Raw genomic sequence first — 72,089 nt, forward strand, 5'->3', positions numbered from 1 at the left:
TTGGGTTAGCGATGCTACTGTACTAAACAAAAATTTAGGATCATTTTTGTTGAGGTGGATGAGATTTGAGTAATATTTAGCTTTAGCTAAGGTAAGCATGTGTTTATAAGTTATTAAACTATCACTCCATGCTTGATGGAAAACCTCAAGTTTAGTAGCACGCCATTTGCGTTCCAGCTTTCTACATGATAATTTATGGGCTCTAGTTTCTAGTGTAAACCATGGGGTGCGCCTTTTAGGGGCTCTTTTAAGCTTTAGCGGTGCTATACTATCAATGGTGTCGCGCAGGGCGTCGTTAAAGTTGTTAGTGAGGTTATCAATAGAGCCGACATAATTTGGGAATGGTGCCATTACCGAAGGCAGTAGGCCAGCAAGAGTCATCGTTGTGGCAGCATTAATGTTGCGGCTGCTATAGTAATTATTATTATTAGTTTGTTGACAATGAGTCAGAACTTCAAATTTTATAAGGTAATGATCGGACATTACTTTAGTATACGGGAGTACCATAACTTTGGAGGTGGTGACACCCCTGACAAGCACTAGATCTATCGTATTACCGTTGCGATGCGTAGGTTCATTTATTACTTGTGTAAGACCACAGCTATCAATTATAGTCTGGAGCGCCATGCACTGAGGGTCCGATGGGGTATTCATATGGATATTAAAGTCCCCCATTATGATTATATTGTCGGCGCGCGTCACTAAATCAGCAGCGAACTCTGAAAATTCACTGATGAAGTCCGAATTGGGTCCTGGGGGGCGGTAGATAACAGCCAAGTGGAGAGGCAGCGGTGTGACAGACCTCATAGTAAGCACCTCAAACGAGTTATATTTATTATTTAGGTTCGGGGTAAGGTTAAAGTTTTTGTTGTATATGAGTGCGACTCCCCCACCCCTTTTAATGGGACGGGCAATATGCGTTCCCGCATAGCCAGGAGGAAACACCTCACCCAGCGCAAAGAAATCGTCTGGTTTGAGCCAGGTCTCGGCGAGACCAATAACGTCAAGATTATTGTCTTTAATGACCTCATTAACTAATAACGTTTTGGAAGATAATGATCTTATGTTTAAGAAGCCCATATTATAGGTAGTGGGCTGTTTTGAGGAGTTTTTGTTGAAATTATCCGTAGTAGCAATATTAATAATGTTGTGTTTATTATGTGTAGTGCAATTTAAATAATTTCGACCATATCTAGGAATTGATATGACGGGAATTTTCCGATTGTTTGATTGATGTTGTGATAAACCGAACGCATCATAACTTGCCACCTCAGTAGAGTGCATGTCTACTTCTGACACAGAAAAAACATTTTTTGAGTTGTGTATTGTTCTAAAATAGTTGCTATGTGTGCAGGTATTATCCAGCCTGGTGCTGGCTAGTTCTATTTTAACTAACTTCTCACCCGGACTCGCGCTTCTTTGAGGATTAGCCTTTCGCTTTGTTGTTAGCCCCGCTCGGCATCCCCGCTTCTGCTTCCGCTCACACCGCTTACGTGTCTTCCGTTGACGGTCCCCGCTGGCACTTAACTCCGCTGCTTCAGAGGCCGCTGGATGTAGCCAGCGAAGTAATCCCATGCTAGCGAGGAGGTCGAAAGTACACGCATCTTTCAGGCTATAACGGCCCGATCTATCCACATCCAGAATCGTCTGTCGGTCGTATCTGATCACGAAGTGTCCACGCTGTGAGCCAGCCATGAAATAGACAGAATTGACAATACAAAAAGAATGTCGTTGTAAGTAACAATAGTGACACAGACACTCGTACACGTGTTATCATATTAGCTAATGCTAATGAAGCTAACGTCATTACATTAAGATAGCACGTACAAATCTGCATGAAAACACTCCTACAGACATCACACATGGGACGGTTTAGTAAGTATAAACAGCTTAAGTGATACTGTAAAACTTAGAAACGTTGCTTGGAGTGCTTGGAAACACTATGAACAACTAGAAGACGATGCGGCACTTGTATTTCCGGTTGAAAGCACTAAACAGAAGGAAATACTGTAGACATTTCCCCTGCAGCACCTGCAGTGAGCGATAGCACAAAGCACAAACAATAACACACCTTTTAAGTGTTTCTGCTTGTGTTTAGTAAAAACTATTCGTTGAACAGAAAACATTATCGCCGTTAGCCAAGAACAATCCATTAATTAGCCACACCGTTTTATAAGCCGCAGGGTCAAAGCATAGGAAAAAAGTAACGTTTTATATTCCGAAATTTAACTGATTTTTTTATGATGTTTATTTTTGACCGTGACTAAAAAAAATATTAGTTTTTGTATCTCCTTAAGGTATATATCTAAATGTTGTACATTTTCCAAAAATACAACAATTCTGATACCTTTGGAGAAGGTGGGGCGTTGTTTTATTTGCAATCTGGGAAGGCCTCCACAATGTTTTTAAATATTATTGTGGAGCAAAATTTTAGGGGTTCTTAACCTTTTTGACCTTGGGGCCCATCTTTTCCACTACTGAGCCCACTCAAATATTAACACCGAACTAGTAAGCTTACTCTTAATTTTAATCATATTCAATACATCTATTTAACGTACTTACAGATTACAACCTTATCAAATGTTATGAAACCATGTGTTAAAAAATAAAATTTCTAAAACACATAAACCTTAGGTGAGGCTGATTACAAAAATACATATAAACCACATATACTGCACGAGAAGAGACTCATAAATAAATGACAAGAAATAAATGTACACACAATTAAGTTTTGGTTAAATAAATAAACTAATTGTTTAATAAATGTTTCTCAACTAAAAGGGCAATACATTTTAAATGCAAAAGAAAATACAGCTTCACCACTTTAGTCATACTTTTTGCGCTTCTCAGTGACTTTAGCTCTAGACTTCTTCTGTTTGTTGGATATTGTCATTACTGCCACAAGTGGTGGAAAAGTGTATTACAAAGGAACATATATTTTTTGGCGCCCCAACACTGGGCTCTATGGTTAAGACCAGGGGGTCCCCAAACTTTTTGACTCGGGGGCCGCATTGGGTTAAAAAAAATTGGCCGGGGGCCAGGCTGTGTATATATATATATATATATATATATACACTTCACTTCGCTGGGGGGGAAGGAGCCTGAGCTAGTGCGTGAGGTGGAGAAGTTCCGGCTAGATATAGTCGGACTCACTTCGACGCACAGCAAGGGCTCTGGAACTCTCTTCCACTCTGGCGTTGCCGGCAGTGAGAGGCGACGGGCTGGGGTGGCAATTCTTGTTGCCCCTCGGCTCAAAGCCTGCACGTTGGAGTTCAACCCGGTGGATGAGAGGGTAGCTTCCCTCCGCCTTCGGGTGGGGGAACGGGTCCTGACTGTTGTTTGCGTTTACGCGCCAAACAGCAGCTCAGAGTACCCACCCTTTTTGGATTCACTCGAGGGAGTACTGGAGAGTGCTCCCCAGGGTGATTCCCTCGTTCTACTGGGGGACTTCAACGCTCATGTTGGCAGCGACAGTGAAACCTGGAGAGGTGTGATTGGGAAGAATGGCCGCCCGGATCTGAACCCGAGTGGTGTTCTGTTATTGGACTTTTGTGCTCGTCACAGATTGTCGATAACAAACACCATGTTCAAACATAAGGGTGTCCATATGTGCACTTGGCACCAGGACACCCTAGGCCGCAGTTCCATGATCGACTTTGTAGTTGTGTCATTGGATTTGCGGCCTGATGTTTTGGACACTCGGGTGAAGAGAGGGGCGAAGCTTTCTACCGATCACCACCTGGTGGTGAGTTGGCTGCGATGGTGGGGGAGGATGCCGGACAGACCTGGCAGGCCCAAACACATTGTGAGGGTTTGCTGGGAACGCCTGTCAGAGTCTCCTGTCAGAGAGAGTTTCAATTCCCACCTCCGGAAGAACTTTGAACATGTCACGAGGGAGGTGCTGGACATTGAGTCCGAGTGGACAATGTTCCGTACCTCTATTGTCGAGGCGGCCGATTGGAGCTGTGGCCGCAAGGTAGTTGGTGCCTGTCGTGGCGGTAATCCTAGAACCCGTTGGTGGACGCCGGCAGTGAGGGATGCCGTCAGGCTGAAGAAGGAGTCCTATCGGGTTCTTTTGGCTCATGGGACACCTGAGGCAGCAGACAGGTACCGACAGGCCAAGCGGTGTGCGGCTTCAGCGGTCGCGGAGGCAAAAACTCGGACATGGGAGGAGTTCGGGGAGGCCATGGAAAAAGACTTCCGGACGGCTTCGAAGCAATTCTGGACCACCATCCGCCGCCTCAGGAGGGGGAAGCAGTGCAGTGTCAACACCGTGTATGGTGGGGATGGTGCTCTGCTGACCTCGACTGCGGATGTTGTGGATCGGTGGAGGGAATACTTCGAAGACCTCCTCAATCCTACCAGCACGTCTTCCTAAAAGGAAGCAGGGCCTGGGGAATCTGTGGTGGGCTCTGCTATTTCTGGGGCTGAGGTTGCCGAGGTAGTTAAAAAGCTCCTCGGTGGCAAGGCCCCGGGGGTGGATGAGAACCGCCCGGAGTTCCTTAAGGCTCTGGATGTTGTGGGGCTGTCTTGGTTGACAAGACTCTGCAACATCGCGTGGACATCGGGGGCGGTACCTCTGGATTGGCAGACCGGGGTGGTGGTTCCTCTCTTTAAGAAGGGGAACCGGAGGGTGTGTTCCAACTATCGTGGGATCACACTCCTCAGCCTTCCCGGTAAGGTCTATTCAGGTGTACTGGAGAGGAGGCTACGCCGGATAGTCGAACCTCGGATTCAGGAGGAACAGTGTGGTTTTCGTCCTGGTCGTGGAACTGTGGACCAGCTCTATACTCTCGGCAGGGTCCTTTAGGGTGCATGGGAGTTTGCCCAACCGGTCTACATGTGCTTTGTGGACTTGGAGAAGGCATTCGACCGTGTACCCCGGGAAGTCCTGTGGGGAGTGCTCAGAGAGTATGGGGTAACGGACTGTCTTATTGTGGCAGTTCGCTCCCTGTATAATCAGTGTCAGAGCTTGGTCCGCATTGCCGGCAGTAAGTCGGACACGTTTCCAGTGAGGGTTGGACTCCGCCAAGGCTGCCCTTTGTCACCGATTCTGTTCATAACCTTTATGGACAGAATTTCTAGGCGCAGTCAGGGCGTTGAGGGGATCTGGTTTGGTGGCTGCAGGATTAGGTCACTGCTATTTGCAGATGATGTGGTCCTGATGGCTTCCTCCGGCCAAGATCTTCAGCTCTCACTGGATCGGTTCGCAGCCGAGTGTGAAGCGACTGGGATGGGAATCAGCACCTCCAAGTCCGAGTCCATGGTTCTCTCCCGGAAAAGGGTGGAGTGCCATCTCCGGGTTGGGGAGGAGATCTTGCCCCAAGTGGAGGAGTACCTCGGAGTCTTGTTCACGAGTGGGGGAAGAGTGGATCGTGAGATCGACAGGCGGATCGGTGCGGCGTCTTCAGTAATGCGGACGCTCTATCGATCCGTTGTGGTGAAGAAGGAGCTGAGCCGGAAGGCAAAGCTCTCGATTTACCGGTCGATCTACGTTCCCATTCTCACCTATGGTCATGAGCTTTGGGTCATGACCGAAAGGACAAGATCACGGGTACAAGCGGCCGAAATGAGTTTCCTCCGCCGAGTGGCGGGGCTCTCCCTTAGAGATAGGGTGAGAAGCTCTGTCATTCGGGGGGAGCTCAAAGTAAAGCCGCTGCTCCTCCACATCGAGAGGAGCCAGATGAGGTGGTTCGGGCATCTGGTCAGGATGCCACCCGAACGCCTCCCTAGGAAGGTGTTTCGGGCACGTCCGACCGGTAGGAGGCCGCGGGGAAGACCCAGGACACGCTGGGAAGACTATCTCTCCCGGCTGGCCTGGGAACGCCTCGGGATCCCCCGGGAGGAGCTGGACGAAGTGGCTGGGGAGAGGGAAGTCTGGGCTTCCCTGCTTAAGCTGCTGCCCCCGGGACCCGACCTCGGATAAGCGGAAGAAGATGGATGGATGGATGGATGGATATATATATATATATATATATATATATATATATATATATATATATATATATATATATATATATATATATATATATATATGTGTGTGTGTGTGTGTATATATACATATATACATTGTCTTTATAATCCGTTTTGTCATTTAACATCAAATAACATTGATGTTCATCAACATTTAACATTGTCACGTTATCGATGGGAAAATTCATTTTTAGACAATATGATTTGCCTGAGCGGCTAGGGGACACCAAGAGTAACAAGCGGTAAAAAATGGATTAGAAAGGAAAGATAAAAAAAATATATAATCACAAGGCTTCTTTCAGGAACAAAAACCTGCGAAATACCACAGAACTCAGCAAACACATTTGGGACCTCAAAGACAATAATGTTGAATATTCAATAACATGGCAAATTCTTGCATCCAGCACACCTTACAATAGTGGTAATAAAAGATGCAACCTATGCTTGAAAGAGAAACTGTTTATTATTTACCGTCCAGACCTGTCATCCCTCAACAAGCGCAGCGAAATTGTAACAGCATGCCGCCATAGACGGAAACACCTCCTAGGTAACACATGAGCCAATCACCACGCCCCTAGGCCAGCCTGTACCCACCCACTCTGTGCCCTATATAAACCATGGTATGCGAATGCTCCCATTAAAATCTCCTGACGATTGAGGGTACCCCCCCTCATGAAACAGGCCTGTAGAGATGAAATAGTCTTGTGATTTTTTTCCCACACATACATATATATATATATATATATATATATATATATATATATATATATATATATATATATATATATATATATATATATATAAAACATTTTTTTAACTTGGGACTTCCTGTGGGCCGGGGTTTGGATGCTGGGGGGCCGGATCCGGCCCGCGGGCCGTAGTTTGGGGACCCCTGGTTAAGACACACTGACCGAGACCACAAAAAAGTGTTTTAAATGTGGATTAAATATATATTTAATGTAGAATAAAAACAATATTGGTTCCCCTTTAATTTGCTGGCTTGAAAGGGAGGGATATGTTTTAGTTCTATAAATATTTAATTGACACCAATCCTAAGGTTTGACTTTCGTAGTGATAGCGAGTTCGATAGAGGGTGTATTTTTTATTTTATTTTTTATTTTTGAGAGAGTTTGGAAACTCCCTTTTAATTTGTGATTGTCTGTCCAGCTGCAGTGTGAAACAGACATGTGGAAACACTTCACTTCCTAAGATGCATCAGACATCAGTCAGACAGCAACTCACCACGTCTTGTAGTCATTGTGTTGTATCAGAAATATTGTAATAACAAATTGCTTGTTTTTCTTCACAATGCTCAGATTTTAGATATACAGTATATGTTAAATACATGTTTTGTAGTTGCAAAGAAAGAGAGCTTGCTGGACATTCTGCTGTCTGCAGCAGCTTCCCTTACATGTCTACTACCGGTCTCACTTCTCCTTACAGTAAACAGCTGCAAAGTCTTTGGGTATTTTGCTTTTTCATGGTACCGCTCTGAACATGCATACATACCGCTTGTGCATGGCACTGTCAAATACAGGAGACCATAAAACCCAGTGACCAATCACCACTTCCTCAAATAAAACCTGAACACGGAATAAAGATGTGAAATTTGTAACTTGTGGTTTTCCACACGTTTTGGGGGAATTTGTCCTGTTGGTTGTTGTGGCAGAATATCTTCATGATGTATGTGCAGTATACGTATGCAGAGGTGGGTAGAGTAAGCAAAAAAATGGTACTTAAGTTAGAGTACTGTTAAGCAATATGACTCAAGTAAAAATTAGTCTTCTAAAGAACTGCTTAATAAGAGTAAGAATTGAGTTGAAAAAACTACTTAAGTACTGAGCAACTGGTAAATAATTTCTGATTAATTTAGTGGCTATTTTTAATGGTACTTTCACTACACCATAGTTGTACGTAGTTCTACAGCATGTACTACAAAATATGCTCATTTTATAGTCACTACAGGGCTAATGTTAGCATATGCGCAGCTAGAAAGAAAATGTTTGTTTTTAGTTGGAAGTTGATTTGCAGGCTTAAATGTGAACATCTCTGACACAGATGACCGCACATGATCTAAATGCTCTTTTTTCAAAACTTGTAAGGTAAAACATTGAAGAGTTGTGCTGCTTCATCTGACGTCGTCTCACTTTTTATAATCTGTAGTGCGATCATGGGACTGCCAGGATCCGTTTAGTTGGAGTCACTAGTGCTCAGTGTTTGGAAAATTACTTTAAAAAAAATAATAATTATAGGTACTTGTTACTTTACCAAAAAGTAATTGATTATTCTTTGATAAATGCAATTAATTACTAGGGGAAATAACAAATAGAATAGAATAGAATAGAAAGTACTTTATTGATCCCTGGGGGAAATTCAGCGTTAATAATAATAATTGTGTTACTTGAAAAAACTTAAAAAATCTGGCATCTGCAGTTTTGATGTTTCATGATAACAGAGTGTGTGTATGTGCCTTTAAGAGGCGCCCAGACAGAGCAGCATTAGCTCAGCTGTGTTTGTTAGCTGAGACTCGCAGTTTGCGGGCAGTAAAAGTATGTCTGTTTAATTGTCTCACTGGATTATTTTACCCCTAGACATAAAAAAAAGTGAAGGTACATCGATGGCTGTAGTTTCCTTGTCCACAAATGGGGTATTGTAGGATTGTAAGCTTGTCACTTCAGTGACTTGATTTGTTGTTCGTTATTCCCTCAAAGTAGTAGTGTGTGTATAAGGGGGTGTGCTTAAATGTGTGTTGTTTGCTGTGTGTTGTTCCTCCTTCTATTTGATATCAAATTAAATTTAGTGTGGTCCTGGTTGCTTTCATTAGTAAAAGTATATTTCCTGCATTACACTTTCTGTGCTTCTGACATTGTCTTGTTGACAAACACAAATAAAATTAGCTTGCCACGTTATATCAAACATTGTAACATACATACAAGTAATTAATTAGATCAGGGTTTCTTAACCTTTTTGACTTTGAGTCCCAACTTTTCCAGTACAGAGGGGCCTGGGGCACAAATATTAACACTGCATTAGTAATTTTACTCTTGATTTTACTTTATATTCAATAATGATATCTAACCTACAGTTTACAATTTTATAAAATTACGTGAAACCATGTATGTATTCATTATTAGTTAATTATTACTTATTTGACACATAAACCTTAGGCTTAGGTTAGACTGATTAGAAAATAAATACTAACCAAATATACTGCATGAGAAGGGACTTATAAGTAACAGACAAAAAATACATTGACATACAATTATGTTGTGCTAAAATAAACTAAATGAATAAAGAATATCTTTCTTAATTAAACCGTTAATAACATTGAAGTGCAAATAACAATACAGCTACACCACTTTAGTCATCATTTTTGCATTTAAGAAACTTCTCTATGACTTCAGCTCCAGACGCCTTCGGTTTGTTTGATATTGTGCCCAACAATGGGCACAGGCCCTATGGTTTGTAAGCACTGAATTAGATCATATATCGTATAACGCCGGTATTCAAAACACTGAGTGCTTGCGTTGGATTGGTGATACAGAGTCATGTGACCGTGCCCGCTGGAAGAAGTCTCCCTCACAAGCCAAAATAAGGTCTTTGCAAGCAGTAATCAACCGATTATAAACTAATATATTGATAAGACAATTAAATGTAGCGATCGGAATGAAACTTCAGTTCAGTTAATTTATTTCTTTCATTCATAAAAATCAAACAAAGAAATTAAATACAAATAAATTAATCAACATAACATTAAAGTAAAATATGAATTAAAAGGAGCATAAATAAGTAAAACACTTACAAGTATAATATCTGCCCCCTGTTTTCACAAATACAACAATTGACTTTCTATGGTGGTGACTACAAAGCCATATTTTCATAATACAAGAATTAAACCAATAATGAAGAAACAATTATACTCAGTCATATATTTTTATCATCATAATTTTTACATGTTTTTGAATGCAAAAATATATTTACATTGTTTTATTCCACTGTCAAGTTTGTTCCATAAACAAACACTTCTGATTGAAATACTTGTTTCCATTACCACTGTTCTAAAACTGGATTCATTAAAGATCTCAGTTCCTCTGAGATCATAATTACTTTCTCTTTTTACAAATCTGTTTTAAATGTTGTTTGTTAGAATTGTTGCATGTGCTTTGTACAGGGGCGGCGCTAGGGATTTTGGGCCCCAAGAAAATAATCTTTACAGGGCCCCCAACACAGTGTCATTATTTTTTCTATATTATAATTTCATCATCATTAGGGGCCTCTCTGGGCCCCCCTCCATCATGGGCCCCTAGAGTCCGTCTCCTTTACCCCCCCTTTTCGGGCTTGTACATGATTTTTAGGACATTATACTCTGTCAGTTCATGAAATTTTTATAAATTTACCTGTTTGAATATGGTGTTTGTGGGTTCCCTGTATGCATTTCCAGTAATGATTCTTATGAAAAACAGTATTTGTCCAAGGACTGATCCCTGTGGTACTCCACAACTAATATTATGTAAGGCAGACTTCCAATTGTTAACTTCCACAAACTGTTTTCTCTCCTTCAGGTAACTTTTGACCCATTCCTGAGTCACTCCTCTTATTCCATATTTGTACAGTTTGTCCAATTATAACTTATGATCGAGCGTATAAAACACTTTTTGAAGATCAACGAAAATACCTCCCAAATATTGTTCTCTATCTATTGCAGTTAAAATGTATTCGCCCAATTCGATTATTGCTGTTGTTGTTGAGTGACTGGGACAAAACCCATATTGACTATTACTTAAAATGCTATATGTACTAATAAATGTATTTAACCTGAAAGTAAACAATGCCGGATGACTCTGGGTCAGTCTGCGTTCTTAGTGAAGGCCTCACATATGTGGAATTCTTTGCCACTGGAGTTAAAGTCACAGTCGGACATTAAACTTTTCTCCAGAAAACTGAAAAAGTGGCTTAAGGACAATCATAAATGTGAGCACTAGAACTGGGTGTAGTAATGGACAAATGGGGACAATTATTTTTAATATATATTTATTTTGTACTAATATTGTTGTATGTGTTTTTCACTTTTCTCAACTTTTCTTTAAAAGGCTAACCAGGGACGAGGGTTGAAAATTAACCGGTGGCTAGAAGTCTTATGTCTGCAATGAGGTGGCGACCGAATGCAGCTGAGATAGGCTCCAGCGACCCCCCGCGACCCCAAAAGGGACAAGCAGTAGAAAATGGATGGATGGATGGATATAAGTCTTATGTACTTTGAGATCGGGTTACCTATGGGTAGCAATGTTTAATTGTACTGTCCCTGTCAAATAGATAAATACAAATTTCTCTAAGATCTTTGAGAACTATGGCCGCAGTCATATAGGTCTGTAATTTGATTACTCGTGTTTGTTACCACCGTTGTAAAGTGGTATTACTTTAGAAATGTTCATATGATCTGGAAATATCCCTTTTCATGAATGATACATTGCTAATGGTTTGATAACAAAATTTGTGATGCTCTTTATAGATGTCATATTCATGTCTACATAGTCATTTGAGGTCTTATTTGGACACTGTTTCACAGCTTTGTAATATTTCAATCTTGTCTACTTCATCGAGAAAAATACTTTTTATAGTATCTATTATGGTTTCTCCAATTTTATTACCAACATTAATTTTTGGTATTCGTTTAGCCAAGGTAGGGCGGATGTTTACGGAGCCCCTAAAGGGACATGGATGTTTTGCGAGTTCTCGCAATACTTTTTGCGAGATCTCGCAAAAGGTTTTTTTCCTATGTCAGTGAACTGGAAGTAAAACAGACACAGCGATGGAGGAGCGGGAGCCTACCCATCATCTGTGCTCTGTTGTGGGACCATACTACGATTTGATGTCGTTATATATTAGGCCAATACTAAAATAGAAATCAATCAATCAATCAATCAATCTTTATTTATATAGCCCTAAATCACAAGTGTCTCAAAGGGCTGCACAAGCCACAACGACATCCTCGGTACAAAGCCCACATACGGGCAAGGAAAAACTCACCCCAGTGGGACGTCGATGTGAATGACTATGAGAAACCTTGGAGAGGACCGCATATGTGGGTAACCCCCCCCCCCCCTCTAGGGGAGACCGAAAGCAATGGATGTCGAGTGGGTCTGACATAATATTGTGAGAGTCCAGTCCATAGTGGATCCAGCATAATAGTAAGAGTCCAGTCCATAGTGGGGCCAGCAGGACACCATCCCGAGCGGAGACGGGTCAGCAGCGTAGAGATGTTCCCAGCCGATGCACAGGCGAGCGGTCCACCCCGGGTCCCGACTCTGGACAGCCAGCACTTCATCCATGGCCACCGGACCTGTGCCCCCCCCCCCCTCAAGGAAAAGGGGAGCAGAGGAGAAAAGAAACGGCAGATCAACTGGTCTAACAGGGGGGCTATTTAAAGGCTAGAGTATACAAATGAGTTGTAAGATGGGACTTAAATGCTTCTACTGAGGTAGCATCTCTAATTGTTACCGGGAGGGCATTCCATAGTACTGGAGCCCCAATAGAAAACGCTCTATAGCCCGCAGACTTTTTTTGGGCTCTGGGAATCACTAATAAGCCGGAGTTCTTTGAACGCAGATTTCTTGCCGGGACATATGGTACAATGCAATCGACAAGATAGGACGGAGCTAGACCGTGTAGTATTTTATACTACACGGTTAAATCAATAAACTTCTCCCACGGATGATGGGTAGGATCCTCCATCGCTTTGTATGTTTCACTTCCGGTTCACCATCGCTGTCAGTTTTACTTCCGGTTCACTGACATAGGAAAAAAACCTTTTGCGAGATCTCGCAAAAAGTATTAAATATTTTTTAATTTTCATAGATGTGTGTGAATATTGTCTGTCTATCTGTGTTGGCCCTGCGATAAGGTGGTGACACCCCCCGCTACCCCAAAAGTGACAAGCGGTAGAAAATGGATGGATGGTTTACAAATGAATTTTTTAAATAATTTAAACTTAATGTAACAGAATAAAAAAAAAAATGTTTTTTTAATATTCAAGTAAAATAAGTATGTTGCAGTAAAACAACTCAGACAAGTACAATTTCATCCAAAAAGTTACTTTAGTAAATGTAACAGAGTAAAATGCTACCCACCCCTGCACATAATGCATGTGTGATTGTAATGTTGGCTTTGTAAATCTGACAATGGTGAGTGAAGTGTGTGTGCGTGCACATGTGAGCGACAGTGTGGCTGTGACAGTACATGCATGCACATGTGTAATGACGAGACAGGGACAAGGGACGCCCTGCAGCTGTGTGCGCTATCTGATAAGGCCCCAGTCAAGCTCTGATAGATTCCATCTTCTTTGCCTTAACCTTAATTTGCCACGAAGCGGCACGTCAAGCAGCCCCAGGACCAATGTGATCTGTCAGCCAACTTGGAAATGTTTTTTCATTTCACTCTCCTTCCTTAACAACGAGGTTCAAAGGTGCAGCCAGTCAAGTAAAGAGGGAGCTTTTATCTTTTTTACCATTTGAGTGTGACTTTTCCCAAAGCATTCCATGTGGACATCTTAGCAGAGGTGTGGACTCGAGTCACATGACTTGGACTCGAGTCAGACTCGAGTCATGAATTTGATGACTTTAGACTCGACTTGACAAAACGTAAAAAGACTTGCAACTCGACTTAGACTTTAACATCAATGACTTGTGACTTCACTTGGACTTGAGCCTTTTGAATTGACATGACTTGACATGACTTGCTACTTTCCCCAAAACCCAAAGATGAAAAAGTTATTCGGGAGCGCTCCGTATTTTTCATTGTGTACTTGTCTATCAGCGTTGCGTGTGTCAGATGGTGTGGTCTCAGTACAACAGCCAATCAAATTACATCTACTTTGTTTTCATCACACAGCATTCATCCAATCAAATTGCAGGACAACCAACGAAGAAGACATGTCCAAACCACACGCCAGTGAAGAAAAAATGATACCTAAAATAATTTTGTTTGGGTATAAAAATTACGAGGTGGTCAACACAAAACGGTTTTGCAGTATGCAACACATGCGGTTCGAAAATTACTGATGGAGAGGCAACAACTTCCAACTTCGTCCGGCATTTGAAGTTGCACAAAGAACGGTAAGTTTTGAATGTAAGATAACGTTTATTGGCTAAGTAACGTGACTTTTATTTGCTGTGTAGTTAAATCAGTGAGGCTGTAAACTCACTGCTAACGTTATAACGTTATTGCAAACACGGGAATCTGTTGCAGTTCACTACCTTATTAATACTTTTTGTTCAGTGATTTTTTTTAAGCAGGGTTACGTTAGTCAATATATCACACGTAACGTTAGACGGCGGTCAGCAGCACCGCGTATTTTAGCCACCTAAAAAAAGACAAAAATAGTCAAATAAAGGTCAGTTAAAATGTATACTATATTATGAATATGTGTACCGTTTTAGCTAGCTTTCTGACATACTGTTGGTTGTTTACCTCAGTGGTCCCCAACCACCGGGCCGCGGCCCGCTACTGGTCCGTGGATCGATTGGTATCGGGCCGCACAAGAAATATATATTTTTTTCTTTTCTTTTTTTAATTAAATCAACATAAAAAACACAAGATACACTTACAAGTAGTGCACCAACCCAAAACAACTCTCTCCCCCCTTTTGTTCTGGGCATTGAACATGAAGACTCTTCCTTCACTGTTCCGAGTGGCCATGAGAGTCTTGGCAGTGCCTGCCTCCAGTGCTCCAGTGGAGCGAGTTTTCAGCCATGGTGGCATCATACTACGCCCCCATCGTGCACAAATGACTGACAGACTCTTGGCTAATTTGGTCTTTTGCAAATGCAATGCAGCATAGGGCCCTGACATATAAAAAGTACAACTTTTTTGTTATGTTCACGTATATGTCATGTTTTTTCAATGTTAACACTTTTGTAGAAATAAGTACATTTGCACTTTATTTTTCAATGTGTTTGTTCTGTAAAGGAATGAGTTAATGTTTAAAATGACTGGTTAATAGTGCTATTATAAAGTGCAATGTCAGCACAATTTTCTTTCCTGCAATTTAAAATGCACTTGTTTTAATAAATAAATACAGCGTTTGAAAAGCATACACAATCTGTGTTAATATATTAGTCTGTGGTTAAAAGGACTTGAAAGGACTCGAAACTCAAAATGCAGGACTTAGGACTTGACTTGAGACTTTCCAGTCTTGACTTTGGACTTGACTCGGGGCTTGCCTGTCTTGACTCGGGACTTGACTCGGACTTGAGGGCAAAGACTTGAGACTTACTTGTGACTTGCAAAACAATGACTTGGTCCCACCTCTGCATCTTAGGTATTTGTCACTGTTGAGACTGAAAGTTGGAATATTTTTCTGAGGTAATCAGCAGTTTGGATCAATCGACATCATCAGGGTGGTGATAATTCAGCAATAATTGTACTATTGGAATTGATCATTGATGTGAAACTGAGTTGCATCACGCTGCCCCTTGTATGGCTACTTTCAAGACCCTTCTCAAAACTCAATTTTACTCACTGACTTTAAACGCAGTATGGGACTCTGAACTGACTGTTTTTATTTTTTTTATTTTATCTGACTGATTCGTTCTTAAGATAATTTTTTTATATGTTACCTTTGTTTTAAATCATATGTTCTAGTCCTGGGGTGTCAAATTTGATTTTTGTACGTACAAATTGATGGATAACTTGCTTTGAAATCGTAAGTCAAGGTGACAAGCAGATATTTAAGTATGTATTGTTATTTTTCCAAACTATCATGCGGTATATAATAATGAGTGGTGCTAAAAAATGTTTATCACAATCGAATCCCGATTCTTTAGTAATTTTCAAAAATCGATTTTTTTTAGGTTTTTTTTGACGAATTGATAATAAAAAAAAACATTGTTTAGGCCATCTTTATGCTTACTTGATGCACATGTGTGTCGTACATCAGCAACCAAAAGGAGGTTTTGTAACCTGTAAGCTGTTGTGTGCTGTTTTGTTATTATTATACCAAATAATACATTGCAAAAATCAGTTTGGATCCAGAATCGTGTTGAATCGAGTATCAATTTTGAATCAAATCCTCACCCCAAGAATTGGATTCGAATGGCAAGGTGCCCAAAGATTCACACCAATAACAATTGATTATTTGAATATACTGTATATCAAAGTTTATAACATATGAAATTTAATGTGTTAAATAAATGTTTTTCTGTCAAAATGGAAACAATGAAAATGTTTAGTAAGAAAGATCAAGTATCCACATTATGCCCAGGCTTTTACGGGCCACATTCAATCTCAATCAATCAATCAATCTTTATTTATATAGCCCTAAATCACAAGTGTCTCAAAGGGCTGCACAAGCCACAACGACATCCTCGGTACAAAGCCCACATACGGGCAAGGAAAAACTCACCCCAGTGGGACGTCGATGTGAATGACTATGAGAAACCTTGGAGAGGACCGCATATGTGGGTAACCCCCCCCCCCTCTAGGGGAGATCGAAAGCAATGGATGTCGAGTGGGTCTGACATAATATTGTGAGAGTCCAGTCCATAGTGGATCCAACATAATAGTAAGAGTCCAGTCCATAGTGGGGCCAGCAGGACACCATCCCGAGTGGAGACGGGTCAGCAGCGCAGAGATGTTCCCTGCCGATGCACAGGCGAGCGGTCCACCCCGGGTCACGACTCTGGACAGCCAGCACTTCATCCATGGCCACCGGACCTGTGCCCCCCCCCCTCAAGGAAAAGGGGAGCAGAGGAGAAAAGAAAAGAAACGGCAGATCAACTGGTCTAACAGGGGGGCTATTTAAAGGCTAGAGTATACAAATGAGTTTTAAGATGGGACTTAAATGCTTCTACTGAGGTAGCATCTCTAATTGTTACCGGGAGGGCATTCCATAGTACTGGAGCCCGAATAGAAAACGCTCTATAGCCCGCAGACTTTTTTTGGGCTCTGGGAATCACTAATAAGCCGGAGTTCTTTGAACGCAGATTTCTTGCCGGGACATATGGTACAATGCAATCGACAAGATAGGACGGAGCTAGACCGTGTAGTATTTTATACGCAAGTAGTAAAACCTTAAAGTCACATCTTAAGTGCACAGGAAGCCAGTGCAGGTGAGCCAGTATAGGCGTAATATGATCAAACTTTCTTGTTCTTGTCAAAAGTCTAGCAGCCGCATTTTGTACCAACTGTAATTTTTTAATGCTAGACATAGGGAGCCCCGAAAATAATACGTTACAGTAGTCGAGACGAGACGTAACGAACGCATGAATAATGATCTCAGCGTCGCTAGTGGATAAAATAGAACGGATTTTAGCGATATTACGGAGATGAAAGAAGGCCGTTTTAGTAACACTCTTAATGTGTGATTCAAAGGAGAGAGTTGGGTCGAAGATAATACCCAGATTCTTTACTGATTCGCCTTGTGTAATTGTTTGGTTGTCAAATGTTAAGGTGGTATTATTAAATAAATGTCGGTGTTTAGCAGGACTGATAATCAGCATTTCCGTTTTCTTGGCGTTGAGTTGCAAGAAGTTAGCGGACATCCATTGTTTAATTTCATTAAAGACACATTAAATGACGTGTTGGGCCAGACCTGGCCCCCGGCCTTGAGTTTGACACAAGTTCTAATCTGTACTTTTCTGCTTTCTATGTTTACTTGTCTGAGGTGTACAGCCCTTTGTCTTTCAACAGTGGTTGTTATTAAAGGGCTGTATAAACAAAATTGGTACGGTATGAGAGACATTTTTGAAATATTATATTTAGTATCGTTGATACTGATGTTTTTACTTTAAATGTTATTATCATAACCGTATTTTTCCGACTATAAGGCACACTTGAAATCCTTTCATTTTCTCAAAACTCGACAGTGTGCCTTACAACCCGGTGCACCTAATGTACGGATTCATTTTGGTTGTGCTTACCGACCTCGGAGCTATTTTATTTGGTACAAGGTGAAATGAAGTGTGACCAGTAGATGGCAGTCACACAAAAGAGATACGTGTAGACTTCAATATGATGGCAGTCACACATAACAGATGCATGTAGACTGCATTATGACTCAAGTAAACAACACCAAAATGTGATATTCATCCATCCATCCATCCTTTTTTTATGTTCCATTGAAAATATAGAACCTTACACACGGCGCTCAAAAATCTATCAAAATGTTTTAGATAAGCTATGAAGCCGCACCGCTTGATGGATTGTACTGTATTTCAACATGCGAGTATTATTATGGTGTGTGTATAAGGTAAGACATATTATCTGGCGTTTTGTTTTGCATCATTATGCAAAAGCAACTTTTCTAACCTTCTGGTACCTGCTGATCTGTATTTGTGATCTGCATAAGTCCTGAAAATGTGCGCGTGTCTGCCTTTGTAGTCCGTGGCGACATTGTCGTTAAGTTTCTTCTTTTTCTTCATCTTCTTATGGGACATTCATCCTCCGCTGTTGCCATTTCTAATATAAAGTAGTGTAAAGTTCTTACTTATATCTGTCAGTAAACTCGCCATGAAAGCGCTAAAACATACCGGTGTAGTGACTTTACTACACCCACGGAACTTTAGTTATTAGAGAGTTCCTGCCAGACGGTTTTTTATTGGACACATTTTTGACCTTGTTATTGCACTAGTGAGCCACAGATAAGAAGATGCTGCTCCATTATTGATTGAAGTGAAGTCTGAATGTCATTAAAACAGTTAGCGCCATCTTTTGACACTTCTTCCACTTCTTCCACCCCCGTCCTTGCACGCTACACCGCTACAACAAAGATGACGGGGAGAAGACGCTGTCGAAGGTGAGCCACGTAAATAAGAACGCCCACAAAACGACGCATCCTGAAGCGACTGTCAGAAAGCGGCTTGAAGATGATCTGTAAAACATAATCTATGCAACATTTTGACCAAAGAACCACCATTATTTGTTATGTAGACCACAAGGAAGTGTTTTGCATTAAAAAAAAAAAAAATCATCATAATATGACCCCTTTAATGCGCCCTATAATCCGGTGCGCCTTTTGTATGAAAATAGACTTGACTAGACTAGATTGTAGTTTCTTCAAAATAGCCACCCTTTGCTCTGATTACTGCTTTGCACACTCTTGGCATTCTCTCGATGAGCTTCAAAAGGTAGTCACCTGAAATGGTTTTCACTTCACAGGTGTGCTTGAAGCTCATCAAGAGAATGCCAAGAGTGTGCAAATCAGTAATAAGAGCAAAGGGTGGCTATTTTGAGGAAACTGGAATATACATGTTTTCAGTTATTTCAGTTGTTCTTGTTAAGCACATAACACCACATGTGTTCATTCATAGTTTTGATGCCTTCAGTGACAATCTACAATGTAAATAGTCATGAAAATAAAGAAAATGAGAAGGTGCGTCCAAGCTTTTGGCCTGTACTGTATTTCAAGGATAAACAATGTATTGACTTGCAGATGGACTTTCTGAAATCTTCACCATAAAATGAGTTTTGCTGCCTTTGGAAATCCAATGTTTAAACTCTGGATATTTTTTTTTTACCCAGAGGAAAGGCGGGTATCGACAACAGTTGATGGTTTGCATCCCAGGTGTCGCCAACTTTGACGGTTGGAGTTGTGCAGAAGCCAAACCACACACCTTATATATCTTATATAAATGATCATAGGTCCCCTTTAAAAATGAACTTTAGCCTGCAAATTTTGAAAACAAGTGATTGTCTTTTTGTCTGCAGTAATCATAAAATATGGATTTTTCAACTCTCGTTGTCATTACTCTTTGTTCCCAATTTGCCCGTATGTTTTTATGTGTCAAAAGTGTTCAGCCAGAGATATATCGAAATCCATAAGAATTTCCATTGACCAATCACCAATGATTTCTCTATATGTGAAAACTCTACAGCTGTGTGTGTTGAGCATGTTTGTTCACATTCCATATGCTCACTGTGTTGTTGCGTCTCAGTGCAGCTGCTTGCTTCTTTCCACAAAGTGCCTCTGCGGTTGCCTTGTTGGCCCGCAAAACCCGGAAGCCCCCCCACCAGTCGCTTGTGACATTGCTTCCTGACACCATTGTGTTTACTGGGAGTGCAGACGGACACGGTCCCCTCCAGAAACATTAGTCAAAGACGAGGTGTTTGTCAATCCGAGGCTCCCGGGAAATTGTTTGTGGCTCCAGACCTCACTGAGAACACAGCCTCGTCCACAACAGATGTTTGTTTTGCGTCAACCTTACTCGGCCGCGCTTCAAGCACAATAATAGAACCCACAGTGGTCCACATGTGCTGGACGACATTTTAGGTTAATTTCATGGGTTTGGTCAACATTCCGGCAATTTGTCGGGATAACCGGTTGATTCTGCGGCGGTAGCCTGGAGGATCAAATCAGTTTCACCATTTGAGTAACCTCTGCACGGTCTTCAAAGGAAGACTAAGGAGGGGGAAAGAGGAATAGGAAATATGGCAAAGAACATTACCACTCGCCGGGTCATTAATGAGCATTGCTCATGCTGTCATGGCAACTATTATCGCTGTGATGTCGCTAATGGCATCAGAGACAAGGCATGAGAAATATGTGAAAATTATTGTCAGATTCAATTAGGATCCTTTCATCGGAACTCAGCTGGTCTTCCCCCAGGCCCCTCATTGATTAGCTATCAAACTCCGAAAAGAATGGGAACGTTGTAAACCCAGACACCCTAATGTGAGAGTCATCACCACATCCTGACACCCGCTGATAAGAGAAGGCTGACCCCAGCCAGCAACCTTAATCAGCATCATTGCTGACATATTTCTATTACTCCGAGAGCAAACTATCATTTGCGTTTGTAATTGTTTTGATGGCCGGCAATGTAAAGTCATCCGGCAGATTGTGTTGTAATTACTAGAGGTCATGTGTTTGTGAGGAATATTCTGTTGAGTTTTGGGTTTTGCTTGGATCCTTTTCATTGAGGAGAGTCAAGCTCAGGAGTGTCAAACTCATTTTCATTGAGGGCCACATCGCAGTTATGGCTGACCTCAGAGGGTCCCTTTAAGAGTGAATAATATATGAATCAAAGTCGAAAAGAATTTGCCTCATGGTTTTACACAATTATATATATATATATATATATATATATATATATATATATATATATCAAAGTTTATTTATATAGCCCTTAAGCACAAATGTCTCAAAGGGCTGCACAAGCCACAACGACATCCTCTGCTCAGATCCCACATCAGTATGTTATGATATATATATATATATATGTGTGTGTGTGTATATATATATGCATAATTATGTGATACCATGAGGCAAATTCTTTTAGACTTTGATTCATATATTATTCACTCTTAAAGGGACCCTCTGAGGGCAGCCATAACTGACTCGTCAGACCACAGTTTTACACTTTGCATCAGTCCATCTTAGATGAGCTCGGGCTCAGCGAAGCCGGTGGCGTTTCTGGGTGTTATTGATAAATGGCTTTTGCTTTACATAGTAGAGTTTCAACTTGCACTTACAGATGTAGCAATGAACTGTAGTTACTGACAGTGGTTTTCTGAAGTGTTCCTGAGCCCATGTGGTGATATCCTTTACACACTGATGTCACTTTTTGATGCAGTACCGTACGAGAGACCAAAGGTCACGGGCTTAGCTGTTTACATGCAGTGATTTCTCCAGATTCTCTGAACCTTTTGATGATATATTCCTTGCAATAGCTGGTTGAGAAATGCATTTGTTCACAAAGTGGTGACCCTCGCCCCTCCTTGTTTGTGAATGACTGAGCATTTCATGGTAGCTGCTTTTATAAATGGTAAATGGTTATACTTGTATAGCGCTTTTCTACCTTTTTTTTATGGAACTCAAAGCGCTTTGACACTATTTCCAGCATATATATATATATACCGGTGTATATATATATATATATATATATATATATATATATATATATATATATATATATATATATATATATATATGTAGATTTTTATGGTTAAAAAAACTGCCACCTCAGTCACCAGAATTCTACAGGTAAGATTCTGGCAAATAAGCTGAGAGTTTGTTATTTTTTTTTGTTTTGTTTTTTACTGTAAAATCTACGGTTTTTGTTTTTACAGTGTATATATTTTTTCTGTTTAAAAAAATAATATTTAAATATCTGGTTGACTTTTAATTTCAAAGCAAATTATCCTTCAAATTGTACACTGTAAAAAAGATCATATTTTACAGTAAAAAAAAAAACAGCTCACTCGCAGGAATTTTTATCACAAAAAAAAAAAAAAAAGACAATGGTACCGTTTTTTCATTTACAATAAAACACTGTAAAAACAACAGCCATAGCTTTTACTGTAAAAAAAACTGACAGGTCACTTGCCAGAGTTTTTTATGGTAAAATGTTTACCGTAAAAAAACTATTTAAAATAAATATTTTGGAAACCAATTTATTTTCTTTTTTACGTAAAATTAGAGGTTGTTGTTTTTTCAGTATACAAATGTTTGGGGTAAAATAAAAAATAACAAACTAAATATCTGCTTGACTTATGATTTCAAAAATAATTATTCATCAAATTGTAAAATGTTAAATATAAACCTGCAGCTCGGTCAACATAATTTTACCGTACAAATAAAACAAAAAAAGGTGGTACTCTTGTGTAATTTACAGTAATATACCGTAAAAAACAACAACCACAAAAAAAAACCTGGCAGCTCAGTTGCCAGAATTTCTAGGTATTTTTCTTTACAGGAAAAACTTTTTTTTTTCTTACTTCCGAAAATGAGCTGCATTTTTTTTTACCGTAAACTTATTGTTCTTGTTTTTACAGTATATACAAAAAAAAATATGTTTGTTTTTTTAATAAATACTTAAATATCTGCTTGACTTTCAAAGCAGATATTTGAAAGTCAAGCAGACTTTCAAATATAATATATTTTTATTGTAAAAACAGCTAAGTCACCAACATTTTAGCGTAAAAAACTAAACAAAAGCAAAAACAAACAATGTGGTGCCGGTTTTCCAAATACAGCAATACACTGTAAATATAACAACTGTAGATTTTTCGGTAAAAAACCCCAAAACAAAACAAAAAAAACTGGCAGCTCAGTCGGCAGATTATTACAGTAGAACTGTGCTACCGTTTTGTCATTTACAGTAATACAATGCAGAAACAACAAGTGTAGAGTTTACAGTAAACCAAACTGGCAGCTCAGTTGCCACAATTAAAATTGTAATTCTTACTGTAAAAAAAAAACTTTTTTCAGTAAGATTGCCATTTTTTTAACATCAAATCTACGGTTGTTGTTTGTACAGCGTATTATTGTAAGTGGAAAAATGATACCACATGATTTTGGGAAGTAAACTTCAAGTTTTGTTTTTTTTACTGTAAAATCTATTATAATTTTTACAGTGTACAATTTGATGGAAACTTGCTTTGAAATCATAAGTCAAGCAAATATTTAAGTAATAATTTGAATTTACACAAAAAAATTTGAAATGCATGATAGTATTTTGTTGCATTATTAAATAATATTAGCGTCTAAAATGTTATAGTTTATATGCAATTGCATGCAGTAGGATTTTTTTTTTCTGCCAAAATGGAAATATGAAAGGGACAAACGGTAGAAAATGGATGTATGTATACATTTAGGAAGAAAACATAAATTACTTTATGTAGGCACATTATTTCCAGGTTTTTGAGGGCCATATAGAATGATGTGACGGACCAGATCTGGCTCCGGGCCTTGAGTTTGACACCTGTGGCCTTGCTGCAGGAACTCGGCAGCTGCCTAATGAAAACCATCTTGTCCTGATGGGCAGGTGATGGGGAACAAGTGAAACAGAGCGTGGATGTTTAAGAACAGGGTGCAGGAATAATCTGCGTTGATGAATGCCATTTGGTTCACATGTTTGTGCGCTGTGGAACGCATGAGGCCGCGGTGGCTGGCCACATTAAAAAAGTCCGGCTGGGACGGCCAGATTCCTGTGGTCAGACAACGCCAGAGCCTATTGCCCCTGGATAAGAAGAAAAAAAAGGCGGCTCAAAAAAAAAACGTTCTCATGTTTGCTGGCCTGCTTTGGGCAATAAAAGCACACATTTAACTGACCTCTGAAAGCGTTGTGCGATTTGAACATAGAGGTATGCATTGTCCGTCCCTGTAAAGCAATCTAGAGTCTCATTATGGTTCTCAAGCGTGACGCTGTCTGCAAATGGATAATGGATGGATGTCAAAAGACAAGAAACGGGAGTTTTCTTTGAGAGGACATCCGTATTGCTGGACAGGATGTCTATTAAGATTAATAACCCGCTATGCCTGCAACCTTAAAATGAACCACAGGCTACAGTATGGCCAAAAACAACCTTTTAAGACGTAATATTGTCCCAATGCCTTTGAATATCATGTAACGGCAGAAATAGAAGGTTATCGTTTTCATGCCTTGAGGGGATTCGGTACAATTGTGTTTTATTTGTGCAGTTATGACCGGGCTTTTGTATTTACAGAGCCAGGTTTAATATGGAGACAGAACCAGGGACCAAATCTTACTTTAAACCATGAACCCACATCACACACACACACACACACACACACACACACGCGCACACACACACACACACACACACACACACACACACACACACACACACACACACACACACACACACACTACGTTGACTAATTATTGCATGGATTTGTTTGACACCAGCTTTGAATACTAATTTAAATAATTATATGACCTCATTATTCACTTAGATATAATTATACATCTGTCAGGTTTTTCTTAACTTAAAGTAGAGATTCGCTGACACATAGGAGTATTATCAGTGGATAATACGAATCATAATAATACATCGTCATTATTGTGTGAATGCCAAAAGGTATTCACACAATAATGTTTATGGTTCTGTTATTATTAGTGTAAATCCTGGGACTTAAGTTTCCCTCTCTCTTTAAAACCTGTTTCCAACTTTCATTGAGAGTCCTTGAATGCCCCACAGTTATGGGCAATGAGCTGCAAAAGTGAAACGTGTGCATAATTTTCTCCTATGCTGCCAGAGATATTTATTTTGTATTTTTACATTTGTTCTATCACTTCATCCTTATTCCAAATGTTGGAGCTGGCTTGAGGAGATGCCATGCATTTTATAGAATACATGGGAAACACATTTTTGAAATATTATTTTGACATACAAAATAACAAAATCAACAAAGGAAAAAAAAAAAAAAGTATATATATATATATATATATATATGTATTTTTTTGGTAACACTTTAGTATGGGGAACACATATTCACCAATAAATAGTTGCTTATTAACATGCAAAATAGTAACATATTGGCTTTTAAGTAGTCATTATTAAGTACTTATTAATGCCTTATTCTGTATGGCCTTATTATACAACCAGTAAGCCATTAACTAAGAGTCTTCCCTCAATAACTTCAGAATTATTGCTTAATATTAGTAACCCTAACCCTAACCCTAACCTTTATATGTTCCTCCGGTGTCCAAATATCTATAAATTAAGTCTTTGTTACTTTAATAAGCAACTAATTAATGGTGAATATGTTCCCCATTCTAAAGTGTTACCATTTAATTGCATGATGATATAGCAAATTGTTGAATTATTTATTTTATGTACAAAATTACAAAATGAAAAGTAAAAAAAAAACTATATATAGACATATAGTCAAGGTTTCTCTGGTTTATCCATTATACAGTGCTCAAAAAAAACACATAAGCTATTTCATCCTTTGAAGCCTGTTTCGCAGGTTTCCCTGCTCCTCATAAAATCCCCTGAAGAGCAGGGAAACCTGCAAAACAGGCTTGTAGGGATGAAATAGCCTCTGTGTTTTTTTCCTGACCTAACGTATATATATATATATATATATATATATATATATATATATATATATATATATATATATATATATATATATATATATATATATATATATATATATATATATATGTATATATATATATACATATATAAAGGTTATACCTGTATAGCATTTGTCTGCATACAAGTTACTCAAAGGTATAAATTGCAGCTATTTGCTAAATTAAAAAAAGTTAATTTTATTTCTCATTAATGTAAACTCAGCACCTCGTCTTGACATAAAAAAAGAGAAATCTAGAAATTTTTGCAAATTTATTAAAAATAAAAAACTCAAAAAACACATGTTTTAATACGTATTCAGACCTTTTGCTTAATACTTTGTTGATGCACCTTTGGCAGCAATTACAGTCTCAAGTATTTTTTTTTTTTGTCCTGTCCAGCTTCTCAGGCAAATCATATATGATGTAGATGCCCATATCGGCCGTTCAGATTTACTTTACAAAAGAGAAGTGTAGGATACCTCCCTTGTTGCCTTATTTGTATTTGACTTTATTAAATGTATTTATATTATCATTTGGTGCAGCCGGGCCGGAGCAGGAGGGGATATAAAGAGAAAAAAAGGAAGACAGAGGGGGAAATTGTGGGGACAAGAGGGGTATTTTTCTCAAGTATTTTTAAATATGATGCCACACTCTTGGCACACCTATCTCTGGGCAGTTTCACCCGTTCCTCTTTGCAGAACCTCTCAAGCTCCATCAGGTTGGATGAGAAGTGTTGGTTTTCATCCAGGATGTCTCTGTACATTGCTGCATTCATCTTAGTCTAGTCCAGTGGTTCTTAACCTTGTTGGAGGTACCGAACCCCACCACATTCACCGAACCCTTCTTTAGTGAAAAATCAAATTCAAGAAAACGTTATATGTTTTTTAACTGGTGCACAAAATGAACCGTGCATGAACATCACCTTGTTCAAAAAACAAAACCAACACAGTGCATCAACTCACAACAAATTACACACCTTACACACGTTCACATGAATTGATTAACGTGGACCCCGCCTTAAACAAGTTGAAAAACGTATTCGGGTGTTACCATTTAGTGGTCAATTGTACGGAATTTGTACTGTACTGTGTAAACTGTACTGTTTCATATAATGTATTCTCTTCCTTTGCAATCTGCTAGTAAAAGTTTCAATCAATCAATCAAAAAACCTGCAAATCAGATGGAATATTAGAGGGAACATTGTTTGAGGGGTATCCATAATACGCCGATAGGGAGAAGTTTTTATTTACTCGATAAGTCGGATGAGGCTCCACCTCTGTGGTGGAGGCTCTGCCGAACCCCTGAGGCCGACTCACCGAACCCCGAGGGTTCGATCGAACCCAGGTTAAGAACCACTGGTCTAGTCAGACCCGATGGTCACCCTGTCAGAGCGACAGCATTCTTCTGTGGAGAGAAGAGAACCTTACAGAAGGATCTCTGCAGCTATCCACCAATCAGGCCTGTATGGTGTAGTGGGCAGACAAAAGCCATTTCTGAGTAAAAAGTTTGCCAAAATGCACCTGAAAGAATCTCAGACCAAGAAAAACAAAATTCTCTGGTCTGATGAGACAAAGATTGAACTCTTTGGCGCGAATGCCAGGTGTCATGTTTTGAGGAAACCAGGCACCAGACCAATACCATCCCTACAGTGAAGCACAGTGGTGGCAGCATCATGCTATGGGGGTGTTTTTCAGCGGCAGGAAGTGAGTGACTGGGTGACTAAGTTTTGATGTAGGAAAATGTTAAAATGACGCTAAAACAAATGTAAAGTCTAAAAACAAGTTTTGTAATTAAAAAAACTCAACAGACATACAAAAATATAATATTTTTGGGGGGATATTTTTAATGCCAATCTTAATATTGGCAGTGCTACAGAGCCAATCAACGAGCTTGTGGACGATCTAAGTGAAACGGGCTTCAGTTTAGCGGCCATTTTTCATTTGATACGAGTGTACTTGTATGGTTTGGTGGCTGCAGGATTAGGTCTCTGCTTTTTGCAGATGATGTGGTCCTGATGGCTTCATCTGGCCAAGATCTTCAGCTCTCACTGGATCGGTTCGCAGCCGAGTGTGAAGCGACTGGGATGAGAATCAGCACCTCCAAATCCGAGTCCATGGTTCTCGCCCGGAAAAGGGTGGAGTGCCATCTCCGGGTTGGGGAGGAGATCTTGCCCCAAGTGGAGGAGTTCAAGTACCTCGGAGTCTTGTTCACGAGTGAGGGAAGAGTGGATCGTGAGATCGACAGGCGGATCGGTGCGGCATCTTCAGTAATGCGGACGCTGTATCGATCCGTTGTGGTGAAGAAGGAGCTGAGCCAGAAGGCAAAGCTCTCGATTTACCGGTCGATCTACGTTCCCATCCTCACCTATGGTCATGAGCTTTGGGTCATGACCGAAAGGACAAGATCACGGGTACAAGCGGCCGAAATGAGTTTCCTCCGCCGGGTGGCGGGGCTCTCCCTTAGAGATAGGGTGAGAAGCTCTGCCATCCGGGGGGAGCTCAAAGTAAAGCCGCTGCTCCTCCATATCGAGAGGAGCCAGATGAGGTGGTTCGGGCATCTGGTCAGGATGCCACCCGAACGCCTCCCTCGGGAGGTGTTTCGGGCACGTCCGACCGGTAGGAGGCCACGGGGAAGACCCAGGACACGTTGGGAAGACTATGTCTCCCGGCTGGCCTGGGAACGCCTCGGGATCCACCGGGAGGAGCTGGACGAAGTGGCTGGGGAGAGGGAAGTCTGGGCTTCCCTGCTTAGGCTGCTGCCCCCGCGACCCGACCTCGGATAAGCGGAAGAAGATGGATGGATGGATGGATGTACTTCTTGTCACCATTCAACATAGTGTCACTTTTTTTTGCAGGGGACATGATTTTTCCTTTCATTTACCATTGATTAAGACATCATGATGATACAAACAATATGTTTTTTACTGTCTGTATTTGTTTTTCTATTTAAACGTTTTAAAACACCTTTCAACTTTTTTTCCGACACTGTCATTTTTTTTTTCAATAATAAAACAAACGGTCAGTGTTCTGGCTCCATAGTTTAAGAAATAGGCCTGTCTATTCTACCCAAACATTCTTTATGGTCCAACATTTAGGACAAAACTAAACCTTTTCATCTAAAGGATCCTTGAAGTACTTTATTAGTTATTCTAAGCTCAACACCATTGGTGACTGACCTGGCATGAGATGATAATGATCGTTTTTGTGCACTTCTGTTCGACGGGAAGAGCTTTGTTTTGGCGTGGTATGCATAGTTCCAAGAAATGTCACTTTTACATTAGTCAGTATACATTGATGGGCAGTAATAAGCTACATGTAGCTAAGTTACGTAGCTTAACCACATTTTCCAGTAGCTTGGCCGTAGCTTGGCTACTGTTTTAACGATTAGCTTTTCCTAGACCCATGTGGCTAGGTAGCTTACATCAAAGCTACAAACTACACAGAGAGAAAATGGACTGCGTATCCAGTCCCAAAAAAATATGGACAAAATCCAATGACCTGGTTAAGTGACAACATCCATACATACGGAAAAAATCCATTATGATTGGTTGGTGTTTGTATGATGAGTCACAATTGGCTAAGGTTAGGGCAAAACATTACTGACTGGCCAATAGGAGGCAAGATTAAGCAGGCCACTGAAACTAGCATCAAATTATAACAGTCACACACTCATGTCACATAATGACAAGGGAGTCGGAGACAGAGGGACGCTTCAAGCTGACGACTCAAAGAAAACAATAAACATACTTGAAAATGGCAGAGGAATTCTCTCCCTCAGATTAGATTTTTCCTTTAGTGATGAAGACGCCCACAATAATGTGTTTCTTTGGCCATATTTAGACAAATGTATGAGTTGAGAGAGAAAAAATGTCACGTGGGGGTCGCATATTTATGCGGAATCGTTCCTCCAATGCAACACGGACACTCCGGACGAAAGCGTGCAGGTAGGATTTGGTTTATTTAACATAAATAGTAAATGGATACAAACAAATAAAAACAAAACAAAAGGAAAGTGTGCCGTTCGCACGAGAAGCTAAAACAAAAACTTACTTAGCACCGGAATCAGGAATCAAGAACAGGAATAAACAAACGTGACTGTTGCATACAGCAAACAAGGAAGCCAGGACGAGTGAACAGAAAGGCAGGCTTAAATAGTATCAGTGATGGCAAACAGGTGCGCGTCGGGAACACAAGCGGCAGGTGAAAATAATAAGTACCGGTAACCAAGGCAACAAACTCAAACAAGGAAGTGCAACCAGGAACTAAAGAAGTCCAAAACTAACAGAACTAAACTAAACATGATCATGACAAAAAAATGTCCAAAACTTTAGTTTTTAGTTGTTTACTCTGCAGATCAAAATCATAACTGCTCTCTTCATCGAAGACGTTTAACACACATTTATGAACACACATTAAGGTGAGATGAGTTCATGAAAAGTTTTACTGCACATAATAATTACCAACTGTTCCCAAACAACACACACGTCATTGTGTAAATATAGATGTTCTTTTTTTTTACTGTAGGCAGAGAAAATAAATAACATTATAGCGGTGGGCCAAAGAAAAGGCTAACTGAATAAATACATACAGTGGTGTGTGGGGACTCCGAGAGGTAGTTGTAGGGAGTCCCCAGCTAAATGACAGATAGTTAATAGTAATGGACGCTTATTGGGTCCATTTGTATACTCTCAGTTACATTAACATTGACTGCTTGCTACAATTCTCCGGGAATAGCTTCCTCTGTAGATTAGTTACATTCATTCTAACGCGTTAGATTCGGCGGTAACTAGTAATCTAACGCGTTATTTTTTTATATTCAGTAATTCAGTTACCGTTACTACATGATGCGTTACTGCGTTATTTTACGTTACTTTTTTTGTAGTATAAAGTGTGTTTTATTGGAGGGCTGCTGTGTCGTCGTTCTGATTCTTCTTGTGTCACAATCGGAGAAGAGAGAGAGACACGCGCTCTGTGTGTGAGTGTGAGTGTGTGGAGGGAGGAGAAGGGGGGGGGGGGGGGGGGGTGTCTGATCATGGCGGAGCCAGAAGTCGAGTTTGCTAACATGGAGATATTTTCATAACATGGAGATATTTTCACGACTTTTCTTTTGTCGAGCACAAAGAAAATAACAATTTAGTTACCGTATTTTCCGCACTATAAGGCGCACCGGATTATTAGCCGCACCTTCAATGAATTACATATTTCATAACTTTGTCCACCAATAAGCCGCCCCGGATTATAAGCCGCGCCTACGCTGCGCTAAAGGGAATGTCAAAAAAACAGTCAGATAGTTCAGTCAAACTTTAATAATATATTGAAAACCAGCGTTCTAACAACTCTGTCCCAAAATGTACGCAAATGTGCAATCACAAACATAGTAAAATTCAAAATGGTGTAGAGCAATAGCAACATAATGTTGCTCGAACGTTAATGTCACAACACACAAAATAAACATAGCGCTCACCTTCTGAAGTTATTCTTCATTCGTAAATCCTTCGAATTCTTCGTCTTCGGTGTCCGAATTGAAAAGTTGCGCAAGCGTGGGATCCAAAATGGCCGGTTCCGTCTCGTCGAAGTCATCGGAGTCAGTGTCGCTGTTGTTGTCCAGTAGTTCTGTGAATCCTGCCTTCCGGAAAGCTCGGACCACAGTTGTGACCGAAATATCTGCCCAGGCATTTACGATCCACTGGCAAATGTTGGCGTATGTCGTCCGGCGCTGTCTGCCCGTCTTAGTGAAGGTGTGTTCGCCTTCGGAGCTGTGTGAAAAAAGCCACCCGGCCTCTTCGCGTAAACTTCCCTTAACCACTCGCTCATCTTTTCTTCATCCATCCATCCCTTCGAGTTAGCTTTTATGATGACGCCGGCTGGAAAGGTCTCTTTTGGCAAGGTCTTCCTTTTGAATATCACCATGGGTGGAAGTTAGCATGGCAAGCTAGAACCACAGTGAAGGATGACTTCTCATTCCCTGTGGTGCGAATATTCACCGTACGTGCTCCCGTTCCACAGTGCGGTTCACAGGAATATCAGTTGCTGTGAAATACGGTAGTAATCCGTGTGCGGATGGAGAGATTGCGTCTTTTTATGAACCGGATCCTTGTCGCTTAGTAGGAGCCATTTTGTGGTCTTTACAGATGTAAACAGGAAATGAAACGTACGGTGATATCCGCGCGTTTTTTCTTCTTCTTCCGGGGGCGGGTGGTTGCTTACAGTAGAAGAAGAAGCGCTTCCTGTTCTATGGGGGCGGGTGCTTTCCTTGGCGGTTGCTTGCGTAGAAGAAGAAGCGCTTCCTGTTCTACCGGGAAAAAAGATGGCGGCTGTTTACCGAAGTTGCGAGATCGAAACTTTATGAAAATGAATCGTAATAAAGCGCACCGGGTTATAAGGCGCACTGTCAGCTTTTGAGAAAATGTGTGGTTTTTAGGTGCGCCTTATAGTGCGGAAAATACGGTAAATGTAAATTGTGCTTTGGATCAAAGATCCCATCTACTGCCCAAAACAGCAATTCAAATCTGCTGAAACAAGCTACATAGCAACATGCTTCCACGAAGCTAGTAAAGAGAGACAGAGACTCCAATGACACTTCACCACGTAAGGATTAAAACTCTGCCTCTGCTCATCTTTCAGAACTGAAGGTACACACACTCTGTCAATCATAAAGAGGGATGCTAGTGGGCCAGGCCAATCTTTCCTTTTCTCTAAACTAAAACTGGGGAAATGTGTCGAGTGTTCTGGGCTTCAGACATGATTTTGTGTCAGAATTTCTTGAGGAAAAAATGCCTGGTTAGGCTTTGTGTATGTAGTGTGCAGAGGTGGGACCAAGTCATTGTTTTGCAAGTCACAAGTAAGTCTCAAGTCTTTGCCCTCAAGTCCGAGTCAAGTCCCGAGTCAAGACAGGCAAGCCCCGAGTCAAGTCCAAAGTCAAGACTGGAAAGTCTCAAGTCAAGTCCTAAGTCCTGCATTTTGAGTTTCGAGTCCTTTCAAGTCCTTTTAACCACAGACTAATATATTAACACAGATTGTGTATGCTTTTAAAACGCTGTATTTATTTATTAAAACAAGTGCATTTGAAATTGCAGGAAAGAAAATTGTGCTGACATTGCACTTTATAATAGCACTATTAACCAGTCATTTTAAACATTAACTCATTCCTTTACAGAACAAACACATTGAAAAATAAAGTGCAAATGTACTTATTTGTACAAAAGTGTTAACATTGAAAAAACATGACATATACGTGAACATAACAAAAAAGTTGTACTTATTATATGTCAGGGCCCTATGCTGCATTGCATTTGCAAAAGACCAAATTAGCCAAGAGTCTGTCAGTCATTTGTGCACGATGGGGGCGTAGTATGATGCCACCATGGCTGAAAACTCGCTCCACTGGAGCACTGGAGGCAGGCACTGCCAAGACTCTCATGGCCACTCGGAACAGTGAAGGAAGAGTCTTCATGTTCAATGCCCAGAACAAAAGGGGGGAGAGAGTTGTTTTGGGTTGGTGCACTACTTGTAAGTGTATCTTGTGTTTTTTATGTTGATTTAATTAAAAAAAGAAAAAAGAAAAAATGATTTCTTGTGCGGCCCGATACCAATCGATCCACGGACCAGTACCGGGCCGCGACCCGGTGGTTGGGGACCACTGAGGTAAACAACCAACAGTATGTCAGAAAGCTAGCTAAAACGGTACACATATTCATAATATAGTATACATTTTAACTGACCTTTATTTTACTATTTTTGTCTTTTTTTAGGTGGCTAAAATACGCGGTGCTGCTGACCGCCGTCTAACGTTACGTGTGATATATTGACTAACGTAACCCTGCTTAAAAAAATCACTGAACAAAAAGTATGAATAAGGTAGTGAACTGCAACAGATTCCCGTGTTTGCAATAACGTTATAACGTTAGCAGTGAGTTTACAGCCTCACTGATTTAACTACACAGCAAATAAAAGTCACGTTACTTAGCCAATAAACGTTATCTTACATTCAAAACTTACCGTTCTTTGTGCAACTTCAAATGCCGGACGAAGTTGGAAGTTGTTGCCTCTCCATCAGTCATTTTGGAACCGCATGTGTTGCATACTGCAAACCGTTTTGTGTTGACCACCTCGTAATTTTTATACCCAAACAAAATTATTTTAGGTATCATTTTTTGTTCACTGGCGTGTGGTTTGGACATGTCTTCTTCGTTGGTTGTCCTGCAATTTGATTGGATGAATGCTGTGTGATGAAAACAAAGTAGATCTAATTTGATTGGCTGACACACGCAACGCTGATAGACAAGTACACAATGAAAAATACGGAGCGCTCCCGAATAACTTTTTCATCTTTGGGTTTTGGGGAAAGTAGCAAGTCATGTCAAGTCATGTCAATTCAAAAGGCTCAAGTCCAAGTGAAGTCACAAGTCATTGATGTTAAAGTCTAAGTCGAGTTGCAAGTCTTTTTACATTTTGTCAAGTCGAGTCTAAAGTCATCAAATTCATGACTCGAGTCTGACTCGAGTCCAAGTCATGTGACTCGAGTCCACACCTCTGGTAGTGTGTGCCTTTCTTGCTTTACAGCTATGCTGTTATTATGCTGTGTGTTACTTATGTATGTTATGTTGCAGCTATTTAAAATAGTTTTGTCAATTTGTTCTGGCCAGAAACAAATTGGCCTTTGTAACATATCTTTGTCTTTGTGTGTTGTATGTAGAGCACATTGCTTAGCAGAGTTCAGTGATGCAAATGCATGTCAAGTTGATCAACAGATTGTATTATTCTCCAGTGCAATAACAGTACTGAAATAAAGGCTAAAAGGGCATTAATTGGAGCTTTAAAAAAAAAAGAAGAAAAAAAGAAGTAACTAAATAGTTACTTTTCACAGTAACGCATTACTTTTTGGTGTAAGTAACTGAGTTAGTAACTGAGTTACTTTTGAAATGAAGTAACTAGTAACTATAACTAGTTACTGTTTTTCAGTAACTAACCCAACACTGTTCATTCGACAGTAACATGTAGCTTAGGTTCCTACATTTTCCAAGTAGCCTGCCCACCACTGTTAGTATATTACGACTTTGAGGACTGTATGGTAAATGTAAAAAAAAATTGAATTATATGACTTTCCCAATACTGTTTGTAACAAAATCACTTCTAAACTTTGCAGTGTTTTGGAATGCATCAATACTAGTTTTGCGCACTTAGCGCCTGGTAGATCTTGATTCTCTCTCACTGACCTCCCCCGGAATGCGATGGTTTATTCTTCTTGGCTCATTCATCCAGCTACGTTCTGACAAGATAGTTGAGTTAGTCTGGGTGGTGCTCGCTGCAGCAGAGGCTGTGGACACAGTGGTCATCCTGTGGTGGAGATCTTGACCCAGGTCAGGGGAAGAGAACAATACAAAATGGTTGACTTTCTTCAGATCTAAATACTGTAAGTGGAATGTGGGGTGATTTATTTTCTTCCGCCGCGTCTTCTATTCCCTCACATTACATTGATTACAGGTGAAGACGATTTACGCTTATTTTTTGCTGAATGTGCACTGTTATGTTAAACTTTGATACGATGCAATCACCTATTATTATGTCTCACAAAAAATAACTAAATGGAAACATAGGGATAGTAAATATATAATGAAATAGCAGAATAACTAACTTCTCTTTTTTGAGGTCCATTAATGGTTGTTAGATAAAGACAGTCCATTCCAACTCTACATGTTATTATCCTATTATGAAATTGTAGTCCGCGGTGCAGTTTTTTGGAAACTTTCAGACTTGATGGTGTTTGCTCATGGCCTATTAATAAATTATTTGAATAACAACATGTGTCAGGAGCAGAAAGCTTATGTCAGTGATGAGAGGGAGACTGCAAGAGGAAAGTAGACCGGACAAGCGAGGTAGACCACAAAACTATTATTATTTGCAGAGTGAGTATAGCCCATACATTTTTTTAAAGGAAGACAGACACACTCTTTTTCTGAATGGATGCTGCTAACAAAGTTCTGAAGATTCTCACCCCGAGTTCAAAATACAGCCTAGTCTATGACAATATGTTTCAAAAGGTTTGAAACGCAGTGGTATGCAAAGTACAGTTTTGTAAAATCAGACTTGTGAATTATGTGTAATAAGGGTTAAACCTGGGGAGCAGTTAAATATGCAGTTGGTAAAGCATGGTTAACTTGGGTTAAAGGGAATCCCTGCTGTACAATAGGTATGTCGATGTACGTCTCAATCAGGAATCTTGTTTAAGATTTTTCAAATTTTTTCAAGAATCGAATAATTGCCAGAATGAACCCCATAAGATTTGACCAAAACATTCAGTCTTACTCACTGGCTAACTTTGTTTTCTAACCATTAGAATGCAGAAAGTGAGTGTGAAGGACAGCGCTGTCATGTCATGGTATGGAATTAAAGAAATGCGTAGTCAAAACCATGACCGACCGTGTAGCCGAGGCAGTTGGCGAGGCAGTTCGATTGTCTAAGTGCTAGTCTGCACCACACTGAAGCACAAGTAGTCCAGAATGCCGATAGAATTAACAACGTTAAAACAATATCCGAACATCGGACATTTATCCATGAAAATATGAAAAAGCTGCTTGTGTGTTTGACGGAGAAGCAGTTCAAAGGAGCTACCGTAGTAATTCGCTTTCCAAGGAAAATGCTGAACAATATTGTTCCATCCATCCATTCATTTTCTAACGCGTGTGCCTATCGCAGGGTGTGCTGTAGCCTATTCCAATGGGGTACACCCTGGACAAGTCGCCACCTCATCGCAGGGCCAACACACATAGACGAACAATAATCAAACTCACATTCACACTAGGGGCCAATTAGTGTTGCCAATCAACCTATCCCCAGGTGCATGTCTTTTACCTTACTTAATAAAACTACTGTAGTTGATTGTAGTTCATTCTATAGTATTGTTGTACTACATACGATATTTATTTTCTGAAAGTTTTTTTGCCGTGGCACATGTTAAAACTGTGCCGAGGAGAGATTAATGGGATTTCCATTAATTTTGGTGGGAAATATGAATTTGAGATGCTTGTAATTTGAATTACAAGCATTGTCACGTAACAAATTGAACTGGTATGTCACTGTACATTATTCACTTTTGTAGCAATGTTTATTGCCGGTAGTTTCCATTTTCTAGGATACCATGTCCGTCCATCCATCTGTCTGTTCGTCCTTCCATCCATCCATCTTCTATACCTATTATTTTGTTCCGGGTTGCAGGAACCAGTGGTACATCTTCAGCGTTGCCCATGCCAAAAAAGTTGAATCATCTAATGCTGTTGACAATTCTTGGGTAAGTTAGATAGAGGCTTTTCAACAACCTGCTCACACACTGCTGTGGGATGGCATTCCAGTCCTCAACCGGAAAGAACACACAGCGGTTGAGGTCAGGATTGTGGGCAGGCCAATCCTCTTTTTCTGCTCTAAAATTCTGGACTAAATTCCAGACTCGGTAGAAATGACTTTGGTCCCAGAGTGGTTTTAGAACATCTTCTCTTCCTATGCAAGATTGAATTCAGCGATGGCAAGCTTTGTCTTTCCAATGACACTGACACATATTGCATGGAATATCAGCATAGCGTTCTCGCCATGTTCTCCACACACTGACCTGCAATCCATTTTCTGTGGGCACAAACTGGACTCATCACTGAACATGATGTTCCTCCACATGTTGCCTGCACAATTAAATGGGAACGACACATATTTTTAAATGTGAAAACACAGCAATTATGTTTTATTTTCTTGTTTTGCATCAAGATACGCTCAGAAGAGGTAGGAATACAAGCTTTTTATTGGACAGTGACAATAATCAGCTGCACTGCTCTTCTCTCAAAGACATGTTTGTTCCAATTGGACTTCTCAACAGTATCGACTTCATTGATAAGAAGATATGCTCCGAAAGAGAACAAGTGCAAATTCTGTAATACATCTATCATAAAATTTACATTTTAGAGCACAGTCAATCGCTTTCAATGGTCTAAGACAGGGGTGTCCAACATCCGGCCCCGCGAACAGGTTTTATCCGGCCCGCGGGATGAGTTTGCTGTGTATAAAAATTAACCTGACATTTTTAAATGAAAGAAACAACTGTTCTAAATATGTCCACTTGATGCCACAATAGCAATTATTTGTATCTTTGTAGATTATGTTACATACTGTATGTACAAAATGAACCACATAATGTTAGTACATCAGTCGAGGAAAATTATCAAACTACATAAATAACATACTGTAATTTGATTTTGATATAATGTTTTTATCTTGATAGATTGAAAATTAACACCAATGAGTTGACTGATGAACATGTATTCAGAAAATATAAATCATGACAAATAAAGTATATATACTATTAACCGCAACAGGTAATTGTAAAAAAAAAAAACATCAACATATAATTTGTACAATTTCAGAATATGCTTGTTCTATTCTTAAACAAAGAAAACAAACCTGAAGTTGTCTTTATTTTTTTGTGCCGTGATTTTACCAGTCCGGCCCACTTGGGAGTAGATGTTTCTCCTTGTGGCCCCCGATCTAAAATGAGTTTGACACCCCTGGTCTAAGACCAGAAGATTTTATGGTTTTTAAGAGCTATTGATACTGCACATTTATATTGGGTTTCCGTTTTGTCACATATATTGAACATTTAACATTCAAACACACTGGTTATTTGTATAAAAATGAATAAAAAATAAAAATCAGGTAAACATGAAAGAAAAAACCCTGTCCCAATTTGTTCGTTGAGGCCCTTTGTGTTCGATCAGTGGTTGTCAATTAATTTGTACGACCGTGCTGTCCGTGAAGGAAGGGAGAAGGATGTCCTATCTAATACGACGCGCCAACCAGCTGGGAATGTTCAGATCCTGAGGTACTGGGATTCTTCACGAGCCCAGTGAGGGAAACTATGGTGACCCTTCTCCAGAATGTTGTAACTAAACTAAAAAACTAAAAAACAACCCATACATCTACAGTATAGGCAGGTCCAACAAGATCCCAATACTAATGTTCAACTTCTCTAATTTACATGAATTACTACTACTTCAGCTCAATCATTATTAAAAGTACAAAATATATATTTTTTAAATGTGTACTCAAAATGTGTCTCTTAAATACAAGAGTACGTGGACAAGTCTTTTACCTTTATGGTTATATATAGAAACATCTAATAATGTTATTCACATTAATAACCATTTTCAAGAACTCATTGTTGGTGTAAATAAAAGTTCCACAGAGTTCTAGTGTTATGATCAAAATTGCATTAAACTCTATTCGAGGGCTCTGTGTGTTTGCACTGGTTACATCAAGAGACTAGATCAGGGGTGTCAAACTCTTTTTAGCTCAGGGGGCGCATGGAGGAAAATCTATTCCCAAGTGGGCTGGAATGGTAAAATCATGGCATGATAACTTAAAAATAAACACAACTTCAGGTTGTTTGTTCTTTTACTTTGGCCAAAAATAGAACAAGCACATTTTGAAAACGTACAAATCACAAATAATCCTCTGGACAAAACACTTAAAATTTGTTGAAAATTCTGAGGAAATTGGTGCAGTTTCAAAAACACAATGAGCTTAGACTTCGTCTCAGTGTATCTACAAAGCCAGGATTAAAGTTTAAGTCAAAGTCTTTCTGTGATTGAACAAAAACACAACATGTAAACTCTTCGAGGTATCAAATACCTCCTTTGTCATGTCCACGTATCAATCCAGTGCAAACCGAAAGAAACGGAGGTAAAAAAAAATATTCAAAAGGGTTAAGTTCACTCTTCTCGTATTTGACAGAGACATTTTGGGGTGTAAGGGTGCCAAATGACGATGTGTTCGAAGCAGAAGACATACAACGGCAGGTTTTAAATTTGTTGTGGGTCAAGGAGGAAGAGCTACAGTCCCCCTTTACTGTGTACATCTTGCTTGGCCCCAGTACAAACCGTTTCCTTGCCTAACAGAATTGCTATTGTGACATCCAGTGGACACATTTAGAACAGTAGTTTCTTTCATTAAAAAAAAACAAGCAGCTAATATTTATACTTGGCAAACTCATCCCTCGGACTGAATATAACCTGTTCGCAGGCATTTGACACCTCTGGACTAGATAGTTATCTCTTTTAGCCCTACTGTCTGAAATAAATTCAGTGAATAATACAAAATAAACATACATTTAATTTGCTAAACAGTATTTACACTCACTGTTGGGGTATGTGAGTTTTATGGCTTTTTACCTCACCAACTCCGTGGAAATGGTGTAGCTTCACCCTGTAAACATGGCAAATATAGTGATCATCCACTGCTAAAACATCATCCAAAATGTGTAAACACAGATCCAAAGACTAGTTTTATCTCATATCAAGTGATATCAAGAATTATACTTTCTGCTCATCGATCCGCATAGTTCACCTCAGTCAGTATGAATTCAGCCGGAAGTAACAATGACAGGAAGTGATAGCAAAACGTGACATGGGTTTGTGTCTAAGATCACTGGGTCCACTGATTGGCTATCAGGGAAAACTCATTTAATCCGATTGGCTCGTTGAGAACCCATCCGCTTCTCCCATCTGGACGGAGGTTTTTAGTCCCAAGAGGCAAAACAAAACGGTACAGATGTAGTGTTGACCCAGCTGCCATCACAGATCTAAATAAGCTGTAGTACCTATTTTGTCTTATATTTATTTTAGGGCAATTTATTCTTTTATGTATTCTTTTATTATGGTGTTTTATTCTTGCTTGTCCCAAATCTTATCTGATTAGGATTTAATATGTTTTGAACTTTGAGTACATGTACTATTTTGTGATCTTGGCTTTGTTTGTGATGCTTGCTATGTGGTAGGTCTTTGAATTCCTTTCTCTGTGTGTTTAAATGGATGTCCTGATCTTGCTGGCTGCAAAACAAGTTTACCTTCGGGCACTAATAAAGTAACCTAACCTAAGTCTCATAGAGCTTTTACTGCAGTTCGTAAAACACAATTCAAGCGTCTATTTACCTGTTATTCGTTTAAGAGACTTGTTTTCACAGGGATTGACAAATATACTTATACTTAACATAAATAATTGTGTAATTTTACTTGAAATAACATTACTAATATAACTATATTTGCTTTTTCCAACCAAAATGGTTTTGGTTGGCAATGGTTTTAATGAGGTTTATTTTCCTTTTAAGTAATTGCTCATTCATTCCCTGACAAAAGTCTTGCCACCTGGGTACAAACTGACCTTACGTGCCCCTCAAATAAACGTTGAATCATCTTTTTTTTTAAACAAGAAATGTTTAATTTCAACCCCAACAGCTTTCGAAATAATGTATTGGTGCCAAACAAAACTGCTGAAAAGCATGTTCGCAGCTTGGCAAAACCCACTGAGTCAGTTTTTGCAAGGACAAAAGTCTTGCCATTGTCATATGATGCACCCAATCCTAGATTACAGCCTCATCTGTGATCACTAACTGATCAATCAATTAGTGGGTGTGTATAAAAAGGAAGCCCAGCACACCAGACCTTCACATGAACTGTAATTTGACCTCTGACAACATGGCTCAAATTTTCCTGAGACCAAAGCGAAAAGGCTAAGGACCAGATCCACTACTGAGGTGGCTGACAGTACAAAGATAAGGAAAATATGAGCCATTTTCTAAAACCAATGGACTCATTAAAAGTCAGGTTGTTTCTACAAAATGGATAAGTGACAAGACTTTTGTCACAGACTTGTATTTCAACCTTTCTTATGGAAATCATTCAATTGAGACTTTTGTTTTGAAGACACATATTCACATTTTGATTGTTTGTTCAGCATGTTCGGATCTTAGACTTAAACATAGACAAACTTTAATGATCCACAAGGGAAATTGTTCCACACAGAAGTTACAAAGGATGGAAATGATACTACACACAAGGGCACGAAAAGAGGGTGTGGAGAGGGGCGTGGTTCAGGGGCCGGCCATGAAGCAGCAGACAGGTGAGTGGATAGCTCAGCTGGAACGAGTTATCTAATCACCTGTTCCTTTATTAGCAGCGTTGGAGACCATGAGGAGAGGGCTGAGCTGGAAAGCAAGGAAGCAAGGACACATGGGGGCAAAAACAAAATCAAAATCAGAATCAGAATCAGAAATAATTGAATAATCCCCGAGAGGAAATTAAGATTTTCAGCACAATCCCATTCAAGAGCAGACAGACATTACAAGGAGACAGAACAGGATCGCTGACGGGTCTGCCAACTTCCGGCGCCCCTTACAAAAAAGGTGAGAAACAGGTATACGCTGGGGGGGGTTGAGAAAAAAAACTGAGGCCAAGGAGAGAAAAAAAATTCATAGCCATAGCACACATATGCATGTGTGTAAGATGGAAGCATCAAAAAATACAAAGACATTATAGACATTAAAAGAGCAGAGCTGATGCAACCTACCACTTCTACACACAGCCACAAAAGTTAAACAAAATCACAAAAGAAAAAAAATATACACTGTGGTGACCTTTGCGGTGTTCCACGCCATTGTCTGCTGGGGTGCGGGGAGCATGACTTGAGACAGGAGGAGACCCAACAAAGCAACCACCGTCGGCCACCCACCAGCTCTCAGCCAGTGTCCAGTCCGCATGGATGAGGTATAAAGTAGACTAAAAATGTACCATAGTAGCAATATAAAATATAACATACTGTATAAGTAATATTTGCATATTATATATATAGTATATAATATATACTGATATATTAATATATGATATATACAATGTCAATCTATCAATCAATCAATGTTTACTTATATAGCCCTAAATCACAAGTGTCTCAAAGGGCTGCACAAGCCACAACAACATCCTCGCCCCCCCCCCCCCCCCCCCCCGGGCAACCGGTGCAATGGACGTCGAGTGAATCTAGCATAATATTGTGAGAGTCCAGTCCATAGTGGATCTAACATAATAGTGTGAGAGTCCAGTCCATGATGGATCTAGTTAATAGTGTGAGAGTCCAGTCCAAATCCCATTTACCATGTACAATACAGATAGATAGATAGTACTTTATTCATTCCTTCAGGAGAGTTCCCTCAGGAAAATTAAATTACAGTATATGTAACACCTGCAACAACAACAAAAAAAAAGCAGCATAAAATAGAGAGTAGATCCAGCAGAAAATATACATTATAAACAAAGAGAGGTAGCTAACATAGAAGCGGTCAGGTAATAGTGTCGATGAAGCTTCCAGCGTCACATGTTGAAGCAAAGCGTCTTGTGATTTAACAGTCCAGGGTGACATTCTACCAACATTTTTAGCCACCAAACATATCTGTTTGTAATTCACTCATAGTCGAAGAATTCAAATTGTAATTGCTTTCCCAAAAGCTTCCTTATTGTAACAGCAAGAGATGCACATGCTCCAAGCGTTCTGTGTTTGTGGTCACATTGTAGTCTTTCAGGTTTGGATCGGTAGTTAATATCTCCTTATTTCAAAGTGGAACGTCATTAAAACACGCCATACCTAAAAAAAACCAAAAGTATTTTCATGTCAAAGCGGAGATGAATCACAGGCCTAAAAGGCATCGGACAGAGCTTTTGCGGCAGGCGTGGTGATCTTACTGCATTATTTGCACAGATGCTTGTAGCCGTGTATGGCTGTGTACGTCTTCTCCCGTCACGCCAACTCTTCGCACACTAACAATAGACCACACCTGTCGGTCATTACCGCAGACACCAAACACCACTTAGGCACGCCAAGCTCACTTCTAAACCCCCCCCCCGCCCCCCGAGGGGAGCTGCACGGCTGCTCGCACATACAACAAAGTCACATGCGGAGAGTTCAAACAAACATAATTATATATGCACATAGGATAAAAGCTTCCATTGTGTCTTACAGTCATTGCATTTGTTCTTTAGTTTGTCCATTCACACATCTGTCCTATTCTATACCTTATGAGTTATGTTATGATGTTTTGCAGCCATTCCAAATACTGTATTTTGCGCACCCACTAAATTTCAGAAGAAAAACAAATTTTCACATATACTATATTGCCAAAAGTATTTGGCCCCCTGCCTTGACTCACATATTTGAAGTGCCATCCCATTCCTATCCCATAGGGTTCAATATGATGTCGGTCCACCTTTTGCAGCTATTACAGCTTCAACTCTTCTGGGAAGGCTGTCCACAAGGTTGCGGAGTGTGTTTATAGGATTTTTCGACCATTCTTCCAAAAGCGCATTGGGGAGGTCAAACATTGATGTTGGTCGAGAAGGCCTGGCTCTCAGTCTCCATTCTAATTCATCCCAAAGGTGTTCTATCGGGTTCAGGTCAGGACTCTGTGCAGGCCAGTCAAGTTCATCCACACCAGACTCTGTCATTCATGTCTTTAAGGACCTTGCTTTGTGCACTGGTGCACAGTCATGTTGGAAGAGGAAGGGGCCCGCTCCAAACTGTTCCCACAAGGTTGGGAGCATGGAATTGTCCAAATTATTTTGGTATCCTGGAGCATTCAAAGTTCCTTTCACTGGAACTAAGGGGCCAAGTCCAACTCCTGAAAAATAACTCCACACCATAATTTCTCCACCACCAAATTTCACACTTGGCACAATGCAGTCCGAAATGTGCCGTTCTCCTGGCAACCTCCCAACCCAGACTCGTCCATCAGATTGCCAGATGGGAAAGCGTGATTCATCACTCCAGAGAAGGCGTCTCCACTGCTCTAGAGTCCAGTGGTGACATGCTCTACACCACTACATCCGACGCTTTGCATTGGACTTGATGTGATGTATGTCTTAGATGCAGCTGCTCAGCCATGGAAACCCATTCCATGAAGCTCTCTGCGTACTGTACGTGGGCTAATTGGAAAGTCACATGAAGTTTGAAACTCTGTAGCAACTGACTGTGCAGAAAGTCTTTGCACTATGCGCTTCAGCATCCGCTGACCCCTCTCTGTCAGTGTATGTGGCCTACCACTTTGTAGCTGAGTTGCTGTTGTTCCCAAACTCTTCCATTTTCTTATAATGGCAATATAGTGTATATTGGAGTATAAGCCGCAGATATATAGTATACTTTGTGAAATGAGGTATTTACACAGAAATATTTTGTAAATGTTTATTTACATACCTGAATTGTTTCCAAACAGTGTTTGGAACACGGCTGATAAAACAACACATAAATTATCGTCATGGACATGCTACCTGCGGAAGCTAGCTCTCCAATCATCTAAAAAGACTCAACAACTCCACGGTGAGGTTTTGTTGAATTTACTGACGAGTTTGTGAAACTGAAACTGTACAAAAAGAATGCCATTGTAATTGATTATATTAACACACACGCTTGTAAACGTGTTAGCATATTAGCTAATGCTAACGACGCTAGCTCGATTGCATTACAATGGAACGTACAAATGTGCATGAAAAGACTACTATCAAACGTGACGGTTTAGTACCGTAAGTATGAATTGTTTTAGTTATATTGTAACACTTACAAACGTTGCTTGGAGTGATGAATAAAGAAACCGTACAAGTAGAAATGCTATGGATGATTACTAGACGGAACGCCAATTGTGCATCCGGTTCAAGGTGCTAAACTGGAAGAAATAGTGTTGACGTTCAACCCGCAGCACCTGCAGTGAGCGAACTTGTCCAAAAGATGGCGCCGTAGTAGCGCAAACAATAACACACCTTTTCAGTGTCTCCGGGTGTTAGTGAAGAAAAATCCACCAATTAGCCACACCAATTTTTAACTTAGGAGTGTTAAAGGGAAACTGCACTTTTTATGCCTATCATCTGCAAACCTTATGTGAGACAGGAACACACACACCTTTCCCTTTTCTGTAGATTTCTAATAAAACATAAAGCAGTGATTTACAATGTCCGCTGATTAATTGGATTGGTTGGATGGTTGTATCTTTCAGCACCTGCACCATCCTCGGATGCAAGAAATGGTTCCTAGCAATATTGCGGTGGTCTTATTCTTCCATTTGGATTGACAAAGTTGACCAACTTCTCGGCCTGGTGCCGCAACCTTCTACTATACAGGTGAGATGCAAGGTTTATAACCTAGCATTTAGTTTTTCCTAACTCAAAGGCAATACAGCCGCATCCTTTATTATATGGTGTGTCACAACCGACATTATTAGCAGCTCAAGCTAGCTAGTAGCTGGCTACTCAAGAGTGGTCAAAAGAGCAGGTGGACAAGGCGATGTGTCAGGCCAGAAAAGTAGTTCCTCTGTGTTAGCTATCATAATAACGATGTTAATATAACATCATATGCAGGCCATGACATGTAAATAAAGTGTTTTTGACGTTTTTTTTTGTGTGTTTAAAAACACTTTATTGGTTAAATAGATTAAGCCCAATTACCTGCATTGTTTGCGACCTCGTACTAGCATTTCTTCACTATTTAGAATGCACATTCAAGAAAAAGACGTTTGTTCTTGTCTCACACAGGGATTGTGGATGATGGGTAACAATTAAAAAAGTGCAGTTAAACTCACAATACAGGGTCGTATAAGCAATATATACAGTATCAACAATCGAGCAAAATAACTCCACTGTATTGGATCAGGGGTCACATTTTGTGCTGTGATTTTTCCACAGACGTCTTGGGCATAGCACCAAAACTCTCCATCTTGTGTCTTACTTATTCTCTAATATTAGGATCTAATATTAGGTCCTCTAGTGCCACCCACAAAATAAAGTAATGGGAAGTGGACTGGGAAAGTCCCATGTCCGACGTGATATGTGAAAGCAAACTAATCTCTGGAGTATATCCAGTTGAAAACAAAACAAACAAAATGTACGCTTCATTGAACAAGTCAATTAGGAGGTCTAAACTGGATGAACATGTCAGTCACTACGTTTCCATGTCCTAAATTAGTCAGAATTTTAAAATAATTATTCTATTTTCACCCATACCTGTGAAGTCCCAGTTTGCATGCTGTAATTCTAATGCGACTGTTAGCGATACGCTGTTTGCCTCTCCTACATTAGGGGGCGATTGTGGTCATTTCAGCTTGTTTTTGTCATGTCTGTGTGATCAGGCTTTATTTTTGGACTTTTTGTGCAGTTTTGTTTTGTCACCATAGTTACCCATTAGTTTCACCTGTCATGTCACGCACCTGTTTTGAGTCACGCACCTGTTGTTAATCATGTCCATAAGTATTTAAGTTAATTCATTTTCTGTTGTTCGGCCTGACGACCTCGCACCCCATATATGCTTCTGCACACCCTTATGATCCTTGCTGCTCCTTTTTCATGCCGGTTCCATGCCAACACACACCCAGGACCAAGTCTTGACAGTAGGTCGTCAGCAGACCCGCTTTTCCGCACGTAAGTTGGCCGATTTGGACAATTTGGATGAGGCTTCTTGGGAGGTGCTGCGCGCCATGGAGGCAGAGACGCTGCGCTTTTCCCCCAGGGAGCGCAGGGGGATGATGTGGGGGAATGGAGGCAAGTTGGTGCCGATCGGTACATCACCTCAGCCACGGAAGCGCCGCCAAAGGCGAGGGACGCCAGGAAAGACTTCCGCGAGCCAGCAGGACACGCCGCTCCCACAAGCCCCGCCCCCTCCGGGCGGAAGCAAGCAGCAGTCTGCCCGGCTTCCCCATGAAGACATCACAGACCAGGATTTTTGTTTCAATACTTTTTCTTTAAATCACCCGCCTCCAGCTAAAAACTCTGCCATGTCTTTGATAAAACATTATCAAAACATGTTTTTAGAAATCAGGTCTAGTCAGTCACAGCCATCCCAATTTCATGCCCCGCCCCCCAAGACTCATGCCCCGCCCCCCAAGACTCAAGTCTCGCCCCCGTCACAATTTTTTTCTTTTTTTCCGCCCACACAACCCCAGGTGGGGGATAAAAAAACAAAACAATTTGGACAATTTAATGGGGAAGTTTCTGCCCTCCTCCGCCCACCCCTACAGAGAGTTCCAGACCCCAGGGAGCGCGTCTAGTATCCGCCCCTTGAGGGGGGGGCTGGGGTCAGGAGCTGTGTTGGTGGGGTGGCTCGGCATCACCATGCCAAGCCACAGCCTCCAGCACGGCCACCACCACCAGTCTTCCGACCTGTCAAGCCACAGCCTCCCTCACGGCCGCCACCACCAGTCTACCGACCTGTCAAGCCACAGCCTCCAGCACGACCGCCCTCACCAGTCTACCGACCCGTCAAGCCACAGCCTCCAGCACGACCACCCGCACCACGCCTAGCCGCATCACGCCAAGCTCCGGTACCAGCCCCACAACGCCAAGCTCCGGTACCAGCTCCACGACGCCAAGCTCCGGTACCAGCTCCACGACGCCAAGTTACGGTACCAGCTCCACGACGCCAAGATCCGGTACCAGCTCCACGACGCCAAGCTCCGGTACCAGCTCCACGACGCCAAGCTCCGGTACCAGCTCCACGACGCCAAGCTCCGGTACCAGCTCCACGACGCCAAGCTCCGGTACCAGCTCCACGACGCCAAGCTCCGGTACCAGCTCCACGACGCCAAGCTCCGGTACCAGCTCCACGACGCCAAGCTCCGGTACCAGCTCCCCAAGTCCAAGACCAAGACCCTCCACGCGAAGACCAAGACCCGCCATGCCAAGACCAAGACCAAGACCCGCCATGCCAAGACCAAGACCAAGACCAAGACCCACACCAAGACCAAGACCAAGACCCACACCAAGACCAAGACCAAGACCCACACCAAGACCAAGACCCACACCAAGACCAAGACACACCATGCCAAGACCAAGACACGCCATGCCAAGACCAAGACCAAGACCCGCCATGCCAAGGCCAAGACCCGCCATGCCAAGACCAAGACCAAGACCCGCCATGCCAAGACCAAGACCAAGACCCGCCATGCCAAGACCAAGACCAAGACCCGCCATGCCAAGACCAAGACCAAGACCCGCCATGCCAAGACCAAGACCAAGACCCGCCATGCCAAGACCAAGACCAAGACCCGCCATGCCAAGACCAAGACCAAGACCCGTCATGCCAAGACCAAGACCAAGACCCGCCATGCCAAGACCAAGACCCGCCATGCCAAGACCAAAACCAAGACCAAGACCCACGCCTAGACCAAGACCAAGACCCACGCCGAGCTTCGCCGCCGGACGCGCCACGCCGAGCTTCGCCACGCCGAGCTTCGCCACGCCGAGCTTCGTCGCCTGACTTGCCACGCCGAGCTGCCACGCCTGCCAAGTTGACGACGCGCCTGTCTCCTCGTCGGCCACGGATATGGCCGCTGCCTGGTCGTCCGCCACGCCAAGTGCGCCCACCTCCCAGTCGGCCACGAATGTGGCCAATCCCTGGGCGCCCGCCTCGCCTGCTGCAGCGGCGTTCCACTCGCCGCCGCCACTTGACTTTGCCTCGGTGGATTCGGGGCCACTTGGGCTGGCGACCCACCGCCATGTCCCCCTCCCGCCCTCCCATGACTATTGATCTTTGTTTTTTTTTGGACATCTGGTATATGTCCTTAAGGGAGGGGCTCTGTCATGTCTGTGTGATCAGGCTTTATTTTTGGACTTTTTGTGCAGTTTTGTTTTGTCACCATAGTTACCCATTAGTTTCACCTGTCATGTGACGCACCTGTTTTGAGTCACACACCTGTTGTTAATCATGTCCATAAGTATTTAAGTTAATTCATTTTCTGTTGTTCGGCCTGACGACCTCGCACCCCATATATGCTTCTGCACACCCTTATGATCCTTGCTGCTCCTTTTTCATGCCGGTTCCATGCCAACACACACCCAGGACCAAGTCTTGACAGTTTTGCAATGTGGAGATGGAAACAGAGAAGGAAAAAACTACATTGCATCGACAAATGATGTGTTTTGAAACTCTGGAGAAAAAGTTTGCTAATTATTTCCGAATGGATTAGGCTTTATTGGTGGTAATTAGTTATTTTTGTTGACTTGATGGTAAAAACTCTGTAATAAAAGATAATGGGTAGGTTCTTGTAACGACCTTTTGCAGTCATGCTTAAGACACTGAATCCATATTACTCCACAAATAGGGTTACGAGGTATAGACAATATGAGTTATAATAATATAAATTATGTAATTATGGCTGACGATAGAGCTTTTAATACTATTATCATATTGTGACAATGCGTGTTGACACTAGCTTATGTCCTGTAAATTTCAAAGCCGTAACACAATGTAGCGTCCTCTTTAGTGAGCTATCGACTAATGTCCCTCATCAGCGCCTCCATGGTGGCAAACTGTTTCTTACAAGTATTATTATCACTGGAGGACTAGAGGACAAGGAATAGCTAAACATGCATACAATATACTCAATAACAGGTATCGCATCAGTATATGGTCGATACTACAGTGATTTTCTGGACATATTTTATTATATCAAAATTGTTTTTTGTCATTTTTGTTATTGATTGCAAACTCACAAACTTGATTTAGGTATGGCTAATTTTGCCCCTTAAACTAGTTTCAGTGTTTCCCAAAACTAATGTAAATCCAAACAACAGACGAATAAGTGCATTGTACATATGAACAGAAGTGGAGCTAGAACCATTTCAAAGTAGAAGGTAACTAGATATTCTTAGTAAATTAGCAAGTAGATCAATAATACCGTAAATTCCGGACAATAGGCCGCTACTTTTTTCCTACACTTTACACCGTGCGGCTTTTAAAACGGCGTGGCTAGTTTATGGATTTGTTTCAACAACCAGAAGTAGATGTGGCGTTCAGTCTTCTTGCTGTCCGTAGCATTTCAACTCTCTACTGGATTCTTCATCCATCACTCCAAGCAACGTTTGTAAGTTTTACAATATAACTAAAACTGTTTATACTTACTGAACGGCCCCGTGTGTGTGATGTCTGCAGGAGTGTTTTCTGTCATGATGCGTTGCCCGGATCGTGTTTTGTTTAGTTTTTGACTCCCTCAGTTCCCGTTTACAGCACCCCTGGGTTTGTGTTTTGGTTGGCATGGGTGCAGACTGGTTTCACATGCCTCTGATTAGTGCTCGGCATGCTCACCTGCTGCCGGGCACTAATCAGAGAGCTACTCATTCACGTTGTGGGCCACACTCAATCTGGTTTCTTGATTTGCTTCCATGCAACACGTTACGTTGATTACTTCTGAATTCCTGAGCTACGCTTAGCCTTTTGTTTTCTTGTTAGCTATTCCATTAGCTCCCTGTGCTATCGGCACGCTGTATTTTGGGGATTTATGGACAATAAATCATTTCTTACCTGCACAATGCATCCGGAGTTCCGTCTGTATCTTCGGAGAATGACCCACGCATAAACATGTCATGACGTGATAGTTTTCATGCATATATGTAAGTGCTATCATAATGTAATGACGCTAGCGTCTTTAGCACTAGCTAATATGCTAAAATATTTACAATAGACTGTGTTAGTATTATTAACTTACAACGGCATTCTTTTTATACTATTTCCGTTTCACAAATCCCTCAGTAAACTCACCAAGAGATCACCGTGGAGTTATTGAGTCTGTTTTGCTGATTGGAGAGCTAGCTTTGGCAGCTAGTGGGTCCATGACGATGACTTCCGTTTTGTTTGATCCGCCGTTTTACTGCCGTGTTACAGGCACCATATGAAAACAATAAAGTATGTAAATAAACATTTACAGGATTTTACTGTGTAAATAACTAATTTCACAACGTATATATATGTAGCTTATAGTCCGGTGTGGCTAATATATAGAACATGTAATTAGTTATTGTTTCTTTTTAAATTTAAGGGGTGCGACTTGCATCCCGATGTGCTCTATAGTCCAGAAAATAAGGACGTAGTTTAAATAAATTAATAAAAATATGAACAGGTGGGTCCTGATTGCAAATACGGGACAGGTGAGGAAGCCAGTGCCAGACTGGATACTGGTGAAAAAAGGAGGCAAACAGGAAATGGAAACCCAAATAAGAGCCCTGGACAGGAAATAAAACAAATTACAGGAACGAAAGAAAACAAATCTAAACTCATGACTGTATTGCCCATCCCAATCCATAACTACAAAAAAAGGTATCCTACCCACCCTTAGAAATATTTTTCTATTTAAATGCTTTACTTCCAAAACATAATTTGTGCATAATTTTTGGCAAGCAAAGAGACACATTTATGAACAAGCAGGCAATGTGAGTATAGCCAACGGAAATCACAGAAACATAAAAAAAATGATTGTCTATGAACATTTGCCAGCTTAGCACGCACAATTAGTTTACAGTCCATCCACTTAGAAAAAAAAACCCAGTCTTCTTTTGTCATTCATAGAAATCAATTTAGGAACCAGAGAATGGCCTCTCGGCCCACTGATTATCCAGGAACACCATGTTGCATTTGCCATTCTCATGTAATCAAAATTGTCACTGATGTGTTCTCCCATCCCTCTGGCGAGGCAATTCATGAAACATTGAGGTAATCACAATAACTGTATAGTGACAGAATATGTTGATTATGTGATTAAGTGTGCATGTAATTGGTATTATTGTTATTTTTAGCTAGAAGTTAATTGCTAATGGAGATCCTAGTAATTGGATCACTGAATAGCAACACTGCAAATCTATTAGCTGCTAATAATCGCAGCAAAGTGAGAGCGAAGTAGTGGGTGGAAGGTGTTTAAGGGAGGATAAGTAGCTGTCTCTGCATGGAAGAGTGGGGATACATAATGTTGTCTCTTTTTAAACATAACAGCTACATTTCTTTTTAGTTTGTCAAAAGTATGTATTGTTGCTTTTATTTATTTATATTTTACAAATAATTACATGTTAAAGTCATCAGTCAATAAACTTGTACAAGAGATTGTTTATGTATTTACAGTATGTATGTGTATTAAGAGAATGACTTCAGGGAGAGAAACCTCATTCATGGCAGTTTCATGCTTGGGATTAGGGATGGGTACCTTTCACATTTTAATCGATACGGTACCAATTCTCAATACCTGGGAATAGATACCATTACTCAACGGTACCATTGTCTTAATAAATGTAATTTTGTACACGAATATTATTTATTTATTTATTTACCTTTTAGCAGTGAGCTGATAATAATAGCAATGGTGCTGTCAAGGTGTTATATCTTGTTTTCATGCACTTCTGAGTCTCATTGGCAAGTATTATATAGTAGACTATAATGCAGTTGCAATTCCAAGACGTTAGATGGCAGTAGCGTATGGTGTGTTACCTAGCTAGGAAGTAGCCTTTGCCATTAAAGGGACCTATTATGGTCCAGAAAAGGCGTATCGGATATGCTTTAGTCTAAATGTTGCTTAAATTCTATTCCAGTCACTTTTATTACCCCTTTTTTGAGTATGTCTGCAAGATGTTTGATTGTGAAAATGTTCCCTGATTGCAAATGAAACCATGCCCTACCCTCTCCAAATGTATCCTAATTTTATTTTTGAGAATAAAGACCATTTAAATATATATCTTGAAGTTGTCATCACTATTTTTTTTCCAGATACGGTTGAAAATAAACTTCATAAACATGACATAGATTCACCAGGCCACAACATTAAGTACACCTGCACACTCGTCGATCGATTCAGAGAGTAATTTTAAAAAAGCTGCTTTTGAATTAATGTCTCATGTCTGGCTTGTTATGCGCATGCCACCATTACATTAAAATGATACTTACTACTACCTTTTTTGTGTTTTCTCATAGCCTGAAGCATACGGGGAGGAGCTCTTAACATTTAAGTTTTACTTAATGTCTAAATATATGGTCACAATGTAGCCAGATTGCGAAACTCTGTGGACAGAGGCCTTTGAAACACCTTTGGAATTGTTTAACAGGAGTATGCAACATTTATAAGTCAGAAAAGACAAACATCATCATAGGTCCCCTTAAAGGTAAATTTAAAGTGTTTATACTGTAAGTGCTGTACTTATAACACAACAGCTATTTGATTGTAACATCTTAGTTGTAGTTTTCATTCCTGAATTGCCATTGGTCTTTCTGGCGTCACTTCCTCTCTGAACTCAGTTTGTAAACGATCAATGAGTCCATACAAAGCTAAGAGCTTCAAGAAATAGACGGCGCACTTACCTGTGTAAAAGATTGTTCAAGGAGGGGGAACCTTTAACGGTGATTTAGTGTGGCTGAAACAAGACTTAGGCTAAATAATTATTTGTTTAAGGAGTTATCAGACATAGCCTTACTCTACATTCAATTGTTTTCTATCAGGCTTACTTACTTTTTGGCATGTCAAATTGCAACATTACCGAGAGGCAGTCAGACTGGGTTCACTGGTAGTGCTGCTTGAGTGCTTGTTTGCCCGCCAACTGTTTGAGCCGGTTGAGACTGCAGCAACGTGCAAGAAAGGTATCAAAATAAGGCACCGTTTAATTTTACCTAAATCCATTAGTAGGTTGGTGCCTATAAAAGTATTGGATTTGGTACTCATCCCTGCGTGGCATTCTATGCCACTGTTACATCTGAAAAGGCATATGATGTGATGTTGGGCATACTTTTTTTTGTTTGCAATGTGCACAGTATATGTGTGTAAAAGAAGCGAGAGAGACACAAAAATGAGCCTGTGAAGTATCATTTGACAGGGGACTTCTAATGCTATCAGATGGAGGCGTCAGAGTGATCAGTCTCACACACACACCCGGCTTCTCTGTCTTTGCTCTTGTCTCCTTTCCAAAGAAGGGACCAGTCACTAGCAGATAGAACAGGCCCATTAGGATCCCGCTATCGCCTTCCTCGGTGGAGAGATTGAAAGGCTGTGATATCTGCGCTCCAATCCCCATAGTCCTGGGAAAATCACTCCCTATCAGTCATTGGATCCCTTACTTGAGACAGGAGTAAGAGTGGGGAAGAGCACAAAAAAGGGGGAATTGAAAGTCAGGTTGGACACCTATGAGAGTCATGGAGAGGAAACATCAGAAAATAAGGGATGCTGTCAAAGAGGGAGAAGAAAGGAAGATTTTTGTCGGTCTTTGTCTTACATGCTGTTTACCAGAGACAGTTGGAGAGAAAAGGAGCGTTTCTAAAGTCAAAGCTTATAGCGTCTGGCAGAGAAGAGTCCCATCCTCCAACCCAACGTGTCAGGAATGTATGCATCTGACAGTGACAGCCATTAAAGCTTTCTGATACAGGCACCGCAGGTTTGTCTTTGTTCGCTGGCAATCACCTGCTCTTCGCTGCGGGGACAGAACGTCGTGGCCAACATGGGGTGGCGGACAGGCAGGACAAAGAGAGCAGGGTGCATACATGTCCTTGTATGGACAGACACTTGAGTGGCACTGTGTGGGCCGGGTCAAGTTGTCCTATCAGTGGGGACGCAGGGGCTGCCAGATCCAGAGCACTTAGTGGATGAGCTCCAGAGAAGCGGCTATGTTCTAACATTGTTGTTCTGCTCGACTGGGACTTTAAAACCTGTGTTTGCGTTTGTCGGTGTCGAAACCGTACATATTGGACTTCGCCCATGCCCTTTCCTCAGCATGTTTTAAGCATAAGTTTTCATGTGAGTCACATTCCTGTCGCCAAGATCTTTCAGAGGGCAGCAAATGAGTGATTGACTCACGTTCAGAAACCACAGAGCTGTGAAGGAAGTGTCTATCTGGCATCTCTTTGAGGGAATGAGTCATGGGTGTACTTTGCAATAGGCCATCTGAGCTTGCTTTGGTTCGGCGGACTAAGTGTGGACATCGCTAGGTTCCGTGAAAGGCCCTGTGGCCGCTGTCAGTCGCCGGTTGACGGTTTAGATGGCGGTTTTGGAAAAGACCGTGTTAACACCATACACAAATCTTGGTCATCCGTCTCTCATCCGCATGCTCTAGAGGAGGCTGCTAACTGCGTTGGTCTCCACTGCAACTCCTTGGAGACAGAATTTGTCTCAACTGAAACTGCTGCACAACTGTCCTCCAAATCTGGAGCCCCACTTAAGCAAGTTGATGGTTTTAAGTACCTCGGTTCCTGGATCATGGATTCCAGTAATAACTACGGTACCAGGAAAGCCCAAGCCTGGAAAGCATGTATTAAAATGGACAGCATATGGCACTCCAACCTTCCTAATTCACTTAAGCTAGACCTCTTCAAGTCTACCATCGAACCCATCCTCATGTACGGCTCTGAGACCTGGACCCTCAATGTACGCCTTCACAAACGCCTTGGCGGTTGCTATACCAACCTGCTTCGAAGGGTTCAAGGCTTGTCGTGGTAGTCCCATCCCACCTTGGACAAATATACGGCAACCTACCTCGAGCAAGCACCCGTCTGAGCCACAGTTTGCTGGTCACTGTTTCCATGCCAAGATGGAGCTGATATCACAGCTCCTCCTTTGGAAACAATCTACCAGGGGTCGCCTCACCTACCCTGCAGTAGTCGCACGGGACACTGGGATCCTTGTGTCAGAGCTGGGCTCTGCCATGGGTAACCCCGACTGCTGGCGGAGGGTTGTGCAAGGTCTGATTGATGATGGACCATATTGAAATCGCCTACAACCGTGCAAAGAACGATAGCCTCCGTGTTTGCACCGCAAGATCCATGATAATACCGACATAATTCACCAGTCACATTTCCCCCCCGACCCTCCACGATGTACACATGGTAACTACACGGAGGGGGCGTAGTTAAACACGGTTGAACTGTGGTTTACGCGGAGTAGAGGGTGGAGTACTCTGCCGCCTTTCGGGGAGATCTGGTGTTTTTCCGTGCCAATTGGCATAATTTGCAAAGAGTGTTGAGAAAGGGTTTCTGCCATTGTTGGGACACGTTACACGGCGGTTTGAGAACTGCCATGAACTGTTATCTAAACTGGCGATATTTGAACTGCCATTTGTAATAAATCAGCCAAACTTAAAGGGGACCTATATTGATTGTAATCTATATTTAACACACTTTCCTGTGGTCTAGATAAGTATTATTGCATTATGTATACTTTGGTTTAAATTTTGTGTCCATTTTTCCCCACAGTCAAATGTATAACCAATTGTCTGCTTGTCTGCGGTTTGTACGCCCCAACCCCTCCAAATGTCTTAATTCATCTTTTGAAAATCTACAATATTGCAATATACGTATATCTTGACGACTAACATAACTATTTTTTTTCAGACACCGTCGAAGATAGACTTCATACACCATACAGTGTTACCTAAACCTAACAGTGCCCCAACTCATGAGTATTTTTGGAATTTTTGTCACACTTAAAGTTGCATAACACTTAATTTGAGTTACGAGCCACTTAGTTGCTGGTTTAAGTAGTTTGTGTCCACAGCCCACAGCCAGAGATCGACACAATCCAGCCCTTCAACCAGTGGAACTAAGAAAGTCATTCTTCTTGTTAATTGCCTTATGTGATTGCCTATTTATTACTGTATTTCTTAATCCTTGCCGGGACCTGAGTCCAAATTGTGTACCGTACATAGTGTATGCAAATGTTTACGGGTATGACAAATAGACCTCCCCGAATCCTTGAATGTTCTACCGGTTAGCCAACCCGGTAGGTCAGCCTCACCATACCACCGTCAGTTTGCACCAAAACAACATTCAAACGGCAGACATTAATCCATGAAAATATGGTTAAGCTACTGAATGGTCTGACTAACATATTTTAGTGGGTTCTTTTCTCCTGACTCTGCAAACTAGACGATTGAGCTTTTGCCTTGCTCACTGGATCTCATGCATACATTAATGTTGGTTGCTGTCAACTCTGACCACTCAAAAATGTCTGTGTACAATATAAACAACAATAATTACTATTGTTACACAACAATACAATATTACAGAGTGACCCCCCCCCCCCAAAAAAAAACAAAAAACAAAAAAAAACCAGAACCAACACATCTTGAATAAATCCGTTAAATCAGATTTTTCATCGAGTCTTTTTCAGGGTATACAAGTCCACTTTGTGCATGAAATATTGGAACAATAGTCTTTCCCAACATGTCTTGGTCAACTAAGAAAGAGATATTTTGCGTTGAAAAGCCTATTTCTCTAACAAATTATACACTGTATGTGAGCAAATCTTCTCAGAGAGTTGTGGTGTGATCATGCTCCATTAAAAAGCAGAATTTGTCTTAAGTTTGGAAGTTCAAAGAGCATGTGCAAAATCGTATTTCCAAAATTTGAGTATTTCACAATTGTGTGCAACATATGCAAGTTTGGAGCATATTTTAGAAAGAACATGGCCGTAATGCAAAGTGACCAAGATAACTAAAACTTTGGGAAATGGTCGTATACAGAATAAAGTTTAAGGTCAGCAACTTTCTTAACATTTGCAGGATTTATTAACATTTTTATGGGTTCTGGGATTTTTGGGGTCACCTTTACAAAATGGATGGATGGATGGATTATTTCATAAAACTATTACAGTTGTTTGTATTCCATTCTAAAGATTTCTGATCTAAAATATTGTTTTTCGTTTTTATAGATATGCTACAAGGGAAAATTTTGTTTTTTCGGGTGGCAAACAGATTAAGATTTGAATTAATTTTAATGGGTGTTGCTAATTTGAGATACAAGTGTTTTATGTTACAAGCTCGGTCATGGAACCAACTTTAGCTCGTAAATTGAGGTGCTATTGTGTAGGTGAAACTAAAACAAAATGAACATTGGGTAAAAGTCTAATAATGTCAGCAAATTCAACTTCAAATGTTAAACTAATATGTGATATAAACTCGTTACAATATGTGCAAAGTGAGATACGTCAAGCCTCTATTTGTCATAATTTTGATGATCTTAGTTTACTGTTTTTGAAAACCACACCTTTTCTAAAATTTTCAATTCAAGATGTTCCTAAATTATATTGAAATATTTTTTAGTTACATGTTTCACCTTGTAAATCTAATTATTGGAATTAACAAACCTTTGCAGACTATTAAAATGTTTTATGTTTCATCTATATATCAAACAATCATAATCATACTTGATATTTTGGACAGAGATATCACATAATAATACACATTTAAAAAATGGCATCATTTTCCTAGAAAGGTTGTGCACACTAGACTAAAATGCATATGGAAAGCATTTGTTTTGAAATTACTCTTACTCACTGAATTGATGAGTTAAGAAATGTTGTCTTCTCGCAAGTCCGTCTGTCTTCCAAAGTCTTTATCTTATAGTGTTAGCCGTTAGTTGAAAAATCCTTGTGCATCTGCAAAAGGAAAACGTAATGAGGTGAGAACACCGTAAGAAGAAACAAATCCAATCCCAACGGTATAGCTGTACACTTTCCGCTGTAAGGATCCACGGGTTTGTGGTGTTGAGACTTCAGGAGGCCTCGTAAAAATGCACGGGAAGCCGATGAGGCTCTACCGTGAGGTTGTGTGGTGTTTTAAACAGGCAGCTAAATCTCTGTCCCGATGTCGAGCCAGCCAGAGAAGCAATTCCCCATAACGGTGGATTTCTATTAATTAAACCATAATTGGGTTTTATATATTGATTTGGAAGACACCGCCAGCGAGAGGAGTAAGATTAGGCAGAGATTTGCATGTAAAATGTACGAGCTTCATTACACTACCTTGGCAAAGACGGAATAATTCGCCTGCCTGCGGGGCACACAGATGGCTCTGTATGTTCGCTAATTTGCTCTCTTTTCAAGGTCATTAGTTCTGTTAGCGAAATAATCAAAAAGTTTATTTGAAATGTAGTGGAATGTTTGCATTGTGACTGCTCCTTTGTTGTGGGAAGTCAAGGGAGAGAGAACTTCAACAAAGTGTGGCCGAAATTCTGAACCATAATCACAAAATTATGGAGTTTCATGAAATAAAATCAGAAAAAGTTATGGCATTTTTGCCATAACGTCAAAATCTTTTTTTAAGTACAGTCCTCCCTCGTTTATCGCAGTTTATTTGTGCTGGACATGACCATGGTGAACATATTCCTGTGAAGTAGTATTATTATGAAGAAAGCAAACATTTTAATAGGCATAGCATTACAAAACAACACTTTATAACAATCCAAATATTTTTTTCAACAATATTAGAACCTTCTAAACATGCAATAACACCCATATACAGTTGAACCTCAATCCACAAACTTAATTGGTTATTAAGCATTGCCAACTGAAAAGTTTGCAGAGTGAAGCAGATTCCCCATAAAAGGCAATTTAAACATAATCATTGGTTCTACCCTCGACTATATATATATATATATATATATATATATATATATATATATATGTCTTAATAAGGTTATCCAAAAAATAGTGCTCGATACCGTAGTAGAGCGCAATATATGTATGTGTGGGAAAAAAAATCACAAGACTACTTCATCTCTACAGGCCTGTTTCATGAGGGGGTACCCTGATGATTGAGGGTACCCCCTCATGAAACAGGCCTGTAGAGATGAAGTAGTCTTGTGATTTTTTTTCCCACACATACATATATATATATATATATATATATATATATATATATTTATATGCATATGTGTGTATGTATATATATATATATATATATATATATATATATATATATATATATATATATATATATATATATATACACACATATGCATATAAATATATACATATATTTTGAATGTGTATACATATATCAATCCAATATAACAAAGGGGTATTAGCTCAAAAATCTATTTTTTTTAATTTTCCTGAGGGAACTCTCTTGAAGGAATCAATAAAGTACTATCTATCTATCTATCTATCTATCTATCTATCTATCTATCTGTATTCAAACAACACAACAGCATTACTGCAAGCTTAAATGTCAACACTGAACACTGACGCACACAAGTCTCATTGGTACACACCAAAAAAAAAAAAAAAAAGGAAAATCATTTTACCTCGTTTCTGGGAATATGTGTGGTATTGTTGAAAACTTTGGGAGTTTCAAAGTGGGAAAGGAGCAGTCGCCTCACGTAGTCGCCGCTAGTGTTAGCACAAACTAGCAGTGTGAGGTGATCCTTCATTGGCTTGTGTCCCGGTAGTGCCCTTTCCTTTGCTCTAATAAAGGTCCACTGTTTTATGTTTTTCGGTCTCATTACAATTAAAGACTTGCTGTGGAACAAATCCCCCTTCCCTGATAAAATTCTCAAAATAAAGGTGCCCAAACCGCAGGCTAACGACATAGTTAAAATGCTAGCTCAAAGCGGATGTCTAGCAACCCGAAGCTATACAGCAGGACTGTGAAAGTTTGTACACACAAGTGTTTCTGATCACACAAAGTGATCTATAAATCAGGCCGACACAGCTCTGACCGGCGCAGGGTACGACAATTGTGGAAAAAAACTTGTCAGAGGTGCCGTTAGCCTCAAAGCTCTTCGAAATGGGCGTGTCGGTGTGTACAGGCTGTAAACAAGATGTGACGTAGGGGCCCCGCCTCTTCAAAATGGCTTTGCCCGCATGTACAGGAAGTGATGTCATCAAAACGGCAGCACCCATTGGTGTTACAGCGGCACACAAAGTTAATTAATTAATTAATCAAACGTTCCTAAGCCGAGACAGAGTCCGCCACGTAGATGTTTGTAAACCGAAAAGGACGCAAATAGAGGCGTTCGTGAATCGAGGTTCCACTGTAGTCATTTTTACACTTGCTTCACCCAATATAGTTACCTTGTGTGTGTTGTTCTGTAAGTTACAGTACTCACTGGTAGACTGAAGGATCACACACGCATCATTGCTATGGCCTTCATGGCAACTACACCACGGCAACAACGTGGAAATATTTGAACATCCATCCATCCATCCATCCATATTCTACCGCTTGTCCCGTTCGGGGTGACGGGGGGTTCTGGAGCCTCTCGGCTGCTTCGGGCGGATGGCGGGGTACACCCTGGACAAGTCGCCACCTCATCGCAGGGCCAACACATTCACACTCACATTCACACACAAGGGCCAATTTAGTGTTAACATATCCCGGGAAATCCTTCTCGAAGTTAGAACTGGGCTTTCATGTGCTGAACGTGTTCTGCAACAACTTGGTCAACTTGACACTCACAGCTGTGTTGTTAGCATTCCGTGTTGCTAGCATTGCGTGTCCGGCATTGTCATTCCAAAGCTGTTTTATTGATGTTCATAATGAAGTGCAGTCTTGTTAGCTTATAGCGCTATGCCAATTTTGAGGCTACGTCCCACTGTTGTCTTTTAATATCGCTCGCGTCAAAGTCTCGCCGATGTGATGTGTGTTATTGAGAGAGTTGAAGATGAAGTCCATCAAAAAAGGGTTCTGCCAAATATTGGTCAACTTGAGATTGTCAAGGTGAAGATACTGTAGCGCCAAGATTTGCCGCTTGTGTTGTGGTTAGCATTGTTTACCCTTATCTTAGGAACGGGTATCTTTATCGATAGCACCAATCTAATATAGAAACAAGAAGAATACTGCACTGTAATACATAAATACAACTCAATATAACATGTAATTTTCTGCAATGTAGTAAAGAAGTGTTATTTGAAACATACTCAACATAGTTTTTCCTATTATTATTAATACTACTGTATCACAGCTGTACTTCCTGGACATTATCTAAACATATTTTCTTTGCCAAGCTCATTATTCAGCAATGTTGGCGCGAGCTGCATCAATTTTTTCAATGTGCAATATTCACCATTTTCTCTTCCCTCTTTCGACGGGTCCTGTTTCGTTTTCTTGCGCAGGAAATGAGTTTTGACATAATGGATTTTTGCCCGGTATTACATAAACACTGACAGCTCTGGCACAGCGTTCAGTACCGGGTTGTAAGGCGTTGTTTGACCCCGCCGCCCCCATCTGTCACTCTCTCTGGATTGTAAAAGAATCAACATCATTGCGTGCTAAAATTTGCTTTTCAAGGAAAATATTTGCTTGTCAGGGCGCGACAAAGGTAGCCACAATTTCTATTTTTCATTCAGAGCCACTGATGCCAAATTCATATTTGAAACATATGCGCTAAAAGTGAATGATTGGTTGACATATCCTATCTTAGCTATCCTTTCCAATTTTGGGGTTAATATTTTGGAACACACAGTTTTTGTAGGGTGTACTCACACCAGGGCTATTTACCTAAATTGTTTTGGGGGCCACATTTCCAGAAAGCTGCAGACCAGTGGGCCAGACTTTTTCCTTCACTAGTATTCTTATTTTCTATATCCTCTGTAGTGGAAAATTGGTTTTTCTATATTTATTTTGTAAGACTTACAAAATACTGAAAAAAATAAATGTCTGTACAACAGTAGCATTCTGCTGCTGATTTTAAGGACAGAAAAGCCAGTCAAAGATCATCTATATCAGGGTTTCTTAAATTTTTTGACTATGGGGCCCAACTTTTCCACGACCGAGGCGCCCAGGCCCCACTCATATATTAACGCTGAACTTACAATCTTACTCTTGTTTGCTATAATATTCAATATTTGTATCTAACCTATACTTACAGTTTACCATAATAGACCTTGTCAAAGGATATTAAAGCATGTCACAAAGAATATTATCAAGGTTTAGGTCAGGCTGATTACAAAAATAAATATTAATCAAATGTACTGCAAAAGAAAGGACTTATACAAACTGATGAAAAATTAATGTACATAGATTTATCATAAATTCTAACTAAATGAATAATACATATATTCCATAAAAAACTGTCAAAAAAATCAAATCCAAATGAAAATACAACTTTGTCATAATTGTTGCGCTTCAGAAAGCTCCAGACTTGTTCGGTTTGAGATTGCCATTACTGCCCCAAGTGGTGGAAAAGTGTATTACAACTGAGCACCCATACGGACCACATCTGAGAAACAGCAATTTTTTGGCGGCCCTCGAGGATGCGCTCGCGGCCCAACAGTGGGCCCCGACACTATGCTTAAGAAACACTGCTTTACCATATAAGACATGGCTCTAGTGTTTTAGGAATCAACAGTGTAGATGTCCCCATCAACAATTTTGGACTCCGATCCCGAGCCGATTTGGAATTCCAATTCAATACTTTGACAATTCTTATATGAAGACTATAAGACTGAAAATGTTTTATAGCAAGTAACTAAAGTAAACACAAAAACACATTTTTATCAAGCTTATCTTATTAAATTTACAATTTACTAGTATTGTTGTAAATCAGATGATGTGTATATATATATATATATATATATATACACACACCATTATATGTGGCATTGAATGCTACATGCATTTATTTGTTTTTCCAAAATAAACTGGTTAGTGCATGGTAACTATTATTGGCCCTGAATTAAATCATTTGTGTTTTGCCCTCATAGCTTTCCTGTATCCTGAGACTTACTTGCTGACTTTGTAAACAATAACAAAAACGACAAAAACAATATATTTTGGAATAAGAACAAGAAAAAAATATACATCGATTTAATCACTTTAGCGTAGTTTATATACTGATACTATACTAGGCATTGATCGAATTGATTTGATTGATCACATGTACTTTACATTAAAGCTTTAGCAAGTCTCAGCCATTCCTCTAGTCTTTCAGTAAAAATGATACTTGGAAGAAACTTAGTTCATTTTCTGCCATGGTGGTGAGGATTAGCATCTTGTTGTTCAAAGAAGCGTTTGTTGCAGCTTACTCTCAAATTCCAGCATGACACGCACTCTCCTGGAATCATTCAGCAACTCCTGCATGTGTGTTACAGGAAATCCGGAAATATTTTTGATAAGGCCGTCAACGTCAACGCGCTAACGCATGTGATTGATAAAAATAAATTATTGCGTTATCGAACATGAATGATGATTAATCACTTCAGGGTTAAGACGAGTGCATTTGTTACACAGTCTGTGATTACGATTAGGTGGTAAATTTTGCTTCAAAACAGAACTTTGGATAAAACTATTGAACTCGTTGGTATTGCATCGACAAAGTTGATGTTTTGTTATCACTGGCGCTCATCAAGTTTAAAATACCATCTTAAAACTAAACATGTACTTGAGGATGGCGACGACAGTGTTGCCCATCCTCTCGGTGACTTATTTTGTAAACAGCTACTTGCGACAAATCTAGTGACTTTTCCCATGAATATTGGAGACTTTTGTTGTGTCTTGGCGACTCTGAGGTGAAAGCAAGTGGCAGTCACCGTCCTCAGCGAGCAGTGACGGATGCTGCCGGTCAGCTGGTGCTGGTGAACGCTACACTGTCAAAATCTACTACCTTAACGTTGTCAACAAAAGTAGCACATTTAAGTTAAATACAGTGGGGCAAAAAAGTATTTAGTCAGCAACCGATTGTGCAAGTTATCCCACTTAAAATGATGACAGAGGTCTGTAATTTTCATCTTAGGTACACTTCAACTGTGAGAGACAGAATGTGAAAAAAAAATCCAGGAATTCACATTGTAGGAATTTTAAATAATTTATTTGTAAATTATGGTGGAAAATAAGTATTTGGTCACTTCAAACAAGGAAGATCTCTGGCTCTCACAGACCTGTAACTTCTTCTTTAAGAAGTTCTTCTGTCCTCCACTTGTTACCTGTATTAATGGCACCTGTTTGAACTCGTTATCTGTATAAAAGACACCTGTCCACAGCCTCAAACAGTCAAACTCCAAACTCCACTATGGCCAAGACCAAAGAGCTGTCGAAGGACACCAGGAAAAGAATTGTAGACCTGCACCAGACTGAAGTTTGCCAGAGAGCAGCACATGGATGATACAGCAAAGGATTGGGGGAATGTCATGTGGTCAGATGAAACCAAAATAGAACTTTTTGGTATAAACTCAACTCGTCGTGTTAGGAGGAAGAAGAATACTGAGTTGCATCCCAAGAACGCCATACCTACTGTGAAGCTTGGGGGTGGAAACATCATGCTTTGGGGTTGTTTTTCTGCTAAGGGGACAGGCCGACTGATCCGTGTTAAGGAAAGAATGAATGGGGCCATGTATCATGAGATTTTGAGCCAAAACCTCCTTCCATCAGTGAGAGTTTTGAAGATGAAACGTGGCTGGGTCTTCCAGCATGACAATGATCACAAACACACCGCCCGGGCAACGAAGGAGTGGCTCCGTAAGAAGCATTTGAAAGTCCTGGAGTGGCCTAGCCAGTCTCCAGACCTCAACTCCATAGAAAATCTGTGGAGGGAGTTGAAAGTCCATGTTGCTCGGCGACAGCCCCAAAACATCACTGCTCTCGAGAAGATCTGCATGGAGGAATGGGCCAAAATACCAGCTACTGTGTGTGCAAACCTGGTAAAGACCTATAGTAATCGTTTGACCTCTGTTATTGCCAACAAAGGTTATATTACAAAGTATTGAGTTGAATTTTTGTTATTGACCAAATACTTATTTTCCACCATAATTTACAAATAAATTATTCAAAAATCCTACAATGTGAAGTCCTGGATTTTTTGTTCACATTCTGTCTCTCACAGTTGAAGTGTACCTATGATGAAAATTACAGACCTCTGTCATCATTTTAAGTGGGAGAACTTGCACAATTGGTGGCTGACTAAATACTTTTTTGCCCCACTGTATGCCTTTGCTAAACGGACAACCACCACATGCAGAGGACATCTAACATCTGTGAAGACCAAGTCCTGCATGAAGATGCCATTCATATGACCACATCACCACACATGATTTGTCGTACCTTGAAGAGGCACAATTACGGCAAGAATTAGCCAACTGTACTACACAAACAAGAGCATCAACTTGCAACTACTGACTAAGTCTGAATTTATTTTGCTTCCTGGAGACTGTTGGACATATGTAAGTAATCACAACCAGCTGGGGTCGCATTGTACCAAAAAAATAAGATCAGCATTGTCATCTGAAAAAGGTAAACAAGTTTGTTTGTTTCAACAACTGTTTAAACTAAAGAGTAAATGGTCCAGTATGTTAAGTTGTTTTTGAGTGCGTTTACTACATTATCGATTGGTAACTGTACATTGTATGCAAGATCATCGCAAACTGCGAAGACTTTCAAAATGTGCACTTATTTTTACTATACTTATTTTCACCAAGTTTCGAGCAAAATTAATGACTTACAGTTCAGTAAAACATTTAAAAAATGTTCCTGTATGACATTCTGACTACTAAATTGCATTTGTCCCCAAATATTGGGGTATTTTCTTCAGCAAATTTGATTAATGCAAGCAAATAAAAACCGGTGATTAATCATGATTAATCACACGTTTTGTGTGCGATTAATCTGATTTAAAAAATGAATGACTTGACAGTTCTAGTATTTGTGTCTCCCTGAACGTGCGTCCCATTTTAAAGGAATCTTTCCCCTCGGCAACACATCAGCCGATCGCCGATCAGTTAAAAAAGGCAAATATCATCCCGGGACCTGGTTGTGATTATTTATTTTGCCTGTGTACACGTGCGTGTGGATGGAATCGTGCCGGGTCCTAGACTACCTCTTTCGATCGTCCCAGATGTGGGGAAGCGCCTTCAACTTGAATCTGTGCAGTCAAACTTCCCAAACATGCTGGACTCTAGGTGGGAAGTGGACCCAAGCACACACAGTACGATCGTCCTAGTGCAGGGGTCGGCAACCCGCGGCTCTAGAGCCGCATGCGGCTCTTTAGCGCCGCCCTAGTGGCTCTCTGGAGTTTTTTTCAAAAATGTATGAAAAATGGAAAAAGATGAGGGGGAAAATAATATATTTTTTGTTTTAATATGATTTCTGTAGGAGGACAAACATGACACAAACCTCCCTAATTGTTATAAAAGCACACTGTTTATATTAAACATGCTTCACTGATTCGAGTATTTGGCGAGCACCGTTTTGTCCTACTAATTTTGGCGGTCCTTGAACTCATTGTAGTTTGTTTACATGTATAACTTTCTCCGACTTTCTAGGACGTGTTTTATGCCACTTCTTTTTCTGTCTCATTTTGTCCACCACACTTTTAACATTGTCCATGAATGCACAACGGTGAGTTTTGTTGATGTTATTGACTTGTGTGGAGTGCTAATCAGACATATATGGTCACTGCATGACTGCAAGCTAATCGATGCTAACATGCTATTTAGGCTAGCTATATGTACATATTGCATCATTATGCCTCATCTGTAGCTATATTTGAGGTCATTTAGTTTCCTTTAAGTCATCTCAATTCAATGTATATCTCATGACACACTATCTGTATGTAATATGGCTTTTAATATGTTGCAGCTCCTGACAGATTTGTTTTTGTATTTTTGGTCCAAAATGGCTCTTTCAACATTTTGGGTTGCCGACCCCTGTCCTAGTGTGAGTATGCCATTGGGACCTGATCTACAAAAATCCAAATAACAAGCGCTCAATCGTATGTGCAATATACAAAATTGTGTGTACTATTAGTGGGCGTGTTGCAGGTGATCTAGTAAAACTGTATGTACAATTGATAACAAGTGCAAAAGTGGTGCACACCGCCCTATTTGAATGAGGATTTTGTGTGTACTACCGGCTGTCAGCATGGAGACAATAGGTTCCCTCCACATTTATGACATTTTAGGCCGCAACGTTTTGCTGTTTTCGTTACATGTGGAACATAAAGAACACAAATATAATCTGTGCCATATTTTCTCGGCCATATCAATATTTTCTGTGCTATCACCATCGAGACAACATAACGGTTTTTAGGCATGCTTAAGGAATGGGTACTCTGGGAGGCACCAAAATCACCGGCAATTACTAACATGGTGCGCTAGAATAATCCAGGTGCAAGAAAATGCATGTTGCAATACGTTTTTGAAACCTCGATTTGTGAACCCCTCTGTTAGTGAACTTTTCAAATGACAAACTTTTAGATTGAGCCAAATATGTTTCTATGTGTGAACCATGTCTCTGTGTGGACAAATGTGTCAGTCATTCATTCATTTTGTGGTCTTCATGCAGGCAAAAATTAGGGCGCATCATTTTTCGGGAGGCGAGGCCCTCCAGGTCACACGCTGCTCAGTACACTACTATTTACTTCTCGGCGCTTCAGTGTGTGAACCTTTTTTTTGCATTTTGACAAGTTGTGTCCCTGAGTCCTAAAAAGACAACAAACCAGCGTGGAAAGGAGGGAATCGCTGTGAAGTACAAAAAATGACTACTTGTGAGGAGTACATTAATGGCGCTCACAAGTACAGAAGAATCGACAAAGCATGCTTCGAACCACAGCAAGTTTTAATTGTGACGAAACGGGACTTCTTTCGGAAAAGAGGCCAAAGCAGACTTATTTCACAGCTACCTTCCCCCCTGATCCCTTCTTTCTGTCTCTCTCTGTCTGCTCCTTTCTCGTCAGCTTCTCCTTTGCCAATGTTAATGTTAGTGGATTTTACTTTGTTAATTGTTGTAGCAACATGTTTGTTAAAGTTACATATTTTGTGATTTCTGATCGTTTGTGAGGGCACCAATGGGACTTCTGTGTGTGTGTGCGCGTGTTGGTAGAGCAGTGCATACAGAGGACAGCAGCTTGTTGTCATTGTTGTTTTGGCTTGTTATAAAATCACCCTGTAGTTATGTTTGTTTGATAATACTACTGTATAGCGCTTTATATTGTGTTCAAAGTGTACAAACATTCACTAAAATATTTGCGTTTGTCAAGGCTGGAACCCATTATTCATATTTAAATTTTTTTAAGTGTCTTTTCGTGTCGGCCTCGCCAGTTTTGGGTCCTAAATGGCTGTCAAAGTGCACCGACTAGCTGGAATACCTACTCAGATGTCTCATGTCCCGGTGACAGGCATTATTTATGATCTATTATTATTATAATAATTATTATTATTATTATGAACTAACAGAAAGCAAGGAAGCGTGGAAGCAGCAGACCACTCGATAATGTAAACACACACAAGCTTGTGATCACAGCGCCGCTATGAATAGTTTGTGTGTGTTAGCGCTTTTAATAACAATATCACTAATAATTTGTTAATATTCATCCATCCATCCATCCATCTTCCTCCGCTTATCCGAGGTTGGGTCGCGGGGGCAGCAGCTTAAGCAGGGAAGCCCAGACTTCCCTCTCCCCAGCCACTTCGTCCAGCTCCTCCCGGGGGATCCCGAGGCGTTCCCAGGCCAGCCGGGAGAGATAGTTTTCCCAGCGTGTCCTGGGTCTTCCCCGTGGCCTCCTACCGGTCGGACGTGCCCGAAACACCTCCCTAGGGAGGCGTTCGGGTGGCATCCTGACCAGATGCCCGAACCACCTCATCTGGCTCCTCTCGATGTGGAGGAGCAGCGGCTTTACTTTGAGCTCCTCCCGGATGACAGAGCTTCTCACCCTATCTCTAAGGGAGAGCCCCGCCACTCGGCGGAGGAAACTCATTTCGGCCGCTTGTACCCGTGATCTTGTCCTTTCGGTCATGACCCAAAGGTCATGACCATAGGTGAGGATGGGAACGTAGATCGACCGGTAAATCGAGAGCTTTGCCTTCCGGCTCAGCTCCTTCTTCACTACAACGGATCGATACAGTGTCCGCATTACTGAAGACGCCGCACCGATCCGCCTGTCGATCTCACGATCCACTCTTCCCCCACTCGTGAACAAGACTCCGAGGTACTTGAACTCCTCCACTTGGGGCAAGATCTCCTCCCCAACCCGGAGATGGCACTCCACCCTTTTCCGGGCGAGAACCATGGACTCGGACTTGGAGGTGCTGATTCCCATCCCAGTCGCTTCACACTCGGCTGCGAACCGATCCAGTGAGAGCTGAAGATCTTGGCCGGAGGAAGCCATCAGGACCACATCATCTGCAAATAGCAGAGACCTAATCCTGCAGCCACCAAACCAGATACCCTCAACGCCCTGACTGCGCCCAGAAATTCTGTCCATAAAGGTTATGAACAGAATCGGTGACAAAGGGCAGCCTTGGCGGAGTCCAACCCTCACCGGAAACGTGTCCGACTTACTGCCGGCAATGCGGACCAAGCTCTGACACTGATTATACAGGGAGCGAACTGCCACAATAAGACAGTCCGTTACCCCATACTCTCTGAGCACTCCCCACAGGACTTCCCGGGGTACACGGTCGAATGCCTTCTCCAAGTCCACAAAGCACATGTAGGTTCCCCTTCTTAAAGAGATGAACCACCACCCCGGTCTGCCAATCCAGAGGTACCGCCCCCGATGTCCACGCGATGTTGCAGAGTCTTGTCAACCAAGACAGCCCCACAACATCCAGAGCCTTAAGGAACTCCGGGCGGATCTCATCCACCCCCGGGGCCTTGCCACCGAGGAGCTTTTTAACTACCTCGGCAACCTCAGCCCCAGAAATAGGAGAGCCCACCTCAGATTCCACAGGCCCTGCTTCCTCATAGGAAGACGTGCTGGTAGGATTGAGGAGGTCTTCGAAGTATTCTCTCCACCGATCCACAACATCCGCAGTCGAGGTCAGCAGAGCACCATCCCCACCATACACGGTGTTGACACTGCACTGCTTCCCCTTCCTGAGGCGGCGGATGGTGGTCCAGAATTGCTTCGAAGCCGTCCGGAAGTCGTTTTCCATGGCTTCCCCGAACTCCTCCCATGTCCGAGTTTTTGCCTCTGCGACCGCTGAAGTCGCAGACCGCTTGGCCTGTCGGTACCTGTCCGCTGCCTCAGGAGTCCTATGAGCCAAAAGAACCCGATAGGACTCCTTCTTCAGCTTGACGGCATCCCTCACCGCCGGTGTCCACCAACGGGTTCTAGGATTACCGCCACGACAGGCACCAACTACCTTGCGGCCACAGCTCCAATCAGCCGCCTCGACAATAGAGGTGCGGAACATGGTCCATTCGGACTCAATGTCCAGCACCTCCCTCGTGACATGTTCAATTCATGTTGTTAATATTCAAATCACAAAATGTTGGCACTTTTTGAATGGTTATTTATTGGAATTTATGGGCGAAATAGAGGAGCTCCCATTGGCTCTGCTGTAAGTGGACATTTATTTACTTTACTTAATATTTAGAATGCATTAAAAAAAATACATCCGTCATCACGTCTTTCATAATGATTGTGATCGATAAGAAAAAATTCCCCAAAAAGTGCAGTTCCCCTTTAAGTCATCAACTCTAAATTGCATTGCCAGATAGACAATATGGCTAATATTTTCACCTCTGACAGTCACACACACCGACAAAATATTATTTCACTCCATCATCTGTCTTTGCAGCGCGATCGCCTTCTTTCACGCAGTCATTTGTGCTTAACTGTGCCAGTTTGCACAAATGCTCCAGATGTCCTAAATATAGCTAAACATGTTCAGTCTTGATAAATCACATAATGACTGCTAAACGATTATACACTATATTGCCAAAAGTATTTGGTCACCTGCCTTGACTCACATATGAACTTGAAGTGCCATCCCATTCCTAACTCATAGAGTTCAATATGATGTCGGTCCACCTTTTGCACCTATTACAGCTTCAACTCTTCTGGGAAGGCTGTCCACAAGGTTGCGGAGTGTGTTTATAGGAATTTTCGACCATTCTTCCAAAAGCGCATTGGTGAGGTCACACACTGATGTTGGTCGAGAAGGCCTGGCTCTGTCTCCGTTCTAATTCATCCCAAAGATGTTCTGTCGGGTTCAGGTCAGGACTCTGTGCAG

Source organism: Nerophis lumbriciformis, linkage group LG12 (genome assembly GCF_033978685.3).
Source record: "Nerophis lumbriciformis linkage group LG12, RoL_Nlum_v2.1, whole genome shotgun sequence".
NCBI lineage: Eukaryota > Metazoa > Chordata > Actinopteri > Syngnathiformes > Syngnathidae > Nerophis > Nerophis lumbriciformis.